General features: G+C 48.1%; 17 protein-coding genes across 17 annotated transcripts in view; 8 read left to right on the top strand and 9 right to left on the bottom strand.

Annotated features, from left to right (window-relative positions):
- F5B22DRAFT_194675 (PRO41 protein) overlaps positions 1–44 on the top strand; it is a 1,392-nt gene extending 1,348 nt beyond the window's left edge. Inside the window, exon 3 of the mRNA XM_047969540.1 lies at positions 1–44. This exon is cut by the window's left edge and continues 321 nt beyond it. The gene's annotated coding sequence lies outside the window, so the exon portion shown is untranslated.
- Positions 45–707: 663 nt separating this feature from the next.
- Positions 708–1,883, bottom strand: F5B22DRAFT_194685 (shwachman-Bodian-diamond syndrome protein). Its single transcript, XM_047969541.1, has 3 exons — positions 1,344–1,883; positions 974–1,097; positions 708–907 (listed from the first exon to the last, which is right to left on the bottom strand). Exons 1-3 carry the CDS (start codon positions 1,505–1,507, stop codon positions 833–835), a joined length of 363 nt encoding a protein of 120 aa, XP_047830563.1. The 5' UTR covers positions 1,508–1,883; the 3' UTR covers positions 708–832.
- A 932-nt stretch (positions 1,884–2,815) lies between these two features.
- On the bottom strand, positions 2,816–6,012 carry F5B22DRAFT_646836 (uncharacterized protein; the record flags this gene model as incomplete). Its single annotated transcript, XM_047978782.1, has 7 exons — positions 2,816–3,714; positions 3,762–3,986; positions 4,039–4,273; positions 4,323–4,541; positions 4,594–4,794; positions 4,857–5,177; positions 5,227–6,012. 7 exons carry the CDS (start codon positions 6,010–6,012, stop codon positions 2,816–2,818), a joined length of 2,886 nt encoding a protein of 961 aa, XP_047830564.1.
- Positions 6,013–7,383: 1,371 nt separating this feature from the next.
- F5B22DRAFT_607744 (ribosomal protein L36e) lies at positions 7,384–8,537 on the top strand. Its single transcript, XM_047975027.1, has 6 exons — positions 7,384–7,526; positions 7,595–7,603; positions 7,832–7,914; positions 7,984–8,056; positions 8,116–8,172; positions 8,236–8,537. Exons 1-6 carry the CDS (start codon positions 7,503–7,505, stop codon positions 8,281–8,283), a joined length of 294 nt encoding a protein of 97 aa, XP_047830565.1. The 5' UTR covers positions 7,384–7,502; the 3' UTR covers positions 8,284–8,537.
- F5B22DRAFT_607745 (GLUT4 regulating protein TUG-domain-containing protein) lies at positions 8,538–10,622 on the bottom strand. Its single transcript, XM_047975028.1, has one exon. The coding sequence runs from the start codon at positions 10,236–10,238 to the stop codon at positions 8,733–8,735; it is 1,506 nt and encodes a 501-aa protein (XP_047830566.1). The 5' UTR covers positions 10,239–10,622; the 3' UTR covers positions 8,538–8,732.
- Positions 10,623–11,482: 860 nt separating this feature from the next.
- Positions 11,483–12,046, bottom strand: F5B22DRAFT_646839 (uncharacterized protein; the record flags this gene model as incomplete). The annotated part of the gene is made up of 2 exons (XM_047978783.1): positions 11,483–11,814; positions 11,977–12,046. 2 exons carry the CDS (start codon positions 12,044–12,046, stop codon positions 11,483–11,485), a joined length of 402 nt encoding a protein of 133 aa, XP_047830567.1.
- Positions 12,047–13,559: 1,513 nt separating this feature from the next.
- Positions 13,560–14,800, top strand: F5B22DRAFT_656189 (uncharacterized protein; the record flags this gene model as incomplete). Its single annotated transcript, XM_047979948.1, has 6 exons — positions 13,560–13,659; positions 13,696–13,745; positions 13,806–13,887; positions 13,928–14,049; positions 14,119–14,363; positions 14,427–14,800. The coding sequence occupies 6 exons, from the start codon at positions 13,560–13,562 to the stop codon at positions 14,500–14,502; spliced, it is 675 nt and encodes a 224-aa protein (XP_047830568.1). The 3' UTR covers positions 14,503–14,800.
- Positions 14,801–14,823: 23 nt separating this feature from the next.
- On the top strand, positions 14,824–16,431 carry F5B22DRAFT_607748 (nucleophile aminohydrolase). The gene is made up of 4 exons (XM_047975029.1): positions 14,824–15,272; positions 15,329–15,347; positions 15,412–15,866; positions 15,999–16,431. Exons 1-4 carry the CDS (start codon positions 15,270–15,272, stop codon positions 16,140–16,142), a joined length of 621 nt encoding a protein of 206 aa, XP_047830569.1. The 5' UTR covers positions 14,824–15,269; the 3' UTR covers positions 16,143–16,431.
- A 102-nt stretch (positions 16,432–16,533) lies between these two features.
- Positions 16,534–19,759, bottom strand: F5B22DRAFT_646841 (putative calcium P-type ATPase; the record flags this gene model as incomplete). The annotated part of the gene is made up of 4 exons (XM_047978784.1): positions 16,534–16,624; positions 16,681–19,304; positions 19,378–19,535; positions 19,642–19,759. The coding sequence occupies 4 exons, from the start codon at positions 19,757–19,759 to the stop codon at positions 16,534–16,536; spliced, it is 2,991 nt and encodes a 996-aa protein (XP_047830570.1).
- A 1,867-nt stretch (positions 19,760–21,626) lies between these two features.
- Positions 21,627–23,172, bottom strand: F5B22DRAFT_194872 (GTP-binding nuclear protein GSP1/Ran). The gene is made up of 7 exons (XM_047969543.1): positions 23,021–23,172; positions 22,790–22,898; positions 22,540–22,632; positions 22,317–22,470; positions 22,055–22,260; positions 21,759–21,998; positions 21,627–21,651 (listed from the first exon to the last, which is right to left on the bottom strand). Exons 2-6 carry the CDS (start codon positions 22,847–22,849, stop codon positions 21,864–21,866), a joined length of 648 nt encoding a protein of 215 aa, XP_047830571.1. The 5' UTR covers positions 22,850–22,898; positions 23,021–23,172; the 3' UTR covers positions 21,627–21,651; positions 21,759–21,863.
- Positions 23,173–23,805: 633 nt separating this feature from the next.
- Positions 23,806–25,350, bottom strand: F5B22DRAFT_194862 (uncharacterized protein). The gene is made up of 4 exons (XM_047969542.1): positions 24,807–25,350; positions 24,686–24,758; positions 24,289–24,626; positions 23,806–24,201 (listed from the first exon to the last, which is right to left on the bottom strand). Exons 1-4 carry the CDS (start codon positions 24,975–24,977, stop codon positions 24,061–24,063), a joined length of 723 nt encoding a protein of 240 aa, XP_047830572.1. The 5' UTR covers positions 24,978–25,350; the 3' UTR covers positions 23,806–24,060.
- A 3,757-nt stretch (positions 25,351–29,107) lies between these two features.
- Positions 29,108–30,121, bottom strand: F5B22DRAFT_636558 (phytanoyl-CoA dioxygenase; the record flags this gene model as incomplete). The annotated part of the gene is made up of 2 exons (XM_047977304.1): positions 29,108–29,397; positions 29,458–30,121. The coding sequence occupies 2 exons, from the start codon at positions 30,119–30,121 to the stop codon at positions 29,108–29,110; spliced, it is 954 nt and encodes a 317-aa protein (XP_047830573.1).
- A 1,359-nt stretch (positions 30,122–31,480) lies between these two features.
- On the top strand, positions 31,481–39,495 carry F5B22DRAFT_607783 (polyketide synthase). Its single transcript, XM_047975030.1, has one exon. It carries the CDS (start codon positions 31,772–31,774, stop codon positions 39,275–39,277), a length of 7,506 nt encoding a protein of 2,501 aa, XP_047830574.1. The 5' UTR covers positions 31,481–31,771; the 3' UTR covers positions 39,278–39,495.
- A 273-nt stretch (positions 39,496–39,768) lies between these two features.
- On the top strand, positions 39,769–40,993 carry F5B22DRAFT_195269 (uncharacterized protein). The gene has a single exon (XM_047969546.1). It carries the CDS (start codon positions 39,865–39,867, stop codon positions 40,780–40,782), a length of 918 nt encoding a protein of 305 aa, XP_047830575.1. The 5' UTR covers positions 39,769–39,864; the 3' UTR covers positions 40,783–40,993.
- F5B22DRAFT_195278 (pyrroline-5-carboxylate reductase) lies at positions 40,994–42,748 on the bottom strand. The gene is made up of 2 exons (XM_047969547.1): positions 42,180–42,748; positions 40,994–42,116 (listed from the first exon to the last, which is right to left on the bottom strand). The coding sequence occupies exons 1-2, from the start codon at positions 42,280–42,282 to the stop codon at positions 41,206–41,208; spliced, it is 1,014 nt and encodes a 337-aa protein (XP_047830576.1). The 5' UTR covers positions 42,283–42,748; the 3' UTR covers positions 40,994–41,205.
- A 4,647-nt stretch (positions 42,749–47,395) lies between these two features.
- On the top strand, positions 47,396–48,433 carry F5B22DRAFT_646848 (uncharacterized protein; the record flags this gene model as incomplete). Its single annotated transcript, XM_047978785.1, has 2 exons — positions 47,396–47,981; positions 48,363–48,433. The coding sequence occupies 2 exons, from the start codon at positions 47,396–47,398 to the stop codon at positions 48,431–48,433; spliced, it is 657 nt and encodes a 218-aa protein (XP_047830577.1).
- Positions 48,434–56,057: 7,624 nt separating this feature from the next.
- Positions 56,058–58,439, top strand: F5B22DRAFT_195333 (major facilitator superfamily domain-containing protein). Its single transcript, XM_047969548.1, has 6 exons — positions 56,058–56,540; positions 56,645–56,689; positions 56,755–56,960; positions 57,026–57,131; positions 57,187–57,243; positions 57,300–58,439. The coding sequence occupies exons 1-6, from the start codon at positions 56,427–56,429 to the stop codon at positions 58,260–58,262; spliced, it is 1,491 nt and encodes a 496-aa protein (XP_047830578.1). The 5' UTR covers positions 56,058–56,426; the 3' UTR covers positions 58,263–58,439.
- Positions 58,440–59,758: the final 1,319 nt, after the last annotated feature.

Genomic DNA, 59,758 nt, shown 5'->3' on the forward strand with positions numbered 1-59,758 from the left:
ACACCGCCATTTTAATATAAAAAAAAACAATTGAGACGAATTGAAGGAATGGGCCAAGGCACTATTTCGCATATAAACTGGCATTATCAAGGGCATCGTGCAGGGTTGAAACTGGGTTAAGATGTATTGAGGCTGTAAAGTTAATGATTGATTGCATAGGCATGAATGAACGAGATATGGCGATACAGGATTGCCTCACATCTAAGACTATCTAAGACTAATGATGTGATTTCTTAAAACGATATGGCTGCTGAACTACCAACCACTTGCTTAAACTGCGACGAGCGTACCGGAACGACTTAAGGCTAGGTAGTTTTCTTGCAGGATTCCAAGGACGAAGTGGATCTTGTGGCCAGTAGGATCCATGGATCAACAAGGTTGGTCTATTCGGAACTTGAGTGCCGGCAAGGAATCAAATACGGCAAAGCAACGCCACGAAAGCTGGCTAGTACTTGGAACAAACCGAATAATACTAGAAGTGGGGATTCTCACGTTGGTGGCACAGTCATATCATCTCAACTCTATGTTGTGCAGGATGAAAACCGTCAGGCTGGGTATGCAGGAACATTCATTATTCCGCTAGCTAGTGACCTTTGCAGACTACCTATCGTATGATATGAGAAGACAACACGAATTGCCTTTTTAGTATGTGAAATGCACATTGCATGCCAATGCCTCATTTTAAGCTTCTGCTCTGATTAAAAGTCCGTAGCCCCCCAAAATTGCACAGCCTCTGGAACTGTCGCCAGCGCTGCGTGCTCCTACAGGAGTCCATGACACCGATGGCTTTCTAGGCAAGATTAGCCAGCCTTGAGCTGCACGCTGTCCCTTCTTATCTTGTGCCTGGCTGGCCGTTCACAATGTTGGTCGTTTGAGCATCGTTCTTGTGTCCGCTACGTCCGGGGAACTGGCAAGTCGTAGGTTAGCACTCAAGCACTGGAACAGGAACAGATAGCGGCCAGGATACCCATACCTGTGACTCCTGAACGTTGCCCTTCTGGAGGATCTGCTTAATAACCTCGTCCTCGTCCTCAGTATCAAACTCGGCCGCCAGCGTTAATTTCGCCGCGTCGGAAAGCTGGCCTTGAGTTCCTTGCCTATTGTGTTGTGTTGGTTAGCGGCATGCTCAAAGCAAACAACCAAATCGCTCGCTTGGCAGAGAGGGGGAGGGGCATTGGCTGGAGGAGCCGCTAGCTGGTCCACGCTGTAGTCGCTCATGACAACCCCGTCGGGCGATTGTCAATGACGTAACAACAGGAAGGTATGTGTAGACGCCAACGAATCTTCTCGTCGGAAGCCGGCAAGGTCTAGATGAACGATGGCAAGAACGGGCATTTACTTACTTGCCGTTCACGAAGACCTTGAATGTGGAAACGAAGTGGGCCATGGGGACAGATTTGTCGTCCAGCCACTTCTTGTATGTCTCGTTATCGTCGACAAAGACAATGAAGTCCTCGTCCTTGCCCTTGTAGTGGACCTTGATCTGGGTGGCCTCGCCTTTAGTCATGTTGTCCGAGTTGCAGATAGGCGAGCGGTGAAGATGGGAGGGTTCTGCTCTGGCAATAGGTAGCAGGAGGGAAGTCAATCGAGTGAATAATGGTATGAAGGTGAAGTAGATGTGAGGAGTTCTTGGCTGATGGGAGAAGTTGTAATGATGCTCAGATCGTCAGTTTGGTGATGAAGTTGATGGGAAGAATGACTGGGAAGGAGGTTTGACGTTAGGCAGGAGAGCTTCAAATAAGAGAATGGAGAGCTGCTGTTTTGCTGGTCCTGCGCACATTCCATCATACTGCTGCCAGCCGCTACGTCATACGTCATTGTAGCTCTGTCTGTAGGGCAAACAGAGCATTACCTGTCGGGATCCCCCACCTCTACATAGGTAAGCTCGGTAAGTACCTAGGTACTAACCAGTAACTGACCAGTGTCACAGCTGCCCCCGCCTATTAGGCGATGTACTGCCCCAGACAATTCCAACTCAATGCCTCCCTACTATATGTACCTACAGCAGTTAGGTACATTGGTTGGTGGCTGTTCTTGTAGCTTACCTCAAGTACCTACTTAAGGCAGGTACCCCGCTTCGGCTGGCTGATTTCCTGCCACCTTAATCGAACAAGGTATCTACCCTTGGGCGGATAATTACTTAAGTACTTGGAATATCTTTGGTCTTCCTTCCCGCTCCTTTTACGTCATTCAAAGACATTGGCCAAATCACTTTAATTGTTCTTTGTCAGTACCGCCCATAGCAGGCAGGTACTAGGCACCCTGAACAGGAACGCCTGGGATCAGCCCAGAGAGCACGTGCACAGTGACGGCATAACATAGGAGCTCTTCAAGCCAGCCTTGGGAGCTTCCAAGCTTGCTACTAGAGTCAGCGCACTGTTGGTGGGTTATCATTATATGAATTTATGAAAATGGGCGTCGCCATGTATGGTCGGTAAATGACGTGTATTAAGAATTTGTTCTCATAGAGTACACCAAGCGGGTGCCTCCTTCATCACTCGAAAAGAGTAGAGTAGAATAGACTAAGTGCTACGCGCCTTTCAGTCTGCCCAGCATCGACTTGTGCATACAACCCCAAACCCTCTCCTGTGCCGAGAGCCGTATAATCGATGCAGATTAAAGCCCTAGTGATGATATCGTGGGTTTCAATGATAAAAGAGCTGGTAAAGGAGCGAGTGCGAAGGTAGGTGGTATCATTTTCATAGCCAAGCCAGCCAAAAACTCCCGAATAAGCACCCAGTAAACCATGAGACGTTGTCCCACAGAAACCTCTCCTTTCTCTTTCCCGTGTAATGTATACAAATCGCCTCTACCCCTAATGGAAGAAGCTGCGGTTTCCTAGGGCTTGGAGACTTCTGTTGATGATGCCGACTCGGGCCCACCTGCTGCTAGATCTTGCAGTGCTCATATAACCTGCTGCAGGGCCGCCCTTTTGTGATCCGCCGTACGACTTGCCTGCTTCCACCGAGCAGGAACACATCGAAGATCTAGCCGACGACGGCGTCGTTTCTGCACGGTGGCCCTGTGCCGACGGTGTTCGAAGAGACGAGGTGCCTGATTCATTCTCATCGCTCCATGTCGCCCCCACTTTAGCCGCGTCTAATCGGCGCACAGTGCCTTCTGAGTTGGTGCCGTCAGCTATCTGGGAACTAGCACTAGTACTGCCACTACTTGACCTTTCTATCTCATCGCGGATAATTGGTAAGCGTTGTAACGGGCTGCCTTCTATCACCTCGGTTCTAGAAGACGTCAAGGTATCGCAATTCACACTGACAAGGGAGTCAAGGAACTTATTCACATGAGGCATCTGCTCGCTATCTTCCGTAGGCAGTAAGTTGACAGTGCTTCCAGAGCGCTTGGCAAATGGATTGGTGATACTGGCGGCGCTGAGTTTTCGCATCATTATTGATGCTGAACTTCGTACACGATGTTCATTCTTCAATCGCGAGGTAATGCCCGGATACGGCAAAATGTTGCGGCTCCAAACATCCGCTAATGATGCTTCAAGGTGGGCCCTTTCAGCCCGAGACGGAGCAAGAACCGGTATTCGGGAATTCGTCGTGAGCAGGGACTGTGAGCGATTGATTGATGATGGTAGGTTTATGGGCGTGACATCTTTGACGGTACTTGTGTTCTTAAGTATAACTTGACACAGCGGAGACTTGGGTCCGATGGTCGTGGCCCGATGGATAGAGAGGCGACGAGCTACTGACCCTGCTGTGTGTAAGTAGACATATGGTATCTGGAATGCCAACACTGACCAGGTTTTCTAAACACTGTCCCAAGGCTTTTGATATGGAGAGAATTTGAACTGTAGAATGCCGAGGATGGCTGTTCATGGGATGCGGGTCGCTTTACATCCGAGAGACGTATGCGCCATTCCATCTCTTCCTTCGGCGAACAAGCTGTCATGATCATCTCATATAGTTGGTGATCACACTCGAATACAAGTTTCCAAGAAAAAGGTGCCGTATGGCATTGCAAGCCTTATCTCATCAGCACATGCATATAGACAAAGCCTTTTGCTGCAATACTCACCCCTGCCATTGTCTGCTTCTTCAACTCTGATTCTATCTAAACCGATACAAGCCTGAATGGTGTAGACTTGATCTCCTTTACCCACGGTGGCAAGACACAGGTAGTCTCTGTAGAGAAGTGAAGCCATATACTGGCCTGTCACGCCCTCCCTGGTTTGCCAGCAGACGTGTAAAGCTCCACAAAGGCGTATCTGTCCGAGCGAACGAATCTTACTCTTGGATGCGGCAGACAATCTCTATTCAAATTAGCAGGTGTAAATTTTGCTACGACCTGGTATATCTTACTTGGTTGGGAAATACGAGACGATCTTGGAGCAGCCAGGTTTGTTCCAGCGAGGCTTTGACTCCGGGGTCATCCGTGGCCCGGTTGATTTCGGCCGTAGTTTCGCGAAGCCTGATGAGCACGCTCTCAATTTCCATATGAGAGATGGGGCAGTCGCAAACTGGCGTGTATTTCAGAAGCTCAGAAAAGAGAAGAGGGTATCTGCAGATTCGTTGTATTGGCTACTGGATGTAAGCAAACCGATTGCTGTGAAGATGTGAGAACAGGTCTTACTTTGACTAGTAGGTCACCGATGGTCAGAGACTTTCTAGAGTGACCTAGATGACCATTCGGGGCGTTGAGTGAAGCGGCTAACGCCTCGATGCCTTTCTGGTAATTTTCCCAGTGTGGGAGGATACGATGAGTAGACGCAACGTCTCGAATCATCAGCTCGTACCTTGCTCCATATTCTTCATAAATGAGGAAACGGTTTATCTAGGATTCGTCAGCATGCCCGGTCGGTTACACGACCGCTCTTCAAGCATCTTGAATGGTACCTTCTTCCCAAATATTTGGGCAACCTCAGCTGCAACATTCGGTTCAGCGATCACGCTAGGGACGCTATGTAACCATGACCGCCCGCCTCTTTCTTCGGGGACAGAGTCGAGGCTATGCCAACGGTAGTGTTCTTGGCTTGGCTTTGGACTTGGTTCTACCGCAATGTATTCGGGTTGCGTATACTCCGAATCAGGGACAATACGATGAAGCTCACCAAGAATTTCTTCGTGGAGTTCAATTATGTCTGTTAAGTTCTGATTGATCGAGGATCGAAGACCGTGCTGGAGCGTCGGTAAAGAAGCCAAGATGGTAACATAGACCTTGAGGAGGTCAGCAGTCAATGATAATGAAGTAAGAGATTGAACGTACGTTCATGAGGAATCTAATGTCACCAATGTAACTTTCCTCTGTTGTAATGAGCTCTTCAAGTATCCGTCGCCTCTGGAGTAGACGTTCTGTGACAGCTGGGTCTACTTGCGAACTTCTTTCAAAATAAGTGCTGTCTTCAGACATTCTTTGGGCTGAAACGGAGCCCCGGCTGCTCAGGTCCGTCCTCGTATGGACGGAAGATCGCGCCGCGCGTCTTTGTTGACGAGTTATCACACTTGCACTAGCTAGACTCACAGTGGCGCTTTTCACAGCGGCAACAAATCCAAAAGAAGAGGAACCTGATGAAGATTTCCTGTGACCATCGATTCGCGTGGGGCCTTCAGTAGATATGTATTCTAGGAAAGGCACCGTAGTATTGCTGCTAGCACTGGAACGGTGTGCTCGCCTGTGTAAGTTTTTCATCCACTTGTGAAATGGTCGGGACGTTGATGCCAAGGGTGTCTCTGGCTCTCCGATGTTAAAATCGTCTTGACATAGAGAGAACCTAGGCAGATCGAGAGAGTGCCTTGATATCTCATCATCATTTCCCAGACTGAGACGAAAAGCAGCTATGTCATCTAAAGCCTTCCACACGTCCTCGCTATCATCCTTCTCGTCCGGTAGTGGATCCAGGTAGTCGAGTCCAAAGTCGGTATCGGTCCTATTCAGCTTGACCGTTGCTGATGTCGTCAGGGCCTTTACCCAACTTTTGCCTCTTGCTACACGCAATGAATGACTTCGCGAGTATGGGCTAGGCGAATCGGTGGTCAAGATTCCGAGAGGCATAGTCCAAAGGGAGAAAACGGTGCCTGCTAAGATGAGGACCAAGAAAATATGACGATGCAGTTGGGTTCCAAAACTCCAAAGAGGTTGATAGAAGACAAAAACAAAACAAAACAAAGATTTGCCCCCGGGCTTGATCAGATTCAAAACATAATTATCAGCACGAAGGAGATAGCGAGGTTGAAGGCGAACCAGTAGATAATTACGAGGTTCCCTCTGTTAGGCACGTCATCGGTAAGGTACCTGCTTACCTACCTATGGGTATGTACGCCTTCGATACGTGGAAAGAAAGAACGGATTCATTGGACGGAGATTGGCACCTGAAGATGGTGGAAGCAAAGACAGGAAGCGAAGAGCATCAGCAACAGGTGCAACAGGTGCGCTTCCCGACCGCTCCAGCCCGTAGGTAAACAAAAGGCTTCCAAGGCGAGTGGAGGGAGACGGTGTGGAGGACACACATGCGGTGATCGCACCAGATCACTCCTCCTCCGGTCCGGGATATTTCAATTTCACAAACATATTTTCCCTCTCGCTCGCGGGAAGGGCGTGCTCGAGGCACCCAGTGTTTATGAGGATGTGACACAAGTCGCGGAGCTCGCGATGACGAGGTGCGTCATAACTGCAGAGATAAAGCACGATAACTAGGGACATTCCGATATGCCAAATGGCGATCCGCATTTGCAGTTCGATCGACTAGCTAAACTAGGCGTTGATAGCGTGCGTGGAAACAGCACACACACACACACAATGGATACAGTAACAACCTAAGTAGGTAGATGAAAACATGGAGAATGCCTACCGGTACTGCGATGTCGTGTACTGTCACAATGTGGCGCAAATGCGAACGCAGCAAGGTCACCTACACATACACATAGGTATCTATGCGAGAGATATGTGTAGGTAGGTCAGCTCAAGCATTCCCATGCGGATCGCGCGCATTACGAAGTATGCGCTCACCATCGCGCAGTTGAGTGTGATTCGGGAGGCACTACATAGGTTGGCGGCGGTTGCGTTCCACCAGTCCAACGTCCGTGATATTGACTACGTATGTAGTAGTAGTATTACCTAAGAAGTAAGAAGGCAATAATACACACTCACACGCTCTGTACCACAAGTATGCGTACGAAGCACACGGTAATGAAGATGCGGATTGGACAGCTTCGTCAGCTCAATCGATCAGCTTGGTCCGGTCACAGCTGAAGTCCGTAGACGCCAGTATTCAAGTGCAGAATACTATGTAAGTAGGGTAGCGCAAGTTTGGGGTTCTTCGGTTTAATTAGCGAATAAGAACAAGCCACAGCCCGAGCCGTACATATCGGTAGGTGAATGTGATAAAGCCCTGATAGCGCCTTATCGGGGGATATCGGTGGGGCGCCCACAACCTCCCGCTAGACAATTCAGACAATTCTGGCCAATTTGTCTGCAAATTCTCAGATCGACTTCTCTTCAACCACACCACCGTTACTAACGACCACAGCATCAACACCGACAAGATGGCCCTCGCACGTGGTCTCGACGTGAGTTGCATCCCAGACATCAAGGAAGTCCATCTGCTGAACAAAAACTGACGAATTGTGTGAAATAGAAAGGATATGTAAGGCTTTGACAACTTCTTCCTCCCCGAATTATCACACCGAACCCCTCCATCAACCCGTCCAACCATCAATGTCGATCATCGACTATATTCCATAATGCTTGGGCAATCAGTTCTACACGTCTCACCTCGTGGAGGATCCTGCTCTTCTTTGCTTCTATTTTCTATCGCAAAGTCATGGCAGTGATGGACATCTTTTAGACTGACGCTTAATTTTTTTGGAATCAGAAAACGACGGCTCGCGTCAACAAGAAGCGAGTATCCCGCACAAAGGGACACCTCAGCCGTCGCACCGCCCACGTTCGCGATGTGTATGTCGATCTCCCTCCTCTGTGGAAGCAAAGTGATGTGAAAATGGCAGCTGACTCAGACGATAACAGTGTCCGTGAGGTTATGGGACTTGCGCCATACGAGCGTCGCGTAATTGAACTCCTCCGCAACTCAAAAGACAAGGTGAGTGACAACAGCTATAACAGTTGACATGAAAGTTTCTTGGCTTACCATGATTACAGCGTGCTCGTAAGCTAGCCAAGAAGAGGCTCGGTTCTTTCCAGCGTGGCAAGAAGAAGGTTAGTGAATAGTTTAGTTGAATTTGTTTCATTTGCGCTGTCAGCGACTAATTCTCATTCTAGGTTGATGAGCTTACGCGTGTCATCGCTGAAAGCCGTCGCGCCCACTAAATTACCAACTTGACAAATTGAAGAAAATGCATTTACGGGACGGAGTGAATCAGGGAATCTAAAACGGGCTTGGCCTTTGGCGTCGTCAACTTTTCGGGATGTAATTCTCATATCCCTACAGTATGGGATCGGTTGAAGTGGGCAGCACCGCTTAGAAAAGCTCCTGCCACACATTACATGAACGCGAGATACCACATTTCTCATCACGAGTCAATTATTCACCCTACGTTCACAATGAAAGAAAGAACTGATGATTTCCTACAATCGGTGCGACTGTGCGCAGTGACATGATGTATTCAAATACACTGAAGTAGAATGCCACCCATGAAAACTCCAAATCTATGCTAACGCAGTCGTTTGTCTCGTCGATCAGAATCAGTAAAGACACCCCAGTGCTTTCCTCCATTAACTACGACGGCCTGCGCGAGTCTGAATCTAGCAACGTCACTTTACTTCTTGCCAAATCCCTTGAGCCACTTGGGTTTCTTAAAACCCGAGCCATCACCGTCGTTCTTCGGCTTAGGCGCTTGCACCGGCACACTTTGCCCATCTTCCTTCACTTCAACTTCGGGCACATCAGGTACGACGACTTGTTGTGCTTGACCAGCCACACTGCTCTTTAGAAACGGTTGACGCCTGACGTCAGCAGCTACACTGTCGTCCCATAAGAAGTTGACGAGCGTGTTAGTGTTGAGCCGGTATCCCTTGATTAGCTTGCTTTCCCCATCATCCTTGATAATGGTCCGCGTGCCGGGAAGCACAAGTTTAAATGACGGAGAGTTGTTGGCCATTATATCCCTGACCTCACTGTAAAGGCTTGCACCTGTGTCTGCCGGCCCGAACGTCCATTCGGCGGAAAAGTTGTCGGGAAACCGCACCTTGATCTTGATGGATTTAATGGCGGCTACTTTTGCCTCTTCTATGGCGGCCTTCTCCTCGAGTTCTTGATCTGAGAGGAGCCGCTTGTTCTCTCCTAATGACTTTAGCATTTTCTGGTGCGCCTTTGCGTGACTAATGCCGGGGGCGTAGTCTTCTTCTGAATCTAGCCGTGAAGCCGCTATTGGGGTAGATGATGTGGGAGCCGAGAAGATTGTGACGGGCCGCTGCCCGGACTGCTCGTCGATGTCCATAGAGTCGTTTACTGCGTTGTCCTGAATACTAGCGGGCTCTTGATTTGAGACGGGCGGCGAGACAACTTCAGTTGATTTGGGTGTTGCGGGTGCTTCACTTGCCGGAGCGGGAGGCTCAGATCTACTCCCCGATGTCCCTTCCATCTCTTTTGTGTCAGCGCCTTGAATTTTCTGCGGCGTACTCTCCTGTTCCTGAGACTTGAAGTACTCTTCGATTTCTCTCATAGCATCTGTCAACGACTGCGTGGTCTTTTGAAATGAGAGACGTATTAAGACACCGCCCGAATTGTAGCCCAGCTGAGCCAACGTCTTTTGAAAGTCGACAAAGGTCGATAGGGTTCGATTCTCTATTACAATATTCGGCATCTCATAGTATAGCTGTCCACTACCCGCTTGTGTACCATTGTTCGTCTGCGGCACCGCTCTAGCAGTGATGTTCACGTTCTTTCCCGCGCTGGCTTTGCCGCTCTCGAACTGCCGTAGTATCTGCCATATTGTGAAGTCGCTTGGTAGCTTCTCGCTTACACGTCCGTGAGGGGGGAAGAGGCTAGATTCGGGGGGTGGTAGTTGTAGAGCAACGTTGACGGCACTTGGTGTGTTCGCCCGAACGACAAGTTCTAACCGGGCGCCTGGAATAAGGCCAGATGTCCGGAAAGTTTGGCTGAGGTCGAGTTGCCGTTGCTTATGTTTTAACAGGTACTTATTGTTTGGGATCTTGAGCTTTGTGCATGCTTGTTCTAGAACTTCGGTGAGGTATGTGCCTGGGTTGACTTTGATGGTCACCTGTCGTAAGTCGGTCCCTACGACCTTGACATTGGTTGCCATGAGTGGCTATCTGGTCTAGGAGAAGAGAGTCTTCCGCAGGCTGAGAACAGTTCGGTAAGGGGTCCGGGGTAGGTGAAATGGCGGCGCTGCCTGTTGGGAGGGCGATGATGCGCCGCACTGCTGACTCCTGGTGATACGGAGAGCTGTTTGAGTTGTTCGACTGTCCGATACAGGTTCACGCGACGTTAAGAGTTAGATAGACTTGTGATAACCTTTTAGTACTGGTACGTCTCATCAAATAGCAGCCAGGTTGAGGAATTAGGTAATTAGGTCGAATGACACAGAAGACTTGGGAAGTTGATGCAGTTGATCAGCTCTGGCGAGATAGGTACAGTCTGGTACGGCAACAGTACCACCTGGGCACATTGGGATGGAGTGGAGGGGTACTGCATTGTGGGGCATCACAAACTACTAGGTACCTAGTACATACCTAGGTACTGCCTAGGTACCGAATTCTGCGGCTGCTGGAACTCCTCTGCTAGCGAACCAAAAGCCATAGCCAAACCTCTGTTGACCGGAAGTGGAAGAGGCTATGAGGAGGAGTATGAGTAGATATTCAAAATAGGTGAACTATGGTGTTTGGAATCAGCTGTTCTCTAAAATACGGGAATCAAAACTATGGGAGTCGGGAAGAATAACACACAGTAAACAGTAAGGCACCATTTGTTACACACATATACAGCCGAAACATGCAGTCCACCTATGGCTACGGGCATAATGTAGTCTGTTCATGACTTTAGAAAGATATGCAGGCAATCTTAAAAGTACCTAGGGTTATACAGACTTCGTTTCATGAAATAGATCACTAAGGCCTATGCGCTTAAGACTAGCAGTTCAACTGTATGTAGAGTCAAAGTCATCCATCAAGGTCAAGAAAGAATTGGTTAGCCAATGACTTTTGCAGCCCTAGTGTCATCGTTTTGTAAATAGCATCAGTACCAAGCCCAGACCTCTGCCCTCGTTATACTACCTCCATGGTTTCAAGAGTAGAGCGCAGTTATATAATTAATACTAGTTGTCTTGTCTTGCTCTAGTTCTCTTCGCCCCCAGTCTAGTCACGTCTCAACAGATGTTGCGCTTCAATAGAGGGATGGCAATAGTATTTATGCGACAGACTACATATAGGTTATTTAGGAAACGGGAGAGAAAAGGATGGTGTGCTCATGACGACAGCAAATAGTCATTATCAACTTCACTTACAGAATATCCGATGAGTTACTATCTTGGCCATCCAACGTTCCCGCCTACATAGGCTGCGTAGAAGCAAATAAATTAGCTTCAATCATCCGAAATGCACGAGAAATGATGGTGTGTCCCTCGGTTCCTTCCTGTAGAACCTCCCCGTCGATATGGATGACATCTTCCTCCGGAGGAACCTGGTGATTTTGATAGCAACCACCCTTAGTCCTGCTACAGGTAAAGTCGTAGTGCTTTTCGGATCGAGTTTCCATGCACTTGAGTTGAATGATGCCAGGGACCGAGTCATGACTGAACTGGGCGTCATCAGCAGCTGCGAGCCAGTCCGCACTGGTCGCTACAGAGACATCCTTAGCAAGTAGCCAGCAGTTATTCGTTACTAAAACAGTTAAAAGGGCTTACCCAAGTTCAAACTTAGTAAAAACCTTTTCCTTCAAATAGAGGGATAGAGCCGTTAGTATAAAAATATCCTGAATTCCAAGTTATAGGGCAGAACTTGCAAACTTAGCAACAAATTCTTCATAGTCTAACATATTCATACCTGGGTCAGTTATAAACTCGTAGGCAACCATATACCCGTCAAGTATTGCCTTAAAATAGAGGCCACGCATATTTGGAATCTTCTATGGAGTTCGAAGACTGCTAAAAATGAAGTTTCCGTATATGTTCCCTTTAACCATCTCATATACCATAACTTACCCTTTGGGAAGATCGTAGTATTTATAGATAAAGTGGACGGAGAACATATTAGCAACTCCATAATTCGCAATAATATCAAGAAGAATAACATACGCTATAGAATTCTTAGCTACGGCATCTGCCATCTTACTAATATAGGGAAGCTTATTATATTCCACTACAGATAAAGGACCTTCGTAGAGGTATTTATTGCTTAACGAGTTAATAGGGGGAGACATTGGTGAACATTAACTTGTCTAGTGGCTAATGGCCTTGGGTTATAGAAGTAGGATGGAATTATAAGCGCTGAGCTAAAGCTAAAACAACGGTGTACTCAAGTGTTAGCAAGTAATTTCGAGACTGAAAGTTAATAAAATAATTAGTTTGAGCAGGACAATATCTTTCCTGAAGAGCTCTGGAAGGTTAAACACTCGGAGTAAACATCGGGGCATTTTCGTGACTTTTATGACCTATTATCTGCGGTAGTTCACCAGTGACTCAAGAATACTGGACTAAGCGAGATGCTTTCTGATTTGACATCATGTGTGATTAGTGTAGTAGGTATGATACGGAAGAGACATAGTATCAACACGTCCAGCAGATATTGTACCGTGAGACTACGACATGCGTAATGGTCGGTATGACCCTTCTTGGAATTGCCCACTATCTTATGGAGTCATTGTTTTGTCAAGCGAGAATAACGTTGAGAAAACAGATATGTAGTAAAGATGGTTGTTTCTTCAAGGTCTTAATCCACGAGAGGGATTGGGATGTCAACATTGGGCTGCTTCGCAGCCCCTACGTCACCCGTGCCTTTGTCTTCCACTTTGCTATATTGTTTACTTCTTTTACCACAATAGATTCAAAAGACCAACATGTAGAGAGGGCATGTGTCGTCAAGCCCCTGATGTGCGTAAGGAGGATAGTTATCTAGCCGCGCTTTGATGCTGCTACGATGCTCTATTATAGGAACTACCACCGTTTCGTTATATTGCAATCCTGCTCTATGAACGAGTGTATTAAAAAATGTATTTGGATAAAATGTTAGGTCCAGGATGATGTAGTACGGCTCTGTACGTAGGTACTGGTAGTGGCTTGGATTTCTGTGCTACAATTCTCCTAGATCCTGTTCCACTACTTCATTTGCCGTGATGAATTGATTCGGTCTCCTTAGATGTAACAGATACTACCCAGGTAGCAAACTAAACACTATCCCTACACGAGAGGTCGAACAGATCGCAGTGCGTCATGTCTGACATCCAACTAAGCAATAAGCCGACCGCTTCATCTTTCGGCAGTCTCCTATCACCTGCCCCTGTTTTCACCTGAATACCATTGTGATAGTAATGATCCAAACATGCGCCTTCACCCATCTTCATACCTATCTACATCTCTATCTGCGTTCACGTAGACTCTGCATCTGAATCTCACGAATCAGTCGACACAATGCCAGAGATTATTTCTGATAAGAATTTGCCCAAACTGCTCGACACTCCTGTAAAGCAGGCCGAATGGGCACAGAAGCTGGTTCTCGAGCACTTAGGCAGTACCTGAAACCGCATCGATATGCCCCCTATTCAAGGAATGTTCAGTCGGACCCTATTCGTTACCTTTGCCGACAGTGGTGTAGTGGTGCAATTTCGCACTGAGCCACTTGATATCGAGGCATTCAAATTGCCAAAGGAGCACTAGGCTCACTTGTCCCTGACATTAAGGCACTCACTCCCTAGCGAGGAGTTAGAGAGCGCGGGTGCCTGGGCATACTCACTTAGTCGTATTCCTGGCCAAATATGGTTGTATGGAGTCGCTGGGAGGGAAGCCATCGCTTGGTCGCGTCTTTTCGAAAGGCTTCCTCGCCGGTAGTAGTCGTGAAGCTGCCGAAACCAAGCTCCGGCCGCATTTAGAGGCCATCTGGGCGTCACCGCTGGAAGAAGTTGTCCCTTATAAAACGACCCTTGAAAATCTCTTAAAAAAGCTTGACGAACTTGCCCAGCTGCCGTTATAGGTTGCTCACTATAATCTAAACGAGGTCAACGTACTCATTAATAAACAATATGAAGTCACCGGTCTGATCGACTGGGAAATGTCCACGCCGCTCCCATTTAGGGTTGGTTTCGGCCGCATTCACTCGATTGGAAAATTCCAAATGCCCGATAAGTTTAAAACGGCGGAAAGGGGCTTTTGGTCCAAACTTTTCAACGGAATGCCTAAGCATATTCCAACGAGCCTAGATAAGCGCATTAACCTAGTGTAAGACGCCGTCACACTTGCGACATTGCTGAATTGCTTCTCTTTCGACTTTGGGGAGGTCAGGGTTGGCCGAGTTACCTTAAAGGCCCTCCCAAAACTATTGACCTATCGAATCCCTTTTATCCGAGGACAAGAATAGCCATATAGCTGTTGAAGTTATAAAATAAATACTGTAGTCAACTGAATAGGTAGAGACCTAGCCACAGAATTATACTAGACCTTGAAATCTAGTCCTCTGCACTTGGGAAGAGTAACATGCCTACGACACAGCTGCTGGACAGCTTTTACCAGAATGTTGTTGAACCACAAACCGAGATATGCGCATCCAGAGGCCAAAGCGTGCATTGTGATTTGCATGTACTTGTTGACAGAAAAATAATAATTAGTACTTGTAAACCACCTCCCATCGCTAACCAAGGACTTTCCTGATTTACCAGTTCTCCAAAAAGTCGTCCATGGCACAATTAAAACTTGGAGGCTCATCCGCTGCGAGATGAGGTGAGTTGGGGGCTCTTTAGGTATCGCCAAGGACAGCTACGTGCATGTACACACACATGTACAAACCAGGTACCGCTACCATTTTCCAAGTTACGGGGTACCTGCCATCCACATCCCTGCAAGAGCCTGGAGCTTGCCGCGCCAGTGTGTGTTTGCCTTGCAGCTACACTGGCGACCAACCTCAGCCAGCCAGTATAGACATCGTCACAAGCTACCTCTTACCTAGGTAGCTTCACCTATCTAATTCCACGACGACGACGACGACGACAAAAACAACTCCTACACTCGACATCAGGAGCCAAAACGTCACCCAAGGCCCTTCGAAACAGCCGACATAAGTGCACCACAAACGACGCCGCTCTGTCTCTCCCTCCCTAACTTTCTGTCACTCATCATCACAACCTCGCAATGGTAAGTTCCCACCGCCCGCTTCGTGCAAGCCAGCTCACCAACACTTCTATGCCCAGGCCTCACCATTTTCGATAAGTACGCTCGCCTCGCCCGCATCCCTCTCCTCGCACCTCTCCCAGAAAGACTAACGCCCCCTCAGACGGCGGCGCCTGCGTGGCCATGGTGGGCAAAGACTGTGTAGCCATCGCCTGCGATCTGCGTCTCGGGCTACAAGCCCTGACGGTATCCAACAACTTCCCCAAGGTCTTCCAGTACGGCGACAACGTCTTCCTGGGTCTGACGGGGCTGGCCACGGACGTGTCGACCGTGTCGGACCTGTTCCGCTACAAGGTGAACATGTACCGCCTGCGCGAGGAGCGCGCCATCGCCCCTTCCACCTTTGCCAACCTCGTCTCCTCGTCGCTGTACGAGCGCCGCTTCGGCCCGTACTTCGTGAGCCCCGTCGTCGCCGGACTCGACCCCAAGACCGGCGCCCCTTTCATCTGCGGCTTCGACTCCATCGGCTGCATCGATTTTGCCAAGGACTTCATCGTTAGCGGCACCGCCTCAGAACAGTTGTTTGGCATGTGCGAGAGTCTGTGGGAGCCTGATTTAGTGCGTACACCCCGCCTCCCCCTGTTCTTTCTTTCAGCTATGTTTTAGTTATCCGTTCATATATAAATGCATGCATACATGTCTTAATGGAACGCTTCGAACTAATCAAGTCATCTCATATCCGCCAAACAGGGACCAGAGGATCTGTTCGAGACAATCTCGCAGGCTTTGTTGAGTGCAGTTGATCGGGATGCGTTGTCTGGTTGGGGTGCACATGTTTATGTCATCGAGAAGAACAAGGTGACCAAGAGATTGCTCAAGGGACGACAGGATTAAATCATAAATTGCAACGATAGATCTTCTCAGTTGAAAGAACCGAGATAAGCATATGAGGTTACAAGATCCAGGCCCCCATGGCCATAGCACCCATCGAAACAACTACAATAGTGATGGAGGGGCTAGAGACTATCGCTTCAGGCTCTCTTGAAAGCAAGCTCTATGACTATGGATATGCCACCCAGTACCGACTCTTGATAGTGGGAATCGGCTCTGGGTGCCTCCGTAAGATTTTATAGTATCTAGAGAAACTGGAATGGGATAATGGAAATGCACAATATTTCACAATGTTTCGCAATTGCTCTTTATTATCTTTAAGCGTAATGCTCTGTATAGAGGGAGTTTAAGCTCCCTAGGTCTATTCTATAACCTAGAACCTCTGTATGCTCGACTATGCGTCCTTCTTGGTCTTAGTAACCTTCCCACTGCTACTGTCGAGGAAAAATTGTCGCTCGATCATCTTCAGCACTTCATCGATGACACTAACTAGCGGTTAGTTGATTCAAATCATAGAAAGGGCGATGTGAGGACAACTTACATCACTGGCGCACTGATATACAACACTGCTTTCCACTCGGTCCAATTCATAGGTAGAATGGAGAAAAGGGTCTGCAAGAAGGGAGTGTAGAGCAGTGCAAAGTGCAGAGCCATCGATAAAGCAATGGCATATACAAGCATCATGTTCTTCCATAAGGGCAGTGTCAAGAGCGATTCGCTTGATGACAGCGCGTTCATGGCATTGAGCATCTCAATGACAACCAGGATCGATAGGGAGACAGTAGATGCTGATTTGGCATTGTGATCTTCAAATATTTGGCAGCCAATGCTTGCAAACTCTGTAGAGCATCGATGGAAATGAGACAGTTCATAGAAACTGATCTGGGGCCCTTCAGGGTTGTACATGAACCACCAAGCGTAACCACCAACAGTAGCAAGGCCAACATAGGTGCCGATGACCAGGTAGCGGAAGAAGAGCCAACCTCCAATAAGAGCCTCATCACGCTTACGTGGCCGTCTCCTCATGATGTCGTGGTCTGGGGGGTTGAAGGACAATGCAGTGGCTGGGAGACCGTCCGTGACAAGGTTTACCCATAGCAGTTGAACAGGAATCAGAGCCTCTGGCATGCCTAGTGCTGCAGTGATGAAGATGGAAACAACTTCTCCGATATTGGAGGAGATAAGGTACCGAATGAATTGCTGCGTGTTGTTATAGATTGACCGACCTTCTTCAATAGCAACCTCGATCGTGGCGAAGTTGTCATCGGCGAGAACCATATCAGCTGCCAATCTAGACACATCAGTTCCTGAGCCCATGGCAACACCGATATCAGATTTTTTGAGTGCGGGCGCGTCGTTCACACCGTCTCCGGTCATGGCGACAACCTCATTCAAAGACTGAAGTAGGTCAACTAGCTTAGACTTGTGGCTTGGCTCAACACGAGAAAATAGGGAGGCATGTTGGGCGGCTTCGAGTTGTTCACTTGGAGTCAAGTTGTCGAACTCCCTACCAGTAAAACTCTTGCCTTTAAGATCTTCAGATTCTTCGAAAACGCCAATTTGTCGACAAATGCTTTCAGCTGTGTTGCGGTTATCGCCAGTGATGACGATTACTCTAATACCAGCAGCCTTGCACTTTTTGATTGCATCGGCGACTTCAGGTCGAGGGGGGTCAAGCATGCCTACGAGGCCGAGCAACGTAAGGTTTTGTTCCAATTGGGCATAATGAGCAGAAGTCTGAGCAGTGCGGATCAAAGGGTTAGATCCGACGTCATCCAGGCTAGCAAGAGCAATGACTCGAAGACCACGGTTACCATAGTCAACCACCTCTTTCATAAGAAGATCATAGAGCTGTTTGTTAAGCGGAACTCGTTTGCCATTAGCTCCGACCAGCGCATGTGTACATCGCTCGATGATAGACTCCGGGGCACCTTTAACAAGGAGTTTCTTCTGCTTGCCGTCTTGGACAAGCACAGACATGCTCTTTCGGTCTCGGGAGAACTCGAAAGTGGCAAGGCGGGTATACTTTTGTTCATACCAAGCACTGGCGTGGTGGACACAGTCTTCAGGCTTCGTCCCAGCAGGGGCACAAGGACCAAGCTTCTCAGCAAGGACTCTCAATGCGCCTTCGGTTGGTTCGCCCACGTTTGAAAAGGTGGCAGATCGGGCATCATACACGAGCTGGGCATCGTTGCAAAGAGCAGCAACCTGATTCATTTGGTTGATTGTGCTAGACGTCTGAACCAAATCTTGAACTACCTTGCCATCCCGTTTGATGGAGCCCTTGGGAGAGAATGTAGTACCCTCGACATCGAGTTCATCAAGATCACGGCCATCCTCACGAATGTAAACCACTTTGTTAACGCTCATTTGGTTAGTAGTGAGAGTGCCAGTTTTATCGGAACAAATGACGCTGCAGCTTCCCAAAGTCTCCACAGACGGCAGGCTTCGAACCACGGCATTCTTCGCAGCCATTTTGCGGGTGCCTAATGCCAAACAAGTAGTAATAACAACAGCTAGGCCTTCAGGAATAGCCGCAACACCAAGAGAGACGGCAATCTTGAGATAATAGATAGCACCTTTGGTCCAGTTTCCGTGGCTAGGATCAGCGAAATTGGGTATGTTGATCAGCCATACAAGGACACAAATGACAGTGATAACCTTAGCAAGAGTGTCGCCGAAGTCGTTGAGTTTTTGCTTCAGAGGTGTGGGCTCGGAAATCTGGGCAGTGATGCTCTCATGGATGTCGCCGATGGCGGTGTTGGATCCAGTCAAAACGACCACGGCTTTCGCGCGTCCAGTCACTACGGTTGTTCCAGAGAAGAGCATGTTCGTTTGGTCCTGAAGTACAGCCTTCTCGTCCTGGACCACATTTGTATGATCCTTGCCAACACTCTCACTCTCGCCTGTCAAGATGGCCTGATCAACAGCGAAGCTGTTGCTTTCGATGGAAACGACCCGACAATCGGCAGGGATGCGATCACCGACAGCGATAGAGACGATATCTCCCGGTACAAGCTCTTCGGCCTTAACACGAGAGACATGTCCATTTCGAACGACACTTGCGATATTGGCGGAGTATTCCTGGAGAGCGGCTATGGCTTTCTCGGCACTGCTTTCTTGGGATACGCCCACGACGGCATTAAGGATGAGGATAGTCAAGATCTGTGCATGCCGTTGGTTAAATTTCAGAATGAACGATACCGGACTGACATTGGAGAGATATAGGCAGACTTACGACTAGAGGGTCAACGAATGCAGTCCAGCCGCCTTCTTCTTCAAAGAGCGCCAGGACGAAGGACACGGCAGCAGACCCGAGCAGTATAATAACGAGCTGATCCTTGAACTGCTCGAGAATCAGCTCCCAGAGCGGTGTTGGCGGTTCTTCGGGTATAGCTAGAACACGAAACGGTCAGCATAAAGTGTGCCTTCCCAGATTCTTGAGTAGTCTCGGTCTGGTAAAGGTCTCTGCGCTCGGGGCTTTCAACATGGATTGACGTACCATTTTTGCCATACTTGGCTCTCAGCTTGGTGACCTGGTCATTATTGAGCCCATTTTTGGGGTCGACGTCGAACTTCTGTAGTACAGCCTGTATAGGCCGCGCAAAGGCATTCTCCATGACAGTCGTGTGCGCGCCAGTTGCGGTTATGATTATTGTAGTGGTGGTGGTAGTGGGGGGTGGTCTTAGCACAGCACGCAATAGCGAGAGCCGGTGGGTGGTTGGATTTGCGTGCAGTAACGAGGACTGGACAGGGTAGGTAGTAGGTAGGGCAGAGCAGGGCAGGGTAGGTGGGAGGCAGAAGGTAGGTAAGTACGTAGTAGGTAAGCAGGTATTAACTGCGCCAAAAAGAAAAAAAGGAGCGGGACAGTCAGTGGGTTGGTAAAATCAGCAGGTACTACTGCACTGCACGTACAGTAGGTAGGTAGGTAGTTTAGACGAGAGGGACAGCGACCACGACGATATTATCGTTTTATGAGAGGGAAGTGGGCGAAGATGCGGCTCCGTCAACAATGCCACATGTCTTTTTCGATCTAGAGCACTAACGTACCAGGGACTGGCTGCAAGCACCTAACCTAAGCACTACTAATACGAATAGTTAGACTCCGAGGTAGTGCGATGTGAGGAGCTGGTGTTGGTGAGACTCGAATTTGCCTGGGACTTTATAGGCAGGCAGGCGAAAAGAAGGGCAAGCTACCTGGTATGAGTATTTTCAATGTCTATGGAAGTTTGTTTGCTGAGGTTTAGGTAAGTCTCAAGTTGCCACACGCCACAAAGCTGCTTACTTTAGGCAGAGCCAACGATGCTGTGATGCAAGCAGACCCCAATGTCTCTCGACGACTGAAGTGTCCACTACTACCTACCTAGGTCCATATAGGCACATATCTATGTGGGCTGTGGTAACCCGCTTAACTAACCAGATGGTGGAGGAGAAGACAGAATGCGATCAAATCACCTTTCGCCTGCGAGTAAGTAGGTGCATATCATACCTTAGCCAGGTGCCTAGTTATCCGGACGAGGCGAGGTCGCGAGGATAAGATACCTACAAAGCTACCTACCTGCCTAAGTACGTACACCCAACCCCGAAGCAAATCGATTGGTGTCCATTCTCTTGGGTATTTCGATCTGTCTCATTCATCAATGACACACACCGTTTGGCTTTTGTACGTGCCATGCTAAGTATGTTTCTACTTAACCCTTTCTACGGCAGGCTTGAAGCAACGTGTTCTCTTAGTGAAAAAAGGAACACGTGCAAATATCCCTGGCCTCTGTAGGTACCATCTGCCCTGCAGTATCTTCTCCTCCCACCTACCCGGCACCCGTTCTGACAAATCAGCTGCTCTGGCAACACTCCGCTTCAACCCACCACACGAGTGAAATCTAGATCATTGTAGCCGCATCCCGGCTGCCGCGAGATTCAGAGGCTTTGAGGGGGCCTTTTCTGCTCATTCGCTATCGAGGCTCTTATCCTGCACCGCGAACTATAAGGCTTACCAATAACATATATCCTGGTAATCCCCTTATACCACTATAACACATATTTAGTCCCTAGATAGGGAAGTCATTGGGCGATATGGTCAGATTTAAGAAAGTCAGGCTGTCAATTATTAACAGGTTATGTCCGAATATACTGGCATATACACAAATTCTGAAGCGGGGTGGTAAAAAGACCAACAAATGGCACATAATTCACAAACTGAATCACTGTAACGAGGTCTCGAACCTGGCATTGCTGATAGGTGCTCTCAGCAAAACATGGTGCTCCTGTGATGTCACGCTTTGCAAATTACTGTCTACTACACTCACCAATAATTGGATGGGCCTAGGACGTAATACCTTGAAGGGTGAGCGGCTGTAACAAAGCTTAATTAAGTTGATTTTCGTGTTGCTCATAAGAATGTGTAGTCTGGAGAGAAACGGATGGCCACTTTTCCCACCTAAAACTGTCTATCAAGGGTGCTATCTAGAGCTGCATGCGCAGCTATGCGCTGGAACTTCTGCTCTGGAGACCAGTGGTAATAATCACCACCGAAAAACGCCACGCAACTATTCATCTCTGGCCACCGTGATGCGTACCTGCTGATCTTTGCGAGTCGAACACCTTGGTGGCCAATCAAATCCATTCACATTCCAAGCTTCTACCAGCGCAAAGCAATCATTGTGCCGAATGATACCACCCCGAGACCCACGTCACCAGTTGCCCCCCCTAACCCAAGTAAAGCATCTACAAGTCGTCATCATCATCCTCACCGGGCAGAGGCATGGTTGCGGCGTCGTCCATCTCCTTTCGGTATTGCTCCAGGAGCTTCTCGTCAACCACTGCAGTCGGGGGCGCAAGGGCAGGAGCAGCGACGAATTCCTGAACTGGGTTAGCTGGTCGTAGAGAGACTTTAGGTTTTGAATGGTGGTACCTACCAATTGAGCGTTACCCACAAGCTTGCGGGCGAGCCACAGGAAAGGCTTCTCGAAGTTGTAATTTGACTTCGCAGAGATATCGTAGTACTGAAGGTTCTTTTTGCGGTGGAAGGTGATGGTCTTGGCCTTGACCTTGCGCTCCTTCACATCAACCTTGTTACCGCACAGGACGATGGGGATGTTCTCGCAGACGCGAACAAGGTCACCTGGAAATAGATTATTAATTAAGCACAGACAGAATATGCGAGATAATATGACTCACGGTGCCAGTTGGGAACGTTCTTGTAGGTAATTCTGGAAGTTACATCGAACATGATAATACCACACTGTCCGTTGATGTAGTAGCCGTCACGAAGACCACCAAACTTCTCCTGTCCGGCAGTGTCCCATACATCGAAGGTGATAGGGCCGTAGTTCTAATGCATGGTAAGAACCAAAAGCGCAAACCGCAGAATAAACACATAGTCACGGGTGCGAATACTCACAGTCGTGAAGCCGAGGGGGTGAACCTCAACACCCAGCGTCGCCATGTACTTTTTCTCGAACTCTCCTGTCAAGTGACGCTTGACGAAGGTAGTCTAATCAAATTAGCGGCCGATACCAGCATTGTTTTATGTCAAACATGAGTTCGAGATGGGGAGGGGCTGAATGCCGGTGGGGGTTTGTTTGTAAACAGACAGCATATCGCAAAAATCCATGTGCCAGAAATGTGCCTGGGTGAACCATATAACATACCTTTCCAGTACCACCATCGCCGACAAGGACGAGCTTGAAGGTAGGTTGCTGCTGCGCCATGGTGTGCGTTGATAGGGATTCTTTGGTTGCGAGGTAAACAGAGAAGAGACTAGATCCGACGTCAGTGTGGGGGTGTTTTCGGCGCGCGATAAAGCTGGCGATGGAAGCAAAGGGGCCGTCGCGGGGACGTTTTCTGTACGAAGAGGAGGCTGTTGTATGGGGTGCGCGTACCTGGATAGACGGTGAAGCAGGTGGAGGAAAAGAGGAAGAGAGGCAGAGAAGGAGTCGAGTCTGGCGGTAGTTCACCGATGATGATCGTTCTTGCGAGAAAGAGTTTGGCGGGCGGGCCTTTTTTTGGGGGTGGGACCTGAGGGAGGACCTTGCTTGGGCTGCCGAAATTTTAGGTGGTGGTTGCGGGGCGGGCTGGGCACGTGATTGATATCTTGCTTCAGCAATCAAGGCGCCACCCAAATGCCTTACTTTCCCAGCGTATGCTCACTACCTTGAGAAACCTAAGGTCCTAAGGTGGGTAGGCGGTAGTAGGTAGGTACCTACCTAGTAGGTATTATTATGTAGAGAGGAATATGGGAAGCTTCTGTGTAGTAGCCGAGTTGGATTCCGCAGCTGCACGAAACCTTTATACCTTGGTCAAAATCACTTGGGCCAGGCCGCCAGCGTCCCGATTGTCATTGGGGAGCCGAATAAGGAGATATAGGTGCCTAATGCAGCAACAACGTCGCCTCATTGGATTGTTTGCATGATTAACAATACATCATTCGCTACCTTACTGTTACAATGTATTAGATCCATCTCCTCTCCCTGCCACAAACATACAAATTACATGTACATGCCTTTGAAGACTGGTTATTGCCATAGTGTATTACTAATGTGTTTGGTGCCTGATACTAGCGCGTAGACTGTTCTACAGTTTCCAGGCACACAATGCGACATTAGGTATCAAACCCCAATAGGATTAACCTGAGACCATGTTTCCCAGCCTCAGCATCAAGTCTACAAGTTAATTGAGCTCTCCCTAAGTGTTTGTTGGCGAATTCGCTGATTCTCCATATACCTACCTTAGGTAGCTAGCCTTGAAGGCTGCGGCTGTCAGCTGGGACCATTCATTATGCTCATAAACCTATGCAATGGTATCTGGATACTGTCCTAGCTTTACCACACAAATTCGATATGATCTGCTGATAGACTTTACGAGAGGGTATGCATAGGTAAGAGATTCTTTGTCATGCGCCGATGCTTTCTTCACAGGATTACTAGATCGGAAGAATGTGGCAGCCAAGAAGACCCCGGCCGCCCCAGTTGCGGCGCGGTATTATGTACAGCTGGAGTTCCTGTCGCGCGCCCTGCTGTGAATCTGAGTTGGCCCGTCGTGAGATTTTCACCAGAACCCGTTGCTAAATCAAGTCAGTACTAGCCTCTACTTGAACGTTTAGACGGATGCTCAGGAGGCTACGTTCAGGATCTATTGAGAGTCGACTTACCCCTTCATTGCCTTGGACACATTCCGCTACTTTCTTGAGACCGTCATGGTTACTTTTGTTTACGTATCCAAAGTTTCTAATCTCATCACCAGGTTTCAGGCCCGCGGTAGCCGCCGGACTTTCGGAAACCACGCTGTTAACCTTAGCGAACGGCACCTCTAATGTCTCTGGGAGCGTGTCCCCCATCATCGTGGCCCCATTCTCTGGCATGGTAGTAGATGACTCGTTGTCTGCAGCTTGCAAGCTAGCGAAATGTTCGTGAAGGTGCTTCTCGATGGCATTCATGAGGTCCTTATAGTCATTTTTCAGATGAATAATCCGCGAGCGTGCAGTGCGTACTGTGGTGAGGCGTTAGCGTGGGCGACGAATCAAGTTCAAAAGCTCCAGAAAAGCTAACTTTGTGCGATATCGAGGTCGGCTCTTGGGAAACCATCCCGGGTGATCAATGGTGTTTCCATATTAACGCCATGCTAGAGAGAGGGTCAGCACAATAAATGGTATATGTCCGGTCGACGAACCGAGTCTAGGACGCCACCTAGAGCTTTCAACTCAGCCTCCATATTATTCTTCTTTTGCTGAAGCTCGGCAAAGGAGAGCTGCTTTGCATTGCCATTGGTGATCGGACGGGAGGTTGGTCCCGACGGGATTGTTGGTGCGTGTATGTTGTCCATTCTCAACGGTAAGCCCATACTAAGTTCAGTCCGAGCTACCTATCCACGGTTCAAAAAAGCCAGCTTCGACCAATTCTGGTGCGAGAGGAAATTGTCTGAGCTAGGACAAGGCAACGCGTCGTGACTGCCTGACATGGTGGATGATGGACGGATGGGATGGATGGCGGGGTCTTTCTTGCCTTGGAAAGCTACCTGTATGGTACCTGAGGTACATCATAGCAGATGGCGGGGTGCTACAAGGTACCAGCAACTTACCTGCATTCTGCCATTATGTAAGTCATAGCACCGACATGCCACTAAATAGGGACGCCATGGAGCTACCCCGGACTGCCCTGACGTACCTAATCTACAGCACGTAATAAATGTGAATCAGGGGTTACAACCAACATATCGCAATATCAGTTCGCCTTGGCCACCTCGGTGCTCTCATCAATGCCTAGCCTACCTAGTCTCTGCTAGTTTAGTCGCACCGGGTAATAACTCGACAAAGAACATAAAACGACTGATTGATGTCCTGTCTCAGTGGCATATGTCCGTTATGGTAATGTTCATTTACCCAATTTACTAACCTAATATAGCAAGGGCAGACAACTGGACTTGGAATTGAAGTTATTCACAATACAATAAGCCATGGTCCTTGACCAATTATTGCCTTCCCGGCCTTTTTGGCTTTATTTTAACCCTCTATACAATTGGACCACCTGCTCTGATCGCCTAGGTTTGATTCGTTTATTCCATGAAGCGAGCTCTGTATAACCTCGCTTTCAATAATAGTCTGCATGCACATGAACGCTATGAAGGGGACTGTTGCGCTGCATACGCCCTAGCCGTAGGCTTAGCTGCATGTGCGAGTAATAATTAATGACAATGAACCTGCTAGTTTGCAATGAAATACCATGAGCTACGGATATAGACATAGATCTCCTTGTGTCGATCATAACTAGGAGCTTGATTCTCTAGCTAAGTACGTTCATGATCATAAGCCTTCAGGCTACTTTCAATCTGAGGGTCGTTAACGTCTACTTTTCTACGCTCACACTAGTGTTGGAATATCGTCCAAGCCTTTTCTAGGGTTCTAGGGGTCAAGGGAACGATCGCAAGCTCTATGAAGTTCGACTAACTGTATCTATAGTTGTACGACACTATGCCCTGAAGAAATTGGGCTGCTTTGTTTGCTTCTAAGTATGTATGACAATCTATCTTCATTCATCTATTAATCAGCGCTAGGTAGTCCTCTATGAGGGCTCTCGGTTCTTATGGGCCTCTTTTTGGCTAGTTTCGTGAAAGTGACGACATGATTTATATAAGAGACGAATAATAATTAGCATGCTTGTACCCCTGAAGAGCGGATGCTTATACTTTGACTTTGACATGAAAGTAAGACTGAGAAGCCCAAGTAGCTTTATAGTTGAAGTTGTATGGCAGGAGCTAGCCTCCCCCTTTATGATTATTTCTTATTTTTCTTATTTTGTGTTAGGAACCTGGGGCTAAAAATACAAGAAGTGGACAAATAGTTAGACCAAGTCTTAATACCCATACTCCTAAATTCCGAACCTCTTTCAACAATAAAATACTATTCTATACCTCGGACTTCGTACTGGCACCTAGGGGTTTCACGAATTCAGTTATCTCCCCTCTCGATCACGTCGCCCGCGGGTGATTTCACATCTGGAGGAACGCAACAGCTGTAACATCAAGAAAATCTGGCCCGCCATTTCAAGTTTTTCTATTCACTTGATGTTGTATAGAATTGATCGTCTTAATATGGAGTTGTGTAGTGCATTATAGAGCAGCTTTAGGAGTTATAAAGATTTTAATTTATGCTTCCGTTATATTAGAATCTCAATTTAATTCTAATGGTGATGTCCCGTAATGGCTGAACAGTTTTCAGAGGTAAGAAAAGATTCTGATTAATTGGTATTTTAGTTGACTATTTATAATAATACTGGTAGGTCCGTCTTACATACGCTGAATGTTACGGTTCGAACTGCATACGTGGCGCCGTCGCCTTTTGTTACACGCGTACAATAGGCGTAAACACGGTTCACCTTTCGCCACGGCCGTAATGCAGGCAGATCGTGATCTTTGAAAAACACACAGGCAATATTGGAAATGAGGTTATACAGACTTCGCTTCATGAAACAAGCCAATGAGACCTAAGCGGTCAGGGCTGGCAGACCAGTTGTATATATAGTCAAGTTAAGCCACCAAGGCCAAGAAGAAATTAATTGGTCAAGGACTTTTGCAGCCGTAGTAGATTATTGTATTTTAAATATCATGAAATTCCCAGCCCAGATCTATGCCCTTCCTATATATTTATAAATTTCATTGGCAATGAGACATACAAGGCTTTGATAAACAATAAGGGCGGAAGTAAAGGCCGCACCAATGCATACAGTAGCTACATAGTACCTCCATTGGATTACCCCTTTTCAGCACCTGAGTAGATACAACTAGAGCTATTGAAGTCACCAATATTACCATAATGCTTCAGACCTGATAAAATTACATTCTGTCATTAGATGCCTATAGTATGCTCAACGAGACTCTGAAACTGGGGAAAATGAACGAAGGTAGTTCACACGAAGCCTTTTCAAGAGCCAAAGAATATATCCTTGATGCCTTGATCTTGAGACTGTGAGAAGGGCCTTTTTATGTGGATTAAGGGACTTTAAACTTAATCATATAGCCTTACTATTCAACTAATAATTTTCTAGGTGCCTCAAGAATATTTTTTGTTAGGCACACAATCTGGACTGTTCGTGTCCGTTAGGTATCATATAATCTGGGCCTCTTTTGCTTGTGAGCGTCCCTGTGCCTAACTATCGGTTTTGTGTGCATGAAAATCTGCCCTTAAAATTCTTATATATAGCTGCTAGTCGCCGAAGGACGTTGTATTCTATGAGTGACTGCTAGATTTGGCTATGTGACAGACAGAAGAGAAGTTGATGGTATTCTCGTGACTCCTAGATGGCCACAGATATATGTCATCGTGGCTGTTAGGAACAAAAGAATCGGTATAACCTGAAGGAGTCTAATTACTCTCACTCGTATTCATGTAGAACTTGCACTAAGAAAGTCTTACTGTATACCTATCCAGGACAATGACTCAAACAATCTTGGTACAGTGCAAACGACTTTTTGAAGGTGGCGAAACAGGTGTATATCATTGCCTTAGGGGACCAAAATAAACAGTCTTGATCAACTGCTAAGAGAAGAACATTGTCCCTCAGCTGGGCAAATTATCGCCGCAGCAGCAAATTTACCGAGTTTCGAGTTTCCAAATATGTAGGCAGAATTCACATCTATTACTACACTCAAGGTTTTGAGTTAAAACTTTATAGAAGTTACGTACTACGTACATTGTTCCATTTCGGAGAGCTCGCCCCGTTCCAAGGCCTTTTTGTCCCGTCTCGGGGTCGTCTAGCTTTTCACTTCGGTCACCGACTAAATTGGTCCCTGAAAATCGATGCCCTTACCCATGTCAGATGGGTGCTTGGCATCACGCGACGCGCTCGCGATGACCGGAAGCATTAAACTTCTTGGCTGGAGTAAGTGCACAATAGGACTTCGCAGCTCACAATCACGACTGTTGGGAATAATGTAGTCATTGTCTTAGTAATTTACAAGTCTACACATAAGTTGATGGTTGGTTACTCCCCTGTTAACCTGGTAGTACCCGCGCGCGGGTTTTACCTCAGAGTAGTACTTTGGTCTGCTCCGATCTCGCATTTACTCACCCACATACTCAATGTCACCTTCAGTGCTAGGTAAGCATCGTGAAGCAGCCATATTTTGGCCACCCTTCTAGAGATCCTGACATCCCAGGCGGCATGCGCTCCGCGCCAAACCCAGCCCGGAAAGAAGTTGTATATATTGAATCTTGGTCTGCTGCTCTCTTTGCTCACCAAACGTTATGATTCATTGATACACATAAAAAATACGGAAGCAGAAGTAACATTTAAGTAGAGAATGCACGAGTATTATTCGCTTGACGGATTATCTGTTCGCATGTAATTTATGCAGGTGATAGGTCCCTTCAGATGCGTATGTCAACGTATCTTAATAGATCGCTAAAGCCATCATGATTATACAGTCAGCTACCTAATTTCAATTTTCTGAGCTAAGCTAAGCTAGCAACCTGCGTATTACGAGAATACTTTGTCATAGACAGCAGCAAGATCTTTCGCAGGGTCTTCATTGTCAACCATACCCAACCAAGTCTTTTCTGGTTTCTTGAATCCGAGCAGCTTTTGTAACTTAGGGCTCATCTTTAGGACTTTGCTTCGAGGGTTACACAAGAACTGGTTCTCCTCTTGACGCAGAATACCACGACAGAAGACGAGGTTTATGATCTTGCGAACCTCCTGTGTAGTATTATACCCAGATCCGTGAGCCAAGTTCCCAAGGAAAATGAAAGCAGAGCCTCGCTCCATTTCTGAAAGCCATAGTTAGTCCCGAATATGATATGAGATTCAATCTGCTAGAGACAACTTACCGAGGAAAGACACCTCATCAGGTCTGCCACGTCGCTCATGTTCCCACTTGTGGGACCCAAGTACAACCATAGTGCCACCATTTTCACGGGTAACGTTGGTTCCAGCAATGAAACAGCTGAAGCCATCCACTTCAGTGATTTTCATGTTAGGGGGGTGCTTGCTGGAGAATATCATGTCGTCCTTGTGTAGTGCTTGACGAGGGGAACCATGTCCAACCCAGAAACCCAAGGAGATACTCAACAAGGGATCAACGACCAGCTCCTCAGTATGCTGCTCGAAAACGGCAGGGTATCTCTCCTCCAAGAGGACTTTGAGGAGCTGCTCTATGGTCTCGTTGGTATCAAGGATGTTGGCAATGGTATCTGATTTTCCTACTAAGCCGGGAATAACCAGCGTCTTCTTTCCAATGAAGTCATCGTAGGAATCATTGGCAGATATAGCATTCACATGAGGATCAAGCTCCTCATCGATCTTGTCCATGGTCTCCTGTGTGGCAAAGTTGGTCAAAACAACACCGCCATCTCGATCAAGGACCTCGAGAATTTCTTCCAGGGGCGCCGTTGCGGGAAGCTTGGTGGGGGACCTAGCCGGTTGATACGATGCATCAACAGGAGGCAACAGGCGAGGAGTAGGGTATTTCTCCTGTGTCTCGGCCGGCTCCATTTTGATGTATTTGATGACAAGCTCGGATAAATTAGTGGGAGATGAATGAGAGGAGGTATGCTGAACGAAATGTTGATGGAAAAGTAAGGCAGCGGGAGCAAAGTTCGTGACAACCAACAGGATAAAAACGTGAATATATTGTTGAGCAACCGCGTGGGACCCCACGGTTGTTTCGGTATGCGATGTTTTTGCAGATGAGCTGAGTCTAAGCGGGAAGTAAATCTCAAATTCATGATCTGATTACTTTGGTCGAAAGTATCGACACTTGGACTTGCATGGTAGCGCGACATAAAGGATCACATAGTATCAGATGTCCCAAGTGGCTAAAAGTGTATGCTAATGCATGCTATCGAATCACTTATTAGTCATGGGGTGATATGGTTCGGGTAAGCAGTGATGTTGTACTCCGTAACGCTAGATTAACTAGGTAGTCTTTCTTGACCTATCAATCTGTAATGCTTCAACACTTCCTCGCGCGCGGCTGTAACTTACACCTTGTGTCTTCTGGTCGGCCTCACACCAGTCGAGATAGCTGCTGATCAGTTCTGGTGTGTCTACACCGTTACCACTAGCAAACCCTTGCTGTTACTCTCCCAGCTCCTTCCTTGCGGAGTGAGTACATGTTAGGCATAGTATTCTGGGCATATGTCTAGCAGGAAGCTTCGGTGTCCGAGAGGAAGAAACTAATAAGCTTTCATCTGTCTGAGACGTGTAGTGTAAGTGTGCCTTAGTACGGGTTCTCACGGCGGGCCTTGCGGGCATTGGCCCCGCAGCAGTGACACCGGACTGCCGAGAGCTGAAGAAGCTAACGTTTCCACGATGTCCTTAAACAGTCAGCACATACATGGTGTATATGGGGTAGATGGATGGAGACGCGGTGCTCTGGCAGGCTAAGCTGAGCTCGGCCATAGATCACGCAACTAGAGTTAATTCTTGTGCCGCCCGCCAAGAAGCACCAGTCCTGGCGGCGCGGCTGGGATGCGATGGGAATGATAACTGCGCCGGCCGGTTGACAAATGTAAGAGCGGAAATGTAAGCTAGGCGGCCAACAGCCGGCTTACGCCAATTCGGCGGTCTCTAGGCTCTCGGCCGCTTAGCTTACTATGTACCTATGGTACGCATCGCGAGAAGAGCTAATGTAAGGTAGAGGCTTCAAGTCCGCAATTCAGCCTCGTTTAGACGTGTGGTCCGCAAGGAGATCGAGGTGGGTAGGCTGTGGGTTGATGCCACATGTAGAACGGGTCCCTCAACACCACATCACCACATGGCCGTGCGTAGTAGAGAGCTAGTTAGGTGCATTATCCAATAATACTGGTCTCAGGCAGATAGTCATAGCATCGCGGAATTTATCAAATTTGATTTTGATTTGTATTTCGTTCAATTCATTATCTCAACTGGGAAGTCTGGGTTATGTAGTCCAACATTCATACACTCTGGCCCCGCGGATTCTTTCGGTATACAGCCCAATAGGTTAGAACAGCAAGGTCGGTGACCGTATTACATCTCTAGCAAAGAGAGATGTCGTTCTGGAAATTGCCTGATGCCTCACATTGTATAAATCTTCGAACCCCCGCATGAGAGACATACGATACTAGCGGTCAATCAACTGGTGTCTTGTAACTAATCATTCTCTTTCACTATACCATCAAGATGTCTCACCTAACTGAGACAAATGCCATCTCAGAACAAGACTACCACACTCTAGTTAACGATTTCAATGCCACAGATGACATCTCTTTGATAGGGAATCGTTTAGATCAACTATTCGAGAATGTTGTAAATACCTTTCCAGATAACACCGCCCTGATACACAACGACGCCGAGGTGTCCTACTCAGAGCTCAATGCAGCTGCAAATATTCTGGCAAGGAGCCTTGCGGGTCGAGGTGTAGGATGTGGTGATTTGGTCGGCCTATCGGTGGACCGCTCCATCGATCTCGTTGTGGTTATAGTAGCTGTGCTTAAGCTAGGAGCAGCTTATGTCCCTATCGACTCAAAATTCCCATCCGAACGCATCAACCAGATGGTGGAAGATGCCAATCCTAAATTTATCCTCATCACTGGCAGCCCGAGTAAAGGTCTGGAGCGCTGGAAAGACATATGCTTGAGCGTCGACCAGGCGAGAGACAGTTCAGTCACTGATACAACCAACCTTAAAACCGAAATCCAAATTCAGAACGTGGCATATACTCTTTATACGTCTGGCTCTACTGGACGCCCCAAAGGAGTCGAGATTAGCCATGGAGCCGCTGCCAACTATCTAGGCTCGCTGCGGAAGCACGAGCCTGGCTGCAATGAGCACGATCGACTGCTTGCTATCACAACCATATCCTTCGACATGTCAGCTCTAGAGTTGCTGTTACCAATATTATCCGGTGCCACAATGATCATTGCAAACACAAGCGCGGTCAGAAACCCACGCGAGCTCATCGACTTAATGGATTGCCATCAAGTCACCATCTTGCAAGCCACACCTGCAACGTGGACAATGCTTTTAGAGTCCGGATGGGAAGGGAAGCCACGACTTTCCAAAATCATATGTGGTGGCGAGCCACTCTCTCGTCAACTTGCAGATCGCCTACTTGCATCAGCCGATTCAGTGTGGAACGTATACGGCCCATGTGAGACGGGTTATGGAAGCGTTGGAAGGGTCACGGAGGGTGACATTGTGGTCGGAAACCCAGTGGCCAACGGCCGCATATACTTACTGGATGACAACATGTCGCCCGTGCCTATGGGCACTGAGGGTGAAGTATGGATCGGCGGTGCCAGTGTGTCGAACGGCTATCGAAACCAACTCGAGCTCACACAATCTCGGTTTCTTGAGAACCCCTTTCACGGAGGCAAATTCTTTCGCACTGGCGACCTGGCAAAGTTCATAGGACCAGGACAACTTCAGGTATTGGGGCGCATAGATGGAGTAATTAAGATTCGAGGTAACCGTATTGACGTTGGCGACATCGAGGCAATTCTTGTCAATCATCCCAAAGTCTCCCAGGCTGTTGTCATCAGTCGTGACGACCGCCTAGTGGCGTACTGTGTGCTCAATGCGCCATTAGATGACCTGACTTCACTGGAGAGCATTCTGCGACCATGGGTTGCCGAGCACCTCCCACCATATATGATGCCGTCATTCTTCGTGCAAATGGATACATTCCCTGTATCGCCGAATGAAAAGATCGATCGCAAAGCTCTTCCCGACCCAATCGAGGTCCTCCAAAGCCAAAACCAGACCCTGACGCAGCCCGCCTCCGAATTGGAGCAACAAATACTAGCCATCTGGTCGGACATCCTTGGTCACACCAGCATTGGTACAGAGGACAACTTCTTCAATATAGGCGGTGACTCTGTGCGCATCATCCGCATGCAAACATTATTGGAGAAACAGTTGGGCAGACACGTGCCAACACCTAAACTGTTTGAGCATTATACCATCAAGGCTTTGGCCGGGTATCTAGCTGGTATAGGCAAAGACAGCCAGGAGGAGACATTTGATGCAGCAGGCAGTGGCTTTGCTGCAGACAATGAAGATATTGCTGTCATATCCATGGCATGTCGGCTACCTGGCGGTGTGCATACGCCAGAGGATTTCTGGCAGCTGCTGCAGAGCGGTGGCGAGACAGTTACTGATGTCCCCAAAGATCGTTGGGATGCTGATAAGCTATATAATGAAGACCCTGATGTCGAGGGGACTTCATATTGTCGCCGAGGTGGTTTCCTCGACTCGGTTTACTCGTATGATGCTTCCTTCTTTGGAATCTCACCGCGTGAGGCACAGACCATGGACCCAACGCAACACCTGTTGATGGAGTTGTGTTGGGAGGTCTTTGAACGAGCTGGCTATACGAAGGACCAGCTGAGCGGCTCTACAACAGGTGTCTTCCTTGGCGTTAGCAACAATGGAACAACGAATCATACACCCCCTGATCTCAAGGGATACTCAATTACAGGAAGCGCAAACGCTACCTTGGCTGGTCGGCTCTCGTGGACTCTTGGTCTACAGGGACCATCTCTAGCCGTCGATACCGCATGTTCGGCATCTCTAGTGGCCACTCACTTGGCCTGCAATGCTCTGCGCCAAGGCGAATGTAATATGGCCGTGGTAGGAGGTGCAAGTCTTCTACTCAATCCCGGCATACATATTGAATTTAGCAGACTCCGCGGTCTCTCACCAGATGGCCGTTGTAGAGCCTTCTCAGATGACACGAACGGCACTGGATTTAGCGAGGGAGCCGCCCTAGTCGTCCTGAAGCGCCTATCTGATGCCCAACGGGATGGGGACAACATCCATGCAGTGCTCCGTGGTACTGCGGTGATGCACGGTGGACATAGCTCCGGTTTAACGGCGCCTAGCGGCCCGGGGCAGTCGAAACTAATCCGCACTGCCTTGGCCCGCGTCGCAATGAAGCCCGGCGATATCGACTACATCGAGGCTCACGGCACTGGCACCAAGCTAGGCGACCCTATCGAAGGTACCGCACTGGCTGAAGTCTTTGGGCCGGGGCGTTTTAGCTCGGATCCTTTGCGACTTGGCTCCGCCAAGTCCAACATCGGACACACACAAGCGGCCGCGGGTCTTGTCGGCTTGTTGAAGGTGATAATGTCTATGAAAAATAATTCTCTTCCCAAAACATTGCATATAAGCAAGCCTACTACGGCAGTGAACTGGAAAGATGCCAACATCGAATTGGTGCTAGAAAACCAACCATGGCTACCTGATAGTGCCCGAACCCGCCGCGCTGGCGTCAGTGCATTTGGCATTGGGGGTACAAACGCCCACATAATTGTTGAGGAGCCTCCTAAAATCGTTAAGAACGAGCCTGATAGCATCAAGTTGCCTACATTCCCAACTGCTCTCCCGGTCGTGCTATCAGCCAAGAGCGACTCTGCTCTCAGGGCACAGGCTGAGAAAATTAGGTTGCACATTGAGAACAGGGTTGAAACGGATGACCAGCTGAGGGACGTGTCCTATTCGCTAGCTACATCTCGAACACACTTTCATCGACGATTGGTAGTAACAGCAGGAGACAAGGCACAGATGCTGGAGAAGTTGGCGTCCGTCAGCTCGGGATTTAGCGAGCCGCTCGATGTAACCGGAGCCTGCAAGGCAAGCCTGGGAATGCTCTTCACGGGACAAGGAAGCCAGCGACCAGGGATGGGTAAGGATCTATACGCTGTCTATCCAGTATTCCGCGAAGCGTTAGACGAAATCGCCGCGCTGTTTACAGAACTGGAGTCGCCTCTTCTCGATATCATGTGGGCCGAGCCAGGAAGCACAAGTGCCGCTTTGTTGAAACGTGCCGATTTTGCCCAGCCTGCCTTGTTCGCTCTAGAGGCATCGCTCTGGAGGCTGTGGCAGAGTTGGGGAGTAAAGCCAGCTTTCCTACTCGGGCACAGCGTTGGTGAGTTTGCAGCAGCTTATGTTGCGGGAATACTCGCTTTACCCGACGCTTGCCGACTTGTTATGATGCGCGGCCGTTTAATGCAAGCTCTTTCTTGCAAGGGTAAGATGGCGTCTGTAGGAGCAAACAGCACCGAGGTTACAGCGGCGATAGAAAGATTGGGCCAGGGCGATAAGGTAGAGATTGCGGGTTACAATACGCCTTTCCAGACGGTAATATCTGGAGATATCGATGCTGTTGAGGCGGTGACACTTGATTTTGCCGACCGGGGCCACAAGACCAAGACGCTTGATACTAGCCACGCTTTCCACTCACACCATATGACCGGCATGCTTGATGGCTTCATGGCTGTACTGCAAACCGTTACGTTCAGCCCACCCACGATTCCTATTATCAGCAGCTTGACCGGCAAACTGGCTGAGGCAGGTGAGCTTGAACAAGCTGGATACTGGGTTAAGCAGGCGCGCAACGCTGTCCGCTTCACCGATGCCTTCCAAGAGCTGGTGAGTCGCGGAGCGAACGTCTTTCTCGAACTTGGACCCAGTCCAGTACTTTGCGGCTTAGGTGCAGCATGCCTGATGGACGCTTCTCAGCTGAGCACTGCGCTCTGGCTGCCTTCTCTGAAGTCTGGCGTCAATGATACCTCGGTCATCCTGAATAGCGTTGCCGAGTTGCACTCGCGACACGTTCCGGTGGACTGGGCGGCATACTTTGAACCTTTCGGCTGCCAGCGGGTAGAACTACCCACATATGCCTTCCAGCGGGAGACTTATCAGCCTTCCAACGGAGGCACTTGGTTTAGCAGCCCGTCAAAGAGTACAGATGTGGATAAAACTACAGAGGGAGTGGACAAAATGCTATTCGATATGAACTGGCGTCCAGTCACGACAGACAATACCCGAGCTCATGGTCTGTGGGGTATTCTCAGCCCGCCGGAGGAAACGCCTTGGACGGAAGAGGTGAAACAAGCCTTATGCAGCATAGGTATCAGGTTGGTGCCTGTTGCAGGTCCAGATGAGTCCCACCAGCTTGACGGCCTGTTCTCGCTGTGGGAGTCTGGCGCGGAAGTTGTTCAGACGGCGCATAACCTCACTGCAAAGGCATTGGTCCAGCTACAAGAGACCACAAGGGCTGGATTTGCTGCTCCAGTGGTGTGGATTACCCGTTGTGCTGTCGGCGCTGCCGCTGGTGACCAGCCTGCCGGAATCGGGGCCGCACCACTATGGGGTTTGGCTCGCACCGCTCGTACTGAGTATCCAGAGTTGCGTCTGCGCATGATCGATCTGGACAAGCAGATGGACTTAGCTACTCTCGAGTCAGCATTGATGCTGGGCGACCAGACGGAGATCGCTATACGCCAGGGACAGGCCCTTGTGCCACACATGGAGCAGGCTACTGCGGTTGCATCAAACCCAGTTAAGCAGCCATTGCTGCGAACCGACGGCGCCGTCTTGGTGACGGGTGGGCTTGGTGATCTTGGAGGCCGGGTAGCCCGCAGGTTGGTGAACTCCCACGGAGTTCGTGACTTGGTTTTGACATCGCGACGCGGCATGGAATCCCCCGGCGCTGACGCATTTGTGTCTGAACTTGAAAAGTTAGGCGTCAAAGCCACCGTGGTTGGCGGCGACGTCGCAGACTTTGACAGTCTCGGATCCATCATACAACAAATTACCGCCGAACGACCATTACGTGGTGTGATCCACGCAGCTGGTGTAACCGACTCGGGTGTTTTGTCGACCTTGACGCCTGAGAAGTGTGCCACCACTTTCGCTCCAAAAGTAGATGGCCTATGGAACCTGCACCAACTCACCAAAGATTTGGATTTGGATGTATTCATGATGTTCTCCTCCATCTCTGGTGTTCTGGGCTTGCCAGGACTAGCAAATTATGCCGCTGCTAACTCCTTCATCGATGCGCTCGCATACCTACGACATAGTCAGGGCCTACCGGCCACGTCGGTGGCTTATGGTCTATGGGCCGGAGAGGGTATGTCAACCACCCTCAACTCAACAACTCGTGCCCACCTCTCGCAGCTTGGTTTAGGGGCCCTTGAATCAGAAGCTGGCCTGAATCTATTCGAGGAGTCTGTCCGCCGGGGCCGCGAGCTTACTGTAGCTGCTGATCTTGATTTGGAGCGTCTCAAGGGCTACTATGAAGAACAAGGCGGTATCCCCAGCCTGCTACGTTCTATGCTCAACCAAACCAAGATTAAGGAGTCGGCCAATCGAGCCGCCAGCCTACGTGACATGTTAGTGGACGCACACCCCGACCAACATGATGGCATTATGCTGCGTATGGTCCGACAAACCGTAGGCAAGGCCTTGGGATACACCAAGGCTGATGAGGTCGATGTCAGTCGACCCATGAAGGAGCTGGGTATTGACTCCCTGACTGCGGTTTTGATCCGCAACCATCTAGCAACATTAACGTCACTGACACTACCCCCCAACATTGTCCTTCTTTACTCGAACCTGAAGTCACTTAGCGAGTTCTTGCTATCCCTGATACTAGGCGATATGGTGAGCGGCACCTCGTCCAGTGCGTCAGAGGCTGATGTTGAGACGCCGGGCACCACGGCATCAGTGGCTTCCTATGTCAACATGGCAGCAATCCGAAGGGGAGTCCTTGATCCCACATTCCAGTTCAATAACGTATCTAAGCATGCTCCTAGCACCCCGGAGGCTGTTTTCGTGACAGGCTCAACCGGCTTTGTGGGTGCTTTCATGATATACGAGTTTCTCAAAAGGGGCATCTCTGTGTACTGCCTCGTTCGCGCCGATGGCCTTGATCAGGCCCAAGAACGGATGGTGAAGATGTTGGAGCATTACAGTCTCTGGAAGTCCGAGTACGAGCCGCTGCTCAACCCGGTTGTCGGCGATCTCGCTCAGCCTCTACTTGGTCTCGACGAAGTTGTATTTGATGACCTGGCCAACAGAGTTGATGCCATCCTTCACTCAGGAGCTCTGGTGGACTGGATGCGTCCATTGGAAGATTATGTTGGCCCCAACATTCTTGGCACTCACGAAGTTCTACGTCTTGCCTCTTTAGGCCGGGGCAAGACCGTGCATTTTATCTCCACCATCTCCACCTTGCCCATTCATTTGGGCTATGGGCTCACTGAGCATGATGGAGAGTATGGCTATGGTACCTCGAAATACCTGGCTGAGAGAATGATCGTGGCAGCCCGTTTCCGTGGTGCTAGGGCGTCGTCTTACCGGTTGCCCTTTGTTGCCGCCTCAGCCACTAATGGTCATTTCCGCCTCGACCAAGGTGACTTCTTACACAATCTTATCAATGGAAGCCTGGATTTGGGTGCCTTTCCTTTGCTCAAAGACGCCGACCTATCCACCGCGCTGCCGGTTGATTATCTATGCGGTACCATTGCGAGCATCATGACCGAGGCTCAACACCGAATTGGTGAAGACTACGACTTCGTCAATCCACACGCACCCACATTCGACTACTTTTTCAAGGTTATGGGTGCCGCTAGTGGGGGCAACCCGACTATTCCCTTTAGCGAGTGGCACCGTCGAGCTCTCGAGTACGCGACAGCCCATCCAAGGAGCTCACTGGCTCGCATCACCACTATCATCGATGGCTACACCGATGAAAATGCGGGTGCATTGATGAAGGGAAATCCCGTTGGAAAACATGTTCTTGGGCTGGATGTTTATCCCGCTCCATTGATTGACGAGGAATATATACACAAATATTTGAATTGTATTACTGCGGCTAGGGCGAAAATAGTTAGGTAAAATAGACTTGGGAAACATAGATGATAAAATAAAATTTCAATAATATCTCGACTCGTACGTTATCCGTGACAAAAGATCAATCGATACCTGAGGGCTCAGGACACTCTGCATAACGTCCCTGTTGAGTGCTATCAAATGGGCAGTAGTATGTGAGTCAAAGGAGCACGTGCCGACGTTTCCTACATTGCGCGGGCTATATGCAGTAGAGAGACTGTGACAGAAACCTGAGCCTCTGTTCCAGCTCACGTAGAAATAATCTCCATTTGCTTACTACAATACACTTTGGCGCAGACCGGTAACGGCGGGAATGCTATTTGGTTGAGTTTGGGCGAGTGCAGCTGGGACCACTACATGTACATTAGTCTCATCCGCTTATTTTCTGAGGAGCTACTGTAATAGGAAAATAGGTAGTATTCTTTCGGGGCACAGTCCTCGTAAGTACTTAGGGATCAATCCGACCTACTTTGTATTGTACCTTCATGTATCTCAAATCTCTTGGCGTTCCAGGCATATTTTAATTCAGCTCATATCCTGCCTCCTCTTATATCATCGCCCTCGCTACCTCTTCATTCATCTCGAAGCTCAAAATGCGTGTAGCAATTGCTGGTTACAGCGACCTGGGTCGCTATATCTGTGAAGAGTTTCTCAAGGCTGGCCATGAGGTCGTTGTCCTAACTCGAAGTCACAAACCCCAGCTTGAGAGTCAGGGCATCACACAGGCTATCACGGATTACACACTGCAGTCTCTGAAGGCGCCGCTTGCCAACTGTGAGGTTCTGATATCGACAATCTCAGACTTTTCATCAGTATACATCGATGTCCACAAAACCCTCATCCTGGCTTGCCAGGAGAGCCCGAAATGTAAACGTTTCATGCCCGCTGAATTTGCGGTAAATATTGAAGCGTATCCGGATCAGCCTGGTTTCTATTACGCCCCGCATGAGCCAATTCGTGAGATGCTACGGAATCAAACGGATGTCGAGTGGACCTTGGTTTGTCTCGGTTGGTTAGCAGATTATTTTCTGCCGACTAAAAATCGATACATCAAGGATATCAGCGGATTCCATCCTATAAATTGGGAGGGCAACAAGATTGTGATTCCGGGAACTGGAAATGAGCCCGTGGATTTCACTTGGGCTCGCGATGTTGCCACGGCGCTAGCATCGTTGGTTGCGGCACCCAAGGGATCATGGGAGCCTTACACGTTCATGTCAGGGGAGCGTAGCTCCTGGAACGATGCAACCCAGATTATTAAAGAGAAGTTCCGACCTAATGATCCGATAGAACACGTCTCATTACATGCTGTCGCGGAGATGATCAAGACAGCTAAAGATGAAGATACCATGATTCTGGCCGATTATTATCTGTTGTCCATCAGCCAGGCCTGCGGAATTCCCGCCGACAAAGTTCACACCCACAGGGAGAAGTTTTTCTCAGGTGTCCGCTTCCGAACTTTGCAAGAAGGTCTCTCTCAATTTGACGACAATCCCAACTCGGTAGTTTGAAGAAAGCGGCAGGTGTATTTTAAGGATCGAAACACGCGAAGGCGGCATGGCAATCATGTCATCTATAGTGCTTCACCGATCTAGACGCACGAAATTCAAGAGATTTCAGACGACGCTCAGGATTGCATTGTTTTCTAACCGACTGGTGACAATAATATCGTATCTTCGTATCTTTATGTGCAGTGTTCAGTCTGGGTAAAAGCCACGAAATTATAACTCCGATTCAAAATCAAGACCCAGGTGCGAAGCTAGCACGGTCATTGTTGCAGGTAACAACACTGAGTGATATCTCAGCAATAATTAACACATATTCTCTTTAACACAATATTTCATTCATCAATTCTATATATACGAATTGCGGAGTGGATTCAGTTGACCAGCACTCTGCCCTCCCAATTCTCCATTCCAAATAACCCAGCGTTTTCACGCTGCTTTCCGCTGTACTTTCAGCCCATCGCCCAGACCACTCTGTTCTGACGTTGATGCCCGCATGGCATCCATCCAAACGGCTCTGGTACGTGCCTCCTCGAGCGTCCGGATGCCTTGTATCGTAGAGCCGCCAGGGCAAGCCACTTCATAACGCAGGTCCTGCGTTGATTTACCTTTTAGGATCAGATCGGCTGTTCCGCTCATTGTGGCAGCGGCCATCTGCGTTGCCTCTTTGCGGGAGAGCCCGAGGGCCACAGCTCCGTCTACCAAGCCGTCGATAACCATGGCAAAGAAGGCAGGGGTAGATCCGTTGAGCGTAGTACCGATCGCGAATGTATCGGGCGAGGTCTTGTGGACGGCTCCAACACATGAGAAAATCGCATGAGCCGTAGCTACGAAGTGCTCGGATAGAGGTCGTGGGTGTTGAGGGGGTCGGACCTCGAGCACGGTGCTGGAAGCTTGCACGGCGCAGGCGATGTTAGGCATGACGCGGACCACAGAGAACGCACCATTGCAGGCGTCCTTCGCCTGTTCATCACGAGCGGCGACAGATTCAAGATGGTCCTCGATATCCTCTGAGGTTACACCTGCAAGCACTGACATAATCAGCTTGCCCTTAAGCGCGGCGGCCATACCAGGCTCTTCGAGAACAGGCTTAAAGAGATGAGGTTGGCAGGCCAATAGCACTACATCAGCTTGTCGAATAGCCGAAACATTATCATTCGTGTGCAAAACCACGGTAGACTCTAGTGTTTGGGACGGTAACTGGGCACGAATGCTCTCCGCCGATTCAGGGCGTCTTACGCAAGCCCTAAACCGACTTGGCAGCAAGTTTGCTCCATCTGATTTTGAGCGGGAACTCTGGGCAGAGAGAACCCCGAGAAGTATCGCGGTTCCCATAATACCTACGTAAAGCTCACGTTAGCTTGGGGTCCAGAGTGCGCAGACGCCGCAACCCAAGGTCTTACCGCATCCGAGAATCGCCAGCGTTTCCCCAACGGGCTCTGGGCCGCCAATAGCTACTGGCAAGATACCAGCTTGCCCTTGCGGAGGTGCTGTAGGAGGGCTCATGGTGGACTGTTTCTTTGATGCGATATGTGTAAGGAGGCTAAGGTAGCGGTATCGAGAACACAGAACCTGGTCGTTGAAAGTAAGAGCTCAACGTTGATGTTCAAAAGATACCCCTTGTTTCTCGAGTATAAACACTATATGCAATGACGCTCTGCTCCATCGGGGGAAGAGAGCAGCCGTCTTACATACCAGCGGTACATAGCAGTGGTAGATTTGCGTTATTCCCAATCATTCCAGAATTGTCGTGACTGATGGTGTTGTTAGCCTTGATGACTTACTACACAACCACCATCCACCGCACAACTGCGGCCGGCACTTTTTCCCCGGCCCCCATATTCTTATGCACGTAATGTTGAAGATGCGATGTGCTGTCGATCACTGGTTCACCCAATAGCAAGACTAGCGTACGAACACCTCAAGATTAAGGGTTCAGAAACTATGAATGAGACTCTGAACCTCTGAGTATTGATCAAATTAATTGGAATTTTAGTAAACTAGCCCCTTAACCCTTCAGCCCCTCAACTAGCCTTACGCAAAACCGCACGTCTCGTAGCCGTTTCTGCTTACAGGATAGCTACTTCACGTCGGCCAGAGAAAGGACCACATGAAGGTGTTCTGCCTGATCGCCAGTGTCTAACAACTTAAAGTTGAAGTTTCCAGATTTTGACATCCGAGAAGAGACTACCTTCACACGGAATTACCTAAAAATAAATAGGTAGGCCTTTGAATTTGCGCGTTCTTGCCCGTGGCAAAAGTTATGATATGATATGATATGATACACAAAGTCTACCATAGCGCTGTACTGTATACTAGCGGTTGTGTAGTGGTACCATTCTTGGTTACATGGCTTATGAGTCGAAAGTCACTAGTGTGCCCAAGGACTTTCCACGATGGAGAGCAAGGGAGCCACATTCGGATTCCGAAATAAATGACCGTGCTTTGTAGTGTAGCCAACCAAGCCAAGCCTTCATCTCATCTTATGACTAACAAGTCAGCGCTTGGCCTAGCTTCCGCACGCGGAAAATGCGGCCAGGTTATACGGACTTCACGAATCGCTATCCGGACTTCACCCTAAACCCAACATAGTAAAAGCTAGGCCGGTACGTATTAATACCCCCACAACGGTCCTTAATACACCTAATTTAGCCTTTTTAGAAGTACAGCCTTTGTATCGACCAGTAGAACCCATAATAACCCACTACTAAAAAAAACATCCACTCAATACCGCTGCCAAACGGGGTTATGATAGCCTTACAATGGCCTGTTCAGAGTATTAAAGAGTGGCAAGCCTCGTACGCCCAGCTAAGCCCAAATAGGCGTTATCTTTAACTTCAAAAACCAACTAATTAAGTAGCAAAAGGGGTAATTTTTAATTAAGATATATAAATAAATTACTTTTTAAAGGCTATTTATAAAGTACCTAATTAAAAGTATAAGTATAAATATTATTGTAAGAAATTAGCAATAATATAGGAAAGTATCTTTGTTTTAGTAGGATTGCTACCTATTTTTAGATACACACCTGTGTAGACCCGCCCTAACCGTCAACATTACTAGCGTTTACTCCCTATCTTTAACTATCCTAATTTATATGGGAAAACAGGGGGGTCCTGGACATTGCCCCAATTCTTACTATGTTGGGTTTAGGGTGAAGTCCGGATAGCGATTCGTGAAGTCCGTATAACCTGGCCGCGGAAAATGAGATTCATACATATGTAATGGATAGGGATTCGATCCTGGTGATGCAACCAGGCCCCGCTTTCATGGTTCTCAGGACTCTCTATGGAGCTGAGCATCATCGAGACAGTCTTGCAAGAGGGTGATTGTTGGCGAGTCGCAGCACACTGTTCTTTGCAACATCGATGTCCGTAACTATTTGCGCTTCCAGACCCAAGCATCTCTGACCATTATTAGAGATATCTATGCAACAGGCACCGGGTATCTTGTAGTCCTTATGGTCGATACATCGAATCGCGACGCAGCACGAGCCTAGCCTTTTTCGGTCTTCAAGATTTCCTGTACATATGTGGCAGAAGAGATCGTCGGTTGCGCTACGGCAGCCATCACCCTATTGAAATATGATTGGCCACGGTAAGCGCGCCATCTCATTCAAGAATGGCGACTACCGGGACACTATCTAGGTTGCCGATGTCTTCGGCTGACCCCGTTGCGGCGTTGCGGGAATTTTGGTGACACAGACGGACGGCGCATAAGTGCCACGAGCTAGTGCAGGGATACGGGATACAGGAGGCCGTCAAATCTCAGCCGGAGGCTACACTAATCTACCTAGTAGATAGATCGTTGTGGATCTACCTAACCTGAGGTAGTTTACGCAAGCGAGAAACGTCGCCTTTGTAGCGAAGGGAGAATTCCAGATATTCAATTCTGCCTCGAGCAACTCAGTAGTAATTCCCACCCAATATGCAGCAACGCAGCAGGCCCGACTTGCGGCACCTATCATGCAGGGTGTCCCCGGATAAGTGCCTCCAGACACGGCACGGGGCATATTGTGGCCCGTTGAAAGGCAAATCAGTATTACTACTAAGTAGGTATTACCAATCGGATCATGCCACCAAAGCCAAGCTTGTGTTGTAATGCTTTTTCTTCCAACAATTGTACCGATATCATTACTGTATCCTTCCCAGACGATGGCTTTCGAACGGAACGTCATGGGAACACTGCAAAGCTCTTTGGTTTTGTGTGGCCACGATCTTCTAGGAACTTGTACCAATGAAACGGAACTAACTTGTCTTATTCTAACGTGGAGCTTTTTGCCTGGGAATCCTCTGTGTGCGGAATGATGCCGTAGCACAACTAGCTTATCCCACAACACTTCCGCACTTCCAACCAGGTTAACCCCTGCTTGCCGACGGCGGCACTCGGCTTCTACCGGCAAATGCAACAGCAACGCCTCAGTTCCAATCCTGTAGGTATCTGTATTCCAAGTCGGTGTATAACTGTTACGCATCCCGCATTGGAATTTAGAATCCTTTGCGCGCCGACAATGCTTAAACCATTTGCTATCAAGCGCCACTTCCCTTGAGGGCAATTATGGAAGAAAGACGGGCGAATTGACTGTCCGGCTCTCAATGAAACAAACATAAGGGTTGCTACTCAAAGCACAGCGAATTTTGCTACTGTACCGGTATGACCTGGCCGGATAGCAATTATACATGCTTATTTGTTGCGCAGTATCATGTCGGCGAGCGAGCCTTGGAGTCGTAATGCATAGAGTTACATATACAAGAAATTGTAACTATTCTATGAGCAGAGACTAAATAAATTTACCAGTCGAGCCAGTATACTGACAATGACATCAGCTACCCGAACAAGCACCGGTTATCTGGGGACGTGGAGGTTTTGCTTAGTTTTCATTGCGTAGACGATCTCGTTTCCTCAACCCAACCCCTGTCATACCCCTGTCAGACTAATATCAGACCAATATCTAGCGCCATCAATCTCAAATTGGAGATTCATACTAGCCCTGGGGTACTACTACCGGTATGCCCTACTGTGCTGCTACCCTTCCTCATGGCAAATTCATGGATTGCATCCTTGAAGAAATTCGGACTCCTAAGTATGCTCTCACCGCCAAGTCCTGGGGTATGACTTGAAGAGTCGAATTCCAGATATTGGAGTTTGCCGCTTTGCTTACTAGTGGCTACCTCAACACCTCGTACGATAGACCTCTTACCTGTTACATTCCTTCAACTAGGCGCTATTCGTATAAGCAAAACAACTTGAGACTATGCATATTCTTGTAACCCTTCTCTTAGCCCTTTAGCAGGCTCAAACACGTGCTCTCCACAATTGGAATATGACCCTCCTGCAGCACGTGTCCACGCACGCTACTATGGTAACCTAGTCAACCTCGCCCACTTCGTCATTTCTACGCTGAAACGCCATTTGCGGTGATAGATAACTCATTTATTCATTGTGTTACGGTTTGTCCAGCCGACCAATGTAGAATGTATCTCTGTCATTCTCGACACTGTGTTCGAGGTGCTGGAGCTGATGTGGCAGCAGTTGTAGTCAGCGATGCGCCTGTATCAGCGTCACTGTCGCCCCCGCAATAAGATATCCGCCGGTCTTCATTAATGCTGTTGTTTGCAGTTACCAGCTAGGAAACCACGTGGAGGGCTTGGTATAGCTGCAGGGTGCAGGTCACTTGTCTCTGAAATGTTGTGATTCGATTTGAAGCTTCATACCAGAAACCATTAACTCATAGTCTTGAATATAGACCTACTGACAACCAATAAGTAGGTATTTTTGCAAAACGTCCGGCCGAGGCTTCTTCTCTTTCTCGTGGGTCCTTTGACGGCCTCGCGTACCTCTCAATTGTCATCGACGTCTAGCCTCAAAGACAAGCCCCGTTGACTGTCAAATCACGCCTTTGCTTCCGGACGGAAGATACCGTTGTTATCGCCGCAAATCACTCGCGATGTGCGGTGTAACATATAATAGCTAGATTAGAAACGACCTCTAGCGTCGGCCCAGCACCATCAAATCAGCCTAGCATTTCCACGTCACAATGTCGTAGTACGCTCTTATCAATGAGCACAGCGGTGACTGCTCCGGCTTGAAACGAAACGACCATAACCATCCCGTCACAACAACAGGAGTCAGCCTCGCTTACCAGGGTTTTCAAACCTCAGCCGCACTTGGCCCACTTAGAAATACCTCTTGGCATACAGTAGCGCTGAAGTTTTGCACGTGTAAACAACTTCTCTTAACCACATGGGAACGAGCTAACGGTCTGCTAAGCTTCCCCGTCTTGAGCTTAGCTTCGGTCACCGTATGTCTCCGGAAAAGCCCTTGCTCGCAGCTTGTAGTTCGTTGCACTAATTGGGAGAATACACACCAGGTTGCTCCTACCCTTGTTGTCTTGCGTATGTCGAAGATGTGAGTATTTGTCAATGATATGATGAGTGCATGGGCTAGATATCTAGCCTTCACTTAAGTATGCGTTGTCTGAATATAAAGCCAGACGATCCCAAGCCTTCGTAATTGCCAAGAGAGACTTGTACCATCCACACAAACATCACCTCCTTCATCTATCTATTACCATATCAAGCACCAAACCTACTATCTCACAACTACACAGCCAGCAATCATGTACACCGCCAAGGCCCTCCTCGCTCTGACCGTCCTCGCAGATGTGTCGCTCGCTCAGACTTACCTGCACCCTGAGGAATGCACCAAGTCCATCGACATCCTAAACGAGATTGCTCCCACGTTGCCTGCAAAGCTTCAATCAGCATATGGCGCCTATCACTCGATGGAGCCCAATGCCGAGATTCTCCTCAAGGACCCCGCCAAGTACGTGAGAGATACGTGCGCCTTCGTTCTGAAATTGGACGAGTCAGTGTTGGGCGACTTCCAGGAATATGGTCACTCGCTCCTCCAGTTTGCCAGCACCGAAATCTCCTCATATGATGCCATTATCACCAAGTGTATCACCACTGGTGCCGCCGCCGCTTCCGTCACCAGCTACCTCCATTCTATCGTCAGCGCCCCTGACGCTCTTTGCAAGCCTACCAGCACCCCCGCTGCCAACGGCACAGCCTCTATCACCCCTTACCCTACACCTACCAACGGCACTAGTGGCGGCGTTCCCAGCACATCAGTTCCCGTTGCCGCTGCTGCCCGGCCGACTGGTGCCCTTCTTGGCGCTGCCGCCGCCATAGGTGGTCTTCTAGGTGCCGTCGCCATGCTATAAGTGGCAAACCACTAAGCAGACTACAGGATACCTAGGTATTGTCTATAATATTCAGCCCGGGCTCAGTCCCTTTGGCAAAACTGTATATAAGAAGGGGACAAGGATAAAACGATGTTGATGGCAATTATAGAGTAAACCAGATCATTCGGTTGGCACGGATGTAGAAATAGTATACCCAATTGACTGCATAACTTCTATATATCATTGGTTATTAGTATGCTCTACCTTTAGTATTCATGGTGTGAGCAAATGCAACGGTATTCGACATCCGGGTGACTAATACCGGACCTACAGTAGTGCTCTGTACGAGATCGGCCTCAAAGGGCGTATCTTGATCTCCCAGTGCTAACGCTGATGTCAGATATTAGCCCTTCTTGGCATGGCTGCCTGGCCGCGCGAAGGAATATTCCGGTGCTCCAGACCAGCGGGTGATCGAAATCCTCTGGCACACTAACCAATGACATGACTCCCTGTATGTACTGTATGTTTTCTCTTTATCAATCACATCGGTAGGCAAATCTCGGCCACCGAAGCTAGAACCATAGCAACCCGCGACTGGTCCTGCTGACATGTACCTTTAAGCGGCCAGTATGGCTGGCGCCTTCCAGGGACCGGTGTTTTAGTTACATCTGTACTCATGTACGCTAGAGGGAGTTAGGGTCATGCACGCTGCTTGAGGGTCAACTTTCCAAGCATAGGCGCCTTTCACTTTACATAGTAACCGCTGGATCTGTGCAAGTTGAACTCGAATTAGTCATCAAAGTTGGAAACTGAAGGCCCTGGGATTGGGGTTAGTGCTTGTACATGTACTTGTGTAATACTAGATGGTCTATTTTGAGAGAAAAGCTATATGGGTATGAGACTAAGTTGTAACATAGGGAATGCCATTTTTTTTTGGTTTCTCACTTTCTTCAAGTTCCTTTCGGATCTCCTTTGTTTTTGTTTCTTTTCTGTTAAAAAGAACAAGAAAAACTGAGGGGTTATAAGTGAGTGATACTAACGAGGTTGCCTTCAGTAATAGCAACGTGTGCAAAGGAGTGCTTGATCTCCAAGATACATCATAGAGCATTGAAATTTTCATTCAGCGAACAGTCTATATTGTTATATATCACCATGGGGCAGAGCTAACATTAGGAATAGAAATAATTGCGTAATAAATTGAAACATGTCTTACATGACAAGTTATAAGGTGTCAGAGGTAGGTGTCCTAGAGTGAATAGGAGGCCATTCACAGTCAAGTAGGTAGATAGAAAGGTAGTATAATGCCCAATAGTCATTAATTACTGAATCTCTCAACTCTCTAAGGGGTCCTGGTACCCTTTATATAGCCAGAAGGTCTAGTATAGCCACCCTAAGGGGTCTATATGCTGACTATTATCCCCAACATAAGGCCATCGACTAACCGCCCGTCCGGGGGGTAGTCCGTACTTATCAAGGAGAAGTCAGTAAGATATGAGATGAAAAAGTCAGCACAAGCCCTGAGTAACGAGATTTGTCGCAATAGTCTATGTAGAAGATTGTTCCTCGTCACAGAGGCAAGATCCAATCAGTACGCTTTGCTCGGAAGCTTAATTTGAAGAGAGCTAGATCAGCTACTCAATAGAAATCTCCCTTGTCTCTCGTGACCTAGTCGTCTTCACTAACATTGAATTTCGTTGAATACACTCTTTGGAAGAGAATTTTCGCATCAATATTACCTAATAACTATATCTATATTGAACACTGCGCTGATAAGCTAATCTCTTTATATGCTTTCGAAAGAATTTTCGTAAGCTCGGAACTGAAGAAGGCAATAGGGGTTTACTTTAAGTCAGCTGGTAACACGTGGACATATAAGCCTGACTTGATGCGTTGGAACAGCTTGGGGGAGGTTTGTGATTCATGGAACGAAGGAATACATTTTATATGCTGCCTAGAAATATTTCCAGCGATCTGTGATCACATCTATCGCCATTTCCCTAGATAACATGTGACGCAGATTACATCACTGGTATGGGTATCAAGTAAGGACTTGATTGTTGAGCCAAGTCTAAGATTAGGAGTGAACAGATCAAGACTTCTTCTGCCTGTATTCTTCCAGTTTATGTCTTCCTAAAAACAGGTAAGGGAGCCATTTTGTACAGAGATTATAAGCCATAAAGAGGTACATCTGAATTGGCGGATATTCTAAATCTCCATGGCATTGTCTGTCGGCCGGTCAATTTCGTAGATTACGTATAAATGGGTAAAAATATCACATGATCGAAACATGCTAATATTATCTATGTTATATCTCCAAAGTCGCAAACAATCCATTATAAATGATAGCCTAGTGACAATGGGGGGCTGAGAGTGCCCTCATCTACGAGATGCTTTATTTTATCTGCAAGAAGACGCTATAAGTGTTGATCAAGAAACGAAGGTTAGTCGTACGAAATAGCCTTACGTCGATTTAGGGTCCTTCAATTATGACCAGACCTCCACGTGCAAGCTTTTATTCCACGTGCGACCTATACCTGTTGAATAATATCGATGTCATTATGCTTTCATCCAACGCATCGCATAGCATTCCAATCTCGGGGGGCTCATGTAGTGAAAATACTCTATGCCACAATTATCTGAGTAAACTCTGCATATGTGCCACATAGGTCAATACCCCTATTACTTACTATAACCAAGTTTCCCATTTTCCAACCTGACCATTTAGCTTATGAGACATAGTGGTTCATAATTTTGGATACTGCCCGTCATCTTGGTAAATTTCTCTGCAGGCTTCTCGAGTGAAAATGTTATAACTATCAATGTTGTACAAATATTCCTATCTTTCCATATCTATATCGGGCTGTGAGTTGCAAGAAGTCGGGCATCGCCAACAATTGGTAGAAGCGTTATCAGCAAATTTTTGCGCTCAGGCATTGTATCTTCACTAGATGCATAACACAACGAGAATTACATTAAGTTTCTCGTTTTAAACTACTGACAGGATGGCCATTATCTGATATTTGGGGACCAGCCCCATTATATCAAACGACCTTGATGAACATGTAGACGACTCAAGAATTAATTGAGAGGAACTTCATCGTTAGAGGGTCTCTTCTTAATATAGAACGTCTCATCGAACCGTTCTTCTCTCGACCAATTATTCTGGAACTAAAGAAAATAATTTGGACATTTATTAGTTAATATTGTAAACTCCTTTCGTTGAGTTAGACTGCCTACCTCGTGGTCATTAAGAGGGTGACTAGATTACGCCATTAGAAGGAAATCGCTGTAAGTTTCAAAACATTTGAGTTCTGACCTCATCTTCACTGAGTTTAACTTATGATTATAAGTTGCGGTCCTATTATCTAGTATCATTGTCGCCAGGGCCTTAATAGAGTTAATTGTATTCAATACGTTAAAGCTACCTATCGTAAGAGTTGTTCTAAACAGGCAGACATTACTTGCAACTAGATCAAGTCGAGGTCATGCAGTCAACAAACAAGACGTACAATATTTAATCAATTTTTGTTCTCCCAACAAGATTATGTGATGGTGCATATACCTACGCGAATTTTGGTATTTATTAATGTCTAGAGACATCTCACTCGAAGCTTGAGCCATCTAGCGTCTTCTATTTCATGCGACATGAATTTCAAGACTTTGCAACATTGGGGGTTTGCTAGGATACTTCCAATAGGGCAAAGAGCTAGGAACATAGATACAGCAGTGGTTGGCATTATGGTGCCCCAAAACCAACTGTCAGAAGGGCTGTACAAGGTATACAGTAAGACTCTCATTGTGGCACAAGGTCTAAAAGGTCAGAAGTCTTAAGGCATTCAGACTTCTCTGACTATTGTACCTCTTTGTTCCTCCGCCCTGGGACCCCGGACACCAAGTTATTAAAATAGCGATGGATTCCCTCATGGAATAGTAACGCATGGAGTTCATTGCCTAACATAATCTTGTCATCTATACCGGCAGCAGGTTATAGGAAAGTAGCACCATGCAATTATACACACGTTCTTAACGCCCCAAAAATTCTCATTGGCGCAGATTAGAGAGTATGTCCCATCAGTATTTGGGTTCAAGGCTCCGAATGTTCCTGTTAGACCCCCAAGAACCCCTTTTTCAACCGCATAGAGATAAACGGATAGCAATTTCTGCACTGAAGTTTTGTGGTACTCGGGCTGCCGAAACATAAGGTAAAAGAGGTAAGTCGTCTCTTTGGATTGTTAATTCGAAGCAATTATAGGCATTTTACGCAGATGGGTCAAATGATGAGTCAAGCGCGATGTCCTTGAGTTAGGACGTTACTCATATTATAGTGACCAAATCTGACTATAGATGAGGATACGCCCATTTCCGCCTACTCACACACGTTTATCAGAGTCTTATGCTTCATAGCACAACCGAATTATAGACTTATCATTACTTTCCTAATAGGTCGTAAATCAGGCGTGTAGTAATACACGAATATGTTGAACAGTTATATCGCTGCAGCCATTCTACAAGTCGATAACTTATGCATACGCAACCGGGTGATGGGTTTTCATGTTCACTCCGCCAGCGACAACGATGACACGATTTCAGAGCCTTTCCGTCATGAGTACATCACAGAGGTCCCGTCGGAGCGTATTTCCTTCTATATTGGTACCTTCTAATCTGCCGCCACTGTCAACTTTAAATATGTTACTGCTTACAAGGAACTAAGAACGCCTAGGAAATCAGTATACTATCTCCGGGTCCTAAGTGATGGCTGAGTGTCCCTATCAGCTCTCCTGAGGCCGACGAGAAAAGATGATCAAACCCGACGAGGTCAACTAGAAGGAAGCGAGGGAGCTGGATTAGCAAAGCCAAAATTTAGCTGCTAATAGAGATCCTCAAGCAGTATGACCCTAGCTGATAATTATTGCCTTAACAGGGCATCCATAGTGAACGTGCGTAGATGGGTATGGGGCGGCGAACCAGTAGATTGTGACCGAACTATCGTCCTATTCGGAGGGGAATGCCTCATGTTTGAACAGGTAAGGGTCTCGATGAAGTATCTTGGGCAAATGCTTCTGTTGATATTGAATGCACTGTTCAGTAGTCAAACATGTGACAGCTAAGAGGCTCCGGAAGAAACATCGAAGTTGGTGTAGCTGATTTCCTCTTTCCCACCTCCACCGCTGTCTCTTGATCGTCGACTTAGAGCGACTATACCGCACTCACAGCAGCGAGAGAGTCTGGGAGGTACTGCGCGTCTTCATCAGATCAAGAGGCTCAGCAGTGACGGACTGTAAACACCATAGTTGGTGATACTTTCCTGCTAACTTGCTACCTACTAGGTAAGTATATTCTTTGGTTGCCCGAGACCCTGAGGTATCTCAAGCATCTTAGATTCTGTCAGCTACGTAGGCAAGAACATGGTATCGTACCAAATCTCTTATGTGTAGTCGAACCACACTAGTCAACTTCTCATGAAAACTCGCCATCATTAAGTATATAGACTAGCATCATTACGACTACAAACCTGCTATACACAAAATCGATTACTAGTAAAAGCAAAGGAATACAGGGTTTCACGTCTCCAATCTTTACAGTTATATATAGCAGTTATATCCAGCAGTCAAGAGCGTGGTTGTGATGTATATGTAGTCGTGGCGACTTATCTCCGCAGCTCCCAAGAGTGTGGACGCCTACCTACCTACTGTGGCAGGTGTTGCTATAGCCAGGTAGCTCTCTCCTTTTCGTGGTACAGGGCACATGCTGATGACGTTATTAGAATAACAGACGGAGCTGTGCAAAATCGCGAGAGAAAACAATAGAAATACATTAGTAGTGACGAAAGAAAACCACGGGCAGGCCGAGTCATTGCTACACATCAGCTAGGTAAGCATTGAACCAACAAATGCAAGTTGCCATGTGCGGAATGCGACATTGGATATGCGACCACCCGTCAAGCAGAACCGAGCGAGACAACTGCTGAAATCCCGGATGCGGTGGTGTTGGACTCGAGGAATGGGAATGTTGGGATGAACCAACCACGCGGGTAAGAACATTTGAACGCAGTTGGCAATCATCGCATGACCCAGCTGATTACTCGATTACCAACCTTCTTCTGTCTACCCTCCTTGCACAGTGTAGTGTCCAGGACAGAAGCCAGGATGATTTGAATTAACGAGCGCACCCCTTGTCGGAAGTAGTGTACATGCAGTGCAAGGATCAAGGCGAGGCCCTCTCTCCGCACCCCGCAGCCGACAAGGACCGGGTCAAGTTCTGCCGACGAACTAGTCGCTCGCTCAGACGTTGGGGGTCGGGGGTGCTGTGGCTCGTCGAGGAGCGGTAGGCTTCCTCGCAGTGCCGAACTGAAGCTCGTGGAAGGAGGATGGATTCGGTTGTGAAGCAACATTTGCCCAACTACCTATAGGTGCGCCAGTCCAGGTAGGCCTGTACCAACGCACTACCATACTTGCACAACACGGCGGAGTACTGATGCATTGGATGCAGATCTGTACGGAGTCGTACTTGTGTGGAAAATTCTTTCTCGATCACGGGTCCTCACTATATGAATAAGCCATCCCGATGACCCGTTCCGCCAACGTAAACCCCGAACAGCCCCGAATATTCGGGCGGCGAGATAAGATGCATTTGCGTGTCCAATGATTGGCAGAGGATGGAATATGCCAAAGAGACGCGCCGCGCCTTACCCCGCCTCCTCTGCCGGCCCCGTTGCCATTTGGCCTCTCCTTGGCCTGTCCTTGGTCTGGCTGTGGTCTGGCCTTGGCTCTGACCAAGAAATACCAAGTGCGGGGATGCGTCCGGCAAACGATTAGGGGATACCATTTTCCCCAGTCTGGTTAAAATAACATGAACGCTTTCACTTCGAGGCAGCAACACATAGTTCCCAATCAGAGGCACGAGGATACAACGTCTCAATACTGCTAGATACCCATGCGGTCGGCCTAACATGAGACGATGCCACAGTCAAAGGTGCACACTTGCCATGTACTACGTGTATGTATGGCCGGACGATGCGCCGAATTCGTCTACCGCCAATTGGCTTACCCGCCCGCCCACTTGCTGTAGCGTCTACACTTGTCTAGTGGTGACGGGAAGGCAGAGGAGGGTATGGAGATTCGCCACTTACGCCTTCTTATTGGGCAGTTGTTCCTGATTCTCGCCAGATGGTGCAACTTTGATGGCAAAGAGAGCTTACTCAGACCATGACCAACTTGCACTGCGTTGTACAGCCATTGATCAGATCATATCTCACTAGAATAAATAATAGAATAACATACTAGAACAGTTTCGCTTCTCGGGCTACAGCACGACACCAATTGGAGGTCATTTACCAACTCCATGGTAATACCAGTAGGACGATTATATGTACAACGACGAGTTGGTTCGCTAAGCGAGGCGCTCTAAGCCTGACACTTTGCGCCTCGACGCCCTGGAATGCTCTGGAATGTCTGGTCGGCTTGCTTATGGTACACAAATGTGGTGAGAGCGGTGCTACCCTCGATTCTGACCCGCAAAGCGAGATGATATCTAGATAGCCCAGGCTGTGCCGCACACCTGACTGTCATTATAAGCTGGGTTAGTATACTCCGGCTCCCTGGTCGGGGGGTTCTCCAAATTTTAGGTCGAACCCATTCGTCCGTAATTCGACGCAACCCTACCCAAGATGCCCAGCCAAATGATGCATGACGCCTTGACTGCTGGGACGGGGTCGAGAAGCTTATTATTGTTGCAGACAAGTTGGCAACTACGATGTGTGTTAGCTCGACGAAGACGACGCAGTCTCGGCAGTGTAATACAGGAAATGCAAGATGAGTGTCCATTCCACACGCAGAGCGTCGTAGCACAGCCCTGGTACAAACATTAGATGGAGAGATTTGACTGGACTACGACCCAGAGCTTTGTCTCCCGTATAGCGTCTACCTTGATATAAAACAATACCTACTACTTCGTAGGTAGACGAGGGAGACAATGCCCGGCCGAATGATAGTTATCGTAGCTATGATAGGGCACGTGCTTGGATATGAATTACTGAATCCATGTCACCTCAGCTTCCTCCAAGCTGTGCACAAGAGCAGACAAGAGCACACAAGGGCAGACAAGAGTTAGAGTAGAACGCAGCGGCAAGGGCCACTAGCGCATATAGTATCGGCATCGGTAGCTCCAATAAGCCCCCCTTGCACATCCATCCATCTATCACCCCATGCGGTCACTCACTTACTGGACTGGGTGAATGACCGCAGATCAACAATTGGAATATTTCCAGCTCCTGCGCCCGGCTCTCCTTTGAACTTCCTTCCTCTTACTCTCGTCCCTATCTAGTTTACATGCTTACCGACCCGGGATCGCTTGCCACAGAAGCGCGACGTCAACAGGCTCACATTCATCCCGAGTCTGCTCACTTCACTCTCATCGTATAAGTCGTCATTACGTACTGGGGCCCGCCTCAGATCGGCTGGAAACCATGAGCGACCTCGAGAAGCATGCGTCGTCGCACGACGAGCGAGAAGATCGCGCCATAGATCTTGACATTCCCGATCCTGATGCGCATCTTAGCCCAGAGGAAAGAGATCAGATTGTAAGCTCTACCCCAATCGCTAACCCCCCACACATGGCGCTGTTCTCTGTTACTTCGCGGGGGCTTCCCTGGCGATCCGAGGTCACACAACTGACTGTATGTAGGAGAGACGACTTGTCTGGAGACTCGACCTCATCCTTATCCCTTGGGTATGTACAAACACGACGACATCCATCTCTAGCTCATTGACTAACTCCGTATTTTGCGCATATAGCTCTGCCTGTTGTACCTCCTTGCCTTCCTGGACCGGACTAATATTGGCAATGCGAAGATTGCTGGCCTCGTCCCCGACTTGGGGCTGACGACTTCACAATACAACATAGCTCTCACCATCTTCTTCATCTCTTACTCGGTTTTCGAGCCACTTACCAATGTCCTTCTCAAAAAACTCAGGCCTTCGATCTTCATTCCGATTATCATGTGGGTTACCTCTGCCATGTCTTCGAACGCTGATTCACAAAGATATTAACCTTGCGCCGCATCAGGTTCCTTTGGGGTGCATCAATGACTGGACAAGGTTTCGTGTATAACAACTCTGGTCTTCTGGCTTCTCGCTGGTTTCTTGGCCTTACTGAAGCTGGGCTTTTTCCTGTATGAAATCCATACCTCCATATCTTAGGATGAGCACTAAACTAAGTAATTACAGGGTGTGAACTACTATCTCTCGTGCTGGTATAAACGATCCGAATTTGGTATTCGTGCTGTATGTTCATTCCCCTAATCTCGGAATGCAGGATGTTCTTAACACATTTATGACAGGCCATTTTCTTCTCAGCAGCCGCCCTATCTGGCTCTTTTGGTGGCTTGTTGGCTGCTGCGATTGAAAAACTGGACGGCAAAGGCGGCCTCGAAGGCTGGCGATGGATTTTCATCTTGGAAGGCCTCCTTACGGTGGTCGTGGCTGTGATATCTTTCTGGATGGTTCACGACTTCCCAGACGACGCACGCTTTTTGTCCGAAGAGGACCGCGCCCGAGTGATCCGACGACTGAGACTGGACCAACAGGCTTCCTCGAAACACGAAGATTGGAACACAAGATATCTATATGACGGTCTCAAAGACTGGAAGATGTGGCTGGGCATGGCTATCTATATGGGCTGTGACATGCCGCTATATGCTTTCTCTCTCTTCCTGCCATCTATCATCATGGAATCCGGTTGGAGTAATAACTCCATTCACACAAACCTTCTGAGCGTCCCTCCCTACGCCGCCGCCGCCGTACTCACTGTCATCGTCGGATTCATCGCGGATCGCACTCGCCAACGTGGCTTGTGCAACATCCTTTCAAGTCTGATCGGTATCGTTGGGTTTATCCTGCTCATCGCCTCTGACAGCCCTGCGGTGAAATATGCGGCTACATTCCTAGGTGCTCTGGGTATTTACCCCTGCATCTCCAACACAATCACGTGGATGGCGAACAATACAGAGGGTGTATACAAGAGAGGGGTTGTATTGGGATTTGTCATCGGCTGGGGCAACCTTAACGGCATCGTCAGCTCAAACATCTACTTCGACCCGCCTCGCTACCTCCAAGGACATGGCGTTGTTCTTGCCTACATGATAATATTCCTCTTCGGAGGCAGTATCTTGATGACCACTCTCCTCAGGGTAGAGAACAAGAAAAGACTTGAGGGTAAACGAGACTACCTTGCCGAAGGCAAGAGTGAGGCCGAGCTCGATCTGCTTGGCGATAGACGGCCGGACTTTTTGTACACGGTTTAATGGAGGTGAGGTAGAGAGGTGGATGAAGTATAAAGTAAAAGCGGCTTTTTACTTCTTATTATGACTTATATACCCGAACCGACAGATTACTTGGTCACTGCGAGGTTGGTGGCTTGAAGACGAAGTGATGATGATAGCGAGAACAAAAATAAAAGATTTCATGTAGCTTATATATATACAAGTCAAGACACCACCTAATGTGAGGTGTCGATGATGATGATTGGAGCATCCGCTCGCTCTTGATTATTCTTGTTGGTGCTATAGGGCCGATACCAGTGAAATACTCAAGAACCGATAAAATATCGACATCTTTGGGGGAACACGCTAGTTTCTTTGATATCTCGAAACGTGCATCTACTGCGACTCTTGAGTTCGAAGAGCTTCTGAACGCTCACGTCGTGGGAACGGTGTTATCAGTGGGGAGCGGGATGAGTCCGGCTCGTCGTGATCTCTTCCAAATAGAACGGTTAAGCGAACGGGCAGAGACCAGACAGACAAGCTTTGAGACAAGAAAAGCTGGGAGTGGCGAGTTTCTCCGGTAGATATAACGTCGATAAAAGAAGGGGTGCAAAACATTGCGTTGTATGGGTTAGCAAATGGATGAAACGCCGTGTTGTCTAGTTGTGTCGATTCGGTGTTCAGATAGCTTCTTTTCTCATGCCTTCTGCCGCGCTGGTCAGCTTTCGAAAGGCAGTATCATGATATAGATCCAAACTAGCTTAATATATCACTCACCAAGAAAAACTTGGGCATGAAATTGAAGTTTGTCACAACAAAGTGTGTTCATGCACTGACGGTTGAACCAGGAGATGCCGAGTCCGGCTTTTCTCACAAGGGAGCGGATTAGGCATTAAAATATATGCGGATGCGACGTTAAAGATATGAAACAGGTTCCTTTTGGTATGTGACGCATCGTATTAATCACTTGAAAGTTTGAGGCGACAAGTAATTCTCGTTCGTTGCTCATGACAGGTGCCCTACCCTCGAGGCATCATGAACCACACGTCCTTCTTTTGGCCGCATGTCGATCATAGAATGAGCTGCACACCGATCTCTCAGATTGGAGTGTGCCGGTTGGTTTGTATCGTAATTTCAATGTTATAAAACCTCAGCGCTAGGGGTATCTGCAAACAGCGAGGGTTGGAGACCACTAGGGCGAGGCTAGTACGGTAAGGTAGTTAGCAGGAGCAGCCAGATGATAAAGACGAAGTGGACTACAATAGGTCTCAGTATAGCTAGGACAGACGTATCTATATATCGATGTGCGACGATATGTTCTTGCCAAATGGGTGCGCGGACAGTAGGGTAAAACCTGAAGACTTTCTAAGTGTTGGTTGGGCTAAACACCAAGCACCAACCTATCAGTTGGGAGATATAATCAGACAGTGTATAGATATTCTTCTTCAACCTTATGGGGAGCTTGATTACGTGAAACTTAGGTATAATTAGATGAGCCGTGTTTCATGGCTACCCCAAGATCTGCCCGAGACATGTCG

Source organism: Xylaria bambusicola (genome assembly GCF_022495145.1).
Source record: "Xylaria bambusicola strain CBS 139988 unplaced genomic scaffold F5B22scaffold_22, whole genome shotgun sequence".
Classification (NCBI taxonomy): Eukaryota; Fungi; Ascomycota; class Sordariomycetes; order Xylariales; family Xylariaceae; genus Xylaria; species Xylaria bambusicola.

Bases quoted from the DNA above. Each gene is read 5' to 3' on its own strand.
- F5B22DRAFT_194685 (XM_047969541.1), bottom strand. From the start codon at position 1,507: ATGACTAAAGGCGAGGCCACCCAGATCAAGGTCCACTACAAGGGCAAG. The intron at 1,098-1,343 runs GTAAGTAAATGC...ACAACACAATAG, and splicing joins AAGGTCTTCGTGAACGGCAA to GCAAGGAACTCAAGGCCAGC. The intron at 908-973 runs GTATGGGTATCC...ACGACTTGCCAG, and splicing joins GCAACGTTCAGGAGTCACAG to TTCCCCGGACGTAGCGGACA.
- F5B22DRAFT_607744 (XM_047975027.1), top strand. From the start codon at position 7,503: ATGGCCCTCGCACGTGGTCTCGAC. The intron at 8,057-8,115 runs GTGAGTGACAAC...CCATGATTACAG, and splicing joins TCCGCAACTCAAAAGACAAG to CGTGCTCGTAAGCTAGCCAA. The intron at 8,173-8,235 runs GTTAGTGAATAG...TTCTCATTCTAG, and splicing joins TCCAGCGTGGCAAGAAGAAG to GTTGATGAGCTTACGCGTGT.
- F5B22DRAFT_607748 (XM_047975029.1), top strand. The intron at 15,867-15,998 runs GTGCGTACACCC...TCCGCCAAACAG, and splicing joins GTCTGTGGGAGCCTGATTTA to GGACCAGAGGATCTGTTCGA.
- F5B22DRAFT_607745 (XM_047975028.1), bottom strand. From the start codon at position 10,238: ATGGCAACCAATGTCAAGGTCGTAGGGACCGACTTACGACAGGTGACC.
- F5B22DRAFT_607783 (XM_047975030.1), top strand. From the start codon at position 31,772: ATGTCTCACCTAACTGAGACAAATGCCATCTCAGAACAAGACTACCAC.
- F5B22DRAFT_195333 (XM_047969548.1), top strand. From the start codon at position 56,427: ATGAGCGACCTCGAGAAGCATGCGTCGTCGCACGACGAGCGAGAAGAT. The intron at 56,541-56,644 runs GTAAGCTCTACC...GACTGTATGTAG, and splicing joins CAGAGGAAAGAGATCAGATT to GAGAGACGACTTGTCTGGAG. The intron at 57,244-57,299 runs GTATGTTCATTC...CATTTATGACAG, and splicing joins CCGAATTTGGTATTCGTGCT to GCCATTTTCTTCTCAGCAGC.
- F5B22DRAFT_195278 (XM_047969547.1), bottom strand. From the start codon at position 42,282: ATGAGCCCTCCTACAGCACCTCCGCAAGGGCAAGCTGGTATCTTGCCA. The intron at 42,117-42,179 runs GTAAGACCTTGG...AGCTTTACGTAG, and splicing joins GCTGGCGATTCTCGGATGCG to GTATTATGGGAACCGCGATA.
- F5B22DRAFT_194862 (XM_047969542.1), bottom strand. From the start codon at position 24,977: ATGGGCTTACCGTTGAGAATGGACAACATACACGCACCAACAATCCCG. The intron at 24,759-24,806 runs GTTCGTCGACCG...CCCTCTCTCTAG, and splicing joins TAGGTGGCGTCCTAGACTCG to CATGGCGTTAATATGGAAAC. The intron at 24,202-24,288 runs GTAAGTCGACTC...GACTTGATTTAG, and splicing joins GTGTCCAAGGCAATGAAGGG to CAACGGGTTCTGGTGAAAAT.
- F5B22DRAFT_195269 (XM_047969546.1), top strand. From the start codon at position 39,865: ATGCGTGTAGCAATTGCTGGTTACAGCGACCTGGGTCGCTATATCTGT.
- F5B22DRAFT_194872 (XM_047969543.1), bottom strand. From the start codon at position 22,849: ATGGCGCAGCAGCAACCTACCTTCAAGCTCGTCCTTGTCGGCGATGGT. The intron at 22,471-22,539 runs GTGAGTATTCGC...ACCATGCATTAG, and splicing joins ACCCCCTCGGCTTCACGACT to AACTACGGCCCTATCACCTT. The intron at 21,999-22,054 runs GTAGGTACCACC...AACCCAGTTCAG, and splicing joins TTGTGGGTAACGCTCAATTG to GAATTCGTCGCTGCTCCTGC.